The sequence below is a fragment of the Homo sapiens genome, chromosome 2, assembly GCF_000001405.40.
Source record: "Homo sapiens chromosome 2, GRCh38.p14 Primary Assembly".
Taxonomy (NCBI): domain Eukaryota; kingdom Metazoa; phylum Chordata; class Mammalia; order Primates; family Hominidae; genus Homo; species Homo sapiens.
In genome coordinates, this window is record NC_000002.12 from 21674230 (window position 1) to 21746318 (window position 72089).

Below are 72089 nucleotides of genomic sequence, written 5' to 3' on the forward strand. Positions count from 1 at the left end.
GATGCGAATGACTTCTCTGGCAGATAATTATGGGGTATAAACTCTAGAAAAGGTGGTCAAGACTCCATTCCAGAATTCTCCCTGAATCAGCGCCTCTGTAGCCTTTCATAGATTTGGCTAGCCTGTGTTATTCTCAATATGTTCTTCTACTGCCAGAAAACTGATGAAGGAAGCTGTCCTAGGTCCACACTGACTGAGGGCTGCCATTTTCAGGGAGAGTTCCGTACTGTCACTGGCTGAGAGACTATGAGCCTAACATGGGGTTTCAGATTATTCTCAGATAATATTGTTTCTCTTTGGGCTTTGTCTTCAGGGTCCTCCCACCTGAAACTTGCTTGCATGGACCATAACAATTAGCTATAGTGCCCTGAGAGTCATCTGGCCCAGGATGGATTCCTGCCATTTTGGTTAACACATGGATTGGTGGACACATTCCTCTCACCTTTCTTAGGTTTTGACCATAAACAGCATGGTAAATTAATTCTAAATGTAACTGGATTATATTTCCTTCTGGTTTGGGAACTTATATACTTCTTTCAATACTGGAGCCAAGGCTGTAATCCCCACTTTTTGGATTTACTAGGAAGTCTTATCCAAAGCACCTAGTCTCTTCCTGCCCATGAACTTTCTGAGCTCACTGATGTCCACTTGGAGGTGAGAAGTCCAGTGGGAGTGTTCTAACCTCAGTGCCATGGCCCAGTATCAATATGTCAGTGAGGACTTGATAGGAGAGGCAGAACCAACAGGAATAATACATAAAAAAGATTTTTGTAGGGATTTAAACTTATACAATTATGGAAGTTGGTTGAACAGTATTTTTAAGGTTATTGCTTCTGTGTCTGCTACAGGGGTCTGAAATCAGAATGGCAGAAAGTTAAAAAAGAAAGAGGCACATAAAGTAGGGCAGAGCAACGAGAAACTGAAACTTGTGGGAATAAACCAGAACCCATGAAGAGAGACTGGAATCGACATAGGCTGTCACTGTCTTCAGTGATGTGGGTGACCTACAGTAGAAGCTTGCTCTCTTCCTCATGATGTTAAACACACATGGCCCACGAGTCATGAAGGAGGGGATGGTTGAAAGCTGGGAGAGCAGCAAGCCTTGCTGCTATTCCGTGCCAACAAGGTGAGCCAGCAGATAATCAGCAAAGTACCTACCTGGCAAAACAAGCCACCCTACACTGATTTTTGAAGACTTAGAGGAACATGACTGCTCCTTCGTTTCCGGTTTCCAAATTTCATGCAAAGTATCTCCAGTTGCCTGTACTGACATAGAACTATTCAGGGTAGGGAATTACAAGAAACATGCTCCATATTAGTTAAATGGACACAAGGTGAATCCACTATAGTCCACCACTTTTTAGCTTGGCATTCATATCTTTATCATCATCTTTAAAAACTGTATTTAATTTCCAAATAAATACAATAGCAAAATCATGTTTTCCCTGGTCAATATACAAATACCCTTTGTAGAACCTAGGGTACAAACAAGCTGACTCTTTTCCCAAAGGAAGATACAAAATCTGTTTATCCATATTTGGGTAATATATTTATCTTCTAACTGAGTTATATTTATATTTTTGAGATCCTATAGGTTAAATAGTAAGATGTGAGGTTAATTACTTGCAACATAATAAAAAAAATAGGAATTTTTGTCTCTGCCCTGAGTTCTTGGCACAGACCTCCTACAACCTCTGTGCTGGGTGCATGTTTTGTTTTTGACCTTACTTCCTACACAGAATTCCTAATTCCTTGGCATTTCCTGGTAATGGGGGCCACTTTTGTTCTAATGAGATGACTCTGGGTGGGCTCCTGGGTGGAGGCTGGCCAACAGAAAGATGAAGCCATAATTAGAACCTTATAACTTTCAGGTCTACCCCCAACTTTCTCCAGGAAGGAGAGAGGGGCTGGATAATGAGTTAATTATCAATCATGCCTACATAGCAAAGCCTCCATAAAAATTCCTAAGGTACAGGGTTCAAAGAGCTTTTGGGTTGGTGAATAAGAACACATCCACAGGCTGGGGAGGAGGCACACTTCAACTCCAAGGAGTTTGAAACTCCTGTGTTTGATAACCTTCTGAACCATGCCCTGTGAATCTCTTCATCTGGCTGTTCAATTGTGTGCACTAAGATATACTCCATAATAAGTTGACAATAGTGAGAAGGGGGTTGTGGGAACTTCCAATCTATAGCGAGTCAAACAGAAGTTGTGGTTGACTTGGGGACCTGCTACTTCCAATTGGCATCTGAAGTGAAGGCCAGTTTTGTAGGATTGAACTCCTTCTCTGTGGGGCCTGCGCTAACTCCAATTAATGTCTGAATTGAATTGGCCAGTGTGGGGACATGGACACACACACACACACACACACACACACACACACACACAACACAAGTGTTCTGTGTTGTTTTTCTCTCTACTCACTTTTAACATATATTATGTTAAATGGTAGAGAAATGAGAGAATAAAAATTCTATGATATAAACACAAACATATTGGTATGAAAACAACAAATTAACATAACTGTTGCAGATCTCATTTCTACAATTTGTCCCTTGATCATAGTTAGTTTTTATAATTGTCTTCTTCCACTGTCCATGGCACATTCCTTTTGCCTTCAGTAAGCTCCTTGGCTATTTTTGGTTCATTGCCAATAAGGTGACTCAAATCTTCATACCTGAAAAGTGGGTCATTAGCAGCCCTCTCTATTGATATTTTTTATATTACTTTTCTTTGACTTTAATCAAGGGACTTGGGAGTATTCAGTGGACCTCACTCTGCATTCTATACATATTCTTTCTTAACCCCATTGTTAAGATGTCATCCAATGTCCTCTTGATAGGATGAATTATGCATATCTATGCATAACTCCCTTCTTTGTCCGTTTACTTACATAATGGCCAGGGGAAAGCTTAACCTTCAGGCAGGGAAGCCATCTGAGTATCCTGGTAGAAATGACTATCAGTTTAGAACTAAGAATTCTAGACATTTGGAATAGCAGAGCCCAAAGCTGTGCAGACAGGAAGCAAATATTTTACTGTGGATCACTCGGAATGATAGTGAGAGGAGCTACTTCCATTTCTACCCCTTGTTCCCTGAGCTTATGAATATTGACAATAGGAGAAACACACCATTTGTTGGTTGCCAATTTAGGTCTGTACTGCATCCTTCACGATATTATCCCAGCAAGCACCCTGAGTTTTCAAAAGGTCATTTTAGGAGGATTCTTGGAAAATGTCAGAGCAGGAAATACTAGAAATCTGTGTCCCCACTCAGATAATAATTACACTGGTGGAATCTGCCGACACAACTCTTTTGGAACTCTGGAGACAATTGAAGGCTTCCAGGGCAAAGGCTTAAATGGTAAATTGTGGTTAATTTTACTCAATTTCAGTTCTTAGCTAGGCAGTAACTACTGATCTCTCACTCCCAGCCTTGTAACACGAAGCTGTGCACATGTTCCTAGAGCAGCCGACAGCTTCTGGGAGTCGGAGTGGGAAATAAGGACACTTTTATTGCCCCAAATATTGGGGATGTATGTTCTAATCACTAATTGTTATTCCTGATCATAGAGTTTCAGACACAGAGTTGGGGACATGTTGTTGCACCTCCTCTCATTTTTGCAAGCCCCTCCCACTCCAGGTGGTATGTCTTCCAAGAGAATTAAAGGACTATCACCTTTTTATTTCCTCTTCATTTACTTATTTTTTTCTCCCATTGGAAGCCATACATTAAAGATTAGGATATTCAAAGCAGCTCCATATATGGGGGACATTAGAAAGTCACCATGCATGCCCAAGGAAAGGTACAGGGTCAAAAGAATGCCTGAAAAGACCTTAAGTGGATACTCATGGCTTATTCTTGGCACAGATACATCATACAGCAATCAAACCAATCAAAACCCAAGAAAAATCCCCAGAAAACCCCAGGGAAGGGGTAGAATCTCATCTATGGAATTACTACATTATTAGATCCCAATGTCCAGTTTCAACAAAACTGTCACAAGGCATACAAAGAAACAGAAAAGTATATCCCATTCAAAAGAAAAAAAGAAACCAACAGAAAATGTCCCTCAGAAAGGCCTGATGCCAGATCTACTAGACAAAGACATTAAAATAACTGTCTTAAAAATGCTCAAAGGATGAAGGAAATACATGAAGAAAGTCAAGAAAGCAATGTATGAACAAAATGAAGATATCAGTAAGGATACAGAAAACCTTTTTAAAAAGCCAAAAGGAAATTCTGGAGCTGAAATATACAATAACTAAAATAAGAATTCACCAGAAGGATTCAAAAGCAGATTTGATCAGAAAGAATAAAGAATCAGTGAACTTGAAAATAAGATAATGAAAATTATCAAGTCTGAGGAACAGAGAGAAAAAATAATTGCAGAGAATTAAAAAGATTCTAATGGACCTGTGGGGCACCATCAAGCAGACCAGCTTAAACATTATGGGAATCTCATAATGAAAAGAGAAAGGGAAAGGAGTGCAGAGAATATTTGAAGAAATAATGGCTCAAAATATTTCAACTTTGATGGGAGACATGAATATGAACACCCAAAAAGGTCAATAAAGTACTAGTAGTATGAAATCAAAGAGATTCACACCAAAACATGTTAAAACCAAACTGTCAAAAGCAAGAAAAAATCTTAAAAAGCAGCAATAAAAAAGAAACTTGTCACAAACAATAAAATATCCTTAATAAGATTATCAGTAGATTTTACATCAGAAAATTTGGAGAGGCAATATGATGATATATTTGAAGTGCTAAAAGAAAAAAAATGAAAACAACCTCAACTAAGGATCCAGTATCTGGCAAAACCATCCTTCAAAAATAAGAGAGAAATTGACTTCCAGAGACACAAAAGCTGATAGAATTTGTTACCACTAGTCCTGCTCTGTGAAAAATTTTGAAAGGAGTCCTTCCGAGTGAAATGGAATAAATAGAAGCTGTATGAAATAAAAAAATTGAGGAATAAAGATCTCAATAAAGGTAAGCACATGGACAATTATAAGAGCTAGTATTATAACAACATTAATTTATAACTTCACACTTCATTTCTACATAGTTTAAGAGATTAGTGTAGTAACAAAGAGACTATTAGTTTATAAAGATGCAATTTGGTGATATCAACATCCAAAAGGTGCAGGATCAGAGCTGTGAAAGAATAGTTTTGTATGGTAAGCTGTTATAAATTTAAATTAAATTTCTGTAACTTTAGTGTTTCATGTAATACCCATGGAAACATAGAAAAATCTGTAGAATATACACAAAAGGAAATGAGAAAGGAATTAAAACATTTCATTACAGAAAAATCAACTAAACACAAAGAATATGTAGAAGAGAAATTCAAAAAATGACAAACAAAAAAGCTATAAAGTATGGAGAAAACAAAGAGCAAAACAACAGTCCCTTTTTATCAGTAATTATTGTAGTTATAAATGAATTAAATTCTCAGTTAAAAGACATAAATTCACAAAATAGATTTTTAAAAGCCATGATTCAATTATATTCTGTCTACAAGAGACTCACTTTTGATCCAAAGGCAGAAATAAATTGAAAGTAAAAGGATGGAAAAAGGTATTCCATTCAAATGGTAACTGAAACCACAAGGGTAATTGTACTTTTGTTAGACAAAATAGACTTGAAATTAAAAAAAAATTGCAAGAGACAAAGAAGCACATTATATGTTAATAAAGTTTCAATCCAGCAAAAGATATAATTATAAACATTTTTGCACCTAATAACAGAACATCAAAATACATCAGACAACAGACAGAATTGAAGGGAGAAAGAGAAATTTCTACAATAATAGTTGGAGATGTCATTACCCAATTCTTAATAATGAATGCAACAACGAGACAGAAAATAAGTAAGAAAACAGAGGGCTCAACACAATAAGCCAACTAGATCTAACAGACATGTACAAAACACTCTATCCAATAACAACATCATACACATTCTTCTCAATTTCACAGGGAAATTTCCAGGATAGACCAAATGTTAGGCCACAACATAAGACTTAATAGACTTAAAAATAGATATCATACAAAGTATTTTCAACCACAATGAGATAAAATTGGAAGTCAATAATAGAAGTAAAACTGGAAAATTCACAAACTTGTGGAAATTAAACAATACGCTCTTAAAAACCAGTGGATCAAGGAAGAAATAACAAGAAAAAATAGAAACTGCTTTGAGAAAAATTAAAATGAAACACAATATACCAAAACTTATTAGGTGCAGCTAAAGCAGCCATAAATTTCATTTATAGCTGTAAATGCTTACTTTAAAAAACATAAAAGTTCTCAAATCAACAGTCTAACTTTACATCTCAAGGAACAAGAGAAAGAACAAACTAAACCAAAAGCTTGCAGAAAATGGAGATTATAACCAAATTCCACATGTTCTTACTTACAAGTGGGAGCTAAATGATAAGAACACATGCACATGGACACATAGAGGAGAACAGCACACCCTGGGGGCTATTGGAGGGTGGAGGGTGAGAGGAAGGAAAGTATCCGGAAAAAATAACTAATGGGTACTAGGCTTAATACCTGGGTGATGAAAGAATCTGTACAAAAAATCCCCATGACACAAGTTTACCTATGTAACAAACCTGCACATGTACCCCTGAACTTAAAATAAAAGTTAAAATGAATGAACAAATAAATTGGAGATTATAAAAATCAGAACAGAGAAAAAATGAAATATAGAATAGAAGACAATCTATATTTGTCTAGAAGACAATAGAAGTTGGAGACAATCAATGAAATCAAAAGTTCACAGCGACATTGGGGGCTACTAGAGGTGGGAGGGAGGGAAGGAGGGAGGGTCGCAAGGGTTGAAAAACTAACTATTGGGTACTATGCTCACTACCTACCTGGGTGATGGGATCAATCACACCCTAAACTTCAGCATCACACAATATACTCATGTGACATGTACCCCCACCCTGAATCTAAAGTAAGAGTTGAAATTTAAAAAAAAACACAAAAATTTGTTCTTTGAAAATATCAACAAAATTGGCAAACATGCTTGATGAATTAAGAAAAGAAAGTCTCAACCAAAATCTGAAATGAAAATGGGGACATTATTGCTAACTCTACAGAAATGAAAAGAATTATAGGGGAGTACTATGAACAATTGTATACCAAGAAATTTGGTAACATTTGTGAAATAGATGAATTCATAGAAACACAAAACATAAAAAGATTAAATCATGAGAAAATTGATAATCTGAATAAACCTATAACTAGATGGAGATTCAATCAAGTCTCCCAACACAGAAAAGTCCTGGACTTGATGGCTTTACTGGTGAATTCACTAAACATTTAAAGAACTAACAGCAAGCTTTCTCAAACTTTAAAAAAAAATGAAGAGGAGGAAAAACTTTCTAACTTATCCTGTAAATCCAGTATTGCCCTGCTACCAAAGCCAGACAAAGACACTAAAAGAAACTACAGACCAATATCCCTTCTGGACATTGACAAAATCCTCAACAAAATACCATCAAACTGAATTCAACAGCATATTAAACTGATTATACACCGTGTCCAACTGTGTTTATTCCAGGAATCCAAGGATGGTTCAATATAAAAATTTATCAATGTAATACACCACATTAACAGAGTGAAAGGAAAAAAAATATAATTATCTCAATTGATGTAGAAAAAGCTTTTGACAAAATTGAACACCATTTTATGTTAAAACATTCAATAAACTAGGAGTAGAAGAAAACTATCTTAACGTAACAAAAGCTAAATATGAAAAACCAACAGCAAATATCATGTTCAATGGTAAAAGACTGAAAGCTTTTCCTCTAAGATCAGGAACATCCCTGCAAGCAAGAATGCCTGCTTGCAGCACTTCTATTCAACATGGCTTTGGAAATTCTATCCAGGTCAATGAGGCAATGAAAAGAAATAAAAGGCAACAAAATTGGAAAGGAAGAAGTTAAATTGTCATGTGTGTTTGCAGATGATTGATCTTATATATAAAAAACCCTAGAGATTTCCTACAAAAAATGTAAAATTAATAAACAATTTCAGCAAAGTAGCAGGATACAAAGTTAACACACAAAAATTAGTAGCATTCCTACATACAAAGAATGAACAATCTGCAAAGAAAATTAAGAAAATTATTTCGTATATAGTAGCATCAAAAAGAATAAAATAATTCAGAATTAATTTAAACAAGGGGATAGAAAACCTGTACAATGACAACTATAATACATTGTTGAAAGAATTAAAGAATACATAAATAAGTGGAAATGCACCTTATGTTCAAGGATCGGAAGAAGACTTAATATTGTTAAGATATCAATATCATTCAAAGCAACCTACATATTCAATGTGATTCCCATCAAATTTCCAATGACTTTTTTTGCAGAATAGAAAAATCCATCCTATAATGTATATGGAATCTCAATGAATGTCAAATAGCCAAAACAATCTTGAAAATGAACAAAACTAAACAACTCACACTTACAACAAAGTTACAGTACTCAAAACAGTGTGATATTGGGATAAAAACAGACATATACACAAAGAAACATAATAGAGAGCCCAGAAATAAACCTTAATATATATGATAAAATAATTTTGACAAAGGTGGCAAGACCATTCAGTGGTTAAAGGGGAATCTTTAAACAAATGGTTCTAGGAAAGCTGGATATCTTAATGCGAAAGATAGAAGTTGGACCTGTACTTAACACTGTATAAAAAAATTAACTCAAAATAGATCAAAGACCTAAGTGTAACACTTAAATCTATAAAATTCTTAGAAGAAAACATAGGATGATAGATTTACAGTGTTAGATTTTGCAGTGATTTCTTGGATACGGCAACAAAGGCACATGAAACAACCAAAAAAATTGATGAGTTACATTTTATGAAAAATTTTAAAAATTGTATGTCAAAAGACACTGTTAACAAAGTAAGAATGCAAACTATATGAGAAAATATTTTTAAGTATGTATTTGCTAAGGGATTAATATTAAGAATATATAGAAAACTTTTAGCTTTCAACAAGAAACAAACAACCTGATTAAAAAATGAGCAAAGAACTTGAATAGACATTTCTGCAAAGAAGTTATGCAAATGGCCTATAAACATAAGAAAAAACACTCAACATCCCTAATTATTAGGAAAAGGCAAGTCAGAACTACAATGAGATACCACCTCATACCTCATACCTACGAGGAAGGCTACTATTGAAAAAACAAACAAAAAAAAACAAGTATTGGTGAAGATATGAATGAACTGGAATCCTTGTGTACCATTAGTGGGAAAGTAAAATGGTACAGCTGTGTGGAAAACAGTGTTATGTTTTCTCAAAAAAATTAAAAAATAGAATTGCCATCTGATACAGCAATTCAGCCCTGGGTATAGCTATCTAAAAGAATTGAAAGCGGGATTGCTAAAAGATATTTTTAGATGTCTCTTCATAATAGCTAAAAGATAGACGCAATCTAAGCATTCATCAAGAGATGAATGGCTAAACCAAATGTGATATATACATCCAATGGACTATATTCAGCTTTAAAATGAAAAATATTCTGACAATATAGATTAACTTTGAAGACATTATTGTAAATAAAATAAGCCAATCACAAAAATACAAATACTGAATGATTCTATTAATATGAGGTACTTAGAATACTCAAAATCATAGAGAGAAAATAGAATGATGGTTGTAGGGCTTTTTGGGGTGGGATGGAATAGGGAGTTATTGTTTAATGGGTATAGTGTTTCAGTTTTGCAAGATGAAAAGAGTTCTCGAGATGGTTTTTGGTGATGATTGCACAATAATATGAATGTACTTATTACCACTAAACCGTATAGTTAAAAAAGGTTAAAATGGTAAATTTCTTGTTTTTTATATTTTATAACAATAAAAAATTAAGAAAAATATAGTCACTCCACTGTTCCTTTGGGTCAGCTACTTCAGGGTGATAAAGAATAAGGTAACTCTTAGGGAGTTCATAAGAATGAGCCAATGCCACAGTTTATTTGGTCTCAAATGAGTTCCTCAGTCAAAAGCAATGCTGTGTGTGATGCCATAATGACAAATAAGGATGGTGAGTTTGGAAGAAGCATTGTAGGTAGTGAGAAAGGCAAATCTGTATCCCGGGTAAATGTATCTCCAGTGGTAGCAAAGATCTGCTTAAGCCTAATCTTTATACTACTTCCATTTGATGAACGAATGCTGCTCTGCATACCTACATTCATGACTGTGTGGGTCAGAAAAGATCAAGTTCATGATGGGTTACTCAGATTGCATGGTAACTTAGTGGCCCATGGTTAAATATTCAGTCCTCACTAAGGGTGAGTAGCAAGCCTGAAGCTGCTTTTTAAAAGGAGAACATTTATCTGCAGTGTATGGCAAAGCTTTGCTTCTAAATCCCAAGGCTCTGTGCTAAGATTCACATATAGAAGTCTGACAAAGACTCTTTACAGCATTCTTATCTGCCACAGACACTTCAAGCGCTATACGATCTTCCAGGTCTCATGGACTAAGTGGCAGAGGAGCTTGCATGGCTCTCTATACCTGTTGCAGAGCCTTTCTTGTTCTGGGCCTTTGTCCTGGCAGCTTCTTAGGTTGCTTGATGAATGGAATAGCATGCTCAAAGTATATATGACCTCCAAAATCCAAAAAGACACATAAGCGTTGTAGTTCTTAATTAATGGTAAGAGGGGCAGGAGGCACAACTTATTCTTCTTGGAAGGCATATCTTGATATACCACAGACCACTAGACACCTAGAAATTTCATTTGAGGTGGCAGGTTCCTAAATTTTTGTAGGATTTATTTCCTATCTTCTGGAACACATCTACTTCCAAGATAAATAACCAACATTTACTTAGCAATTATTAGGTATCCACATTCATTATCTCATTTAATTTTCTCAGCTACTCTGAGGGAAGGACTGTTAGTATCTTCATTTTTCTGTATAAGGAAAATAAGTCTCATTAAGACTGTGTCTTGGCCCAAAGCTGTGAAGCTAGTAATTCTTCACGTGGTTAGAATCTGATAAACTCTGATGTTAGAAGCTAAAATAGCTGCCAGGTCTGAGATCAGAGAAAAACTACCATTTATTCCCTCTATACTACCATCTCCTAGTAATAATATAATAGACCTGCATCATGTACTATGGAAGAGAAAGGCTATCAAAGACTCTAAGGACTAGATTATGACATAGGGCTGGGAGGTTAGTCCTGGGCAGACTAATAAAGTTTATTGTTGGCCTTATCAGCTAAAGGTCACTGTTTTTGATGGCCTCTACTAATTAGTATAGACAAAAAGCATTTATGAGATCAACTGCTGCATACAAGTTACCAGGGGATGTGTTGATTTGCTCCAACAATAAAACAACATACACAGCTGAAGTTACCACAAGATTAAATTTTCAATAATCCACTGTCATTCTCCAAGATCAATTGGTCTTTTGCATAGGCAAGTTGAGTGGGGACATAGAAGGCATCACTGCTCCTGCATCTTTCAATCCTTGATAGTGATATTAATCTCTGCAATTCCTCCAGGAACGTGGTATTAAATTTGGTTTACTATTTTGGCAGGAGGAGATGGTGATAATCATTTTCACTTGACTTTTCCTATAATAATAGCCCATATTCTACAGGTTAGAGAGCCAATGTGGGGATTCTGCTAGATGCTAGATATACCTATGCTAATTATGTACTCTAAAACAGGGGAAATAAACACAGGGTGTGATTGGTGACCCATTGGGTCCACTGTAAGTCAGAACTCAGTGAAGTTCCATTAATCATTCTACCTTCCTCACTATTCTGATTAGTAGACCAAAGCAGCATTCTGGGCATCTGGGAATTAAAGTAAGTTCATACCTGTTTCAGTAATCTTTGAAAAGTGTGATTAGTTTCTTTTCTCCAGTGCAATTTCCCCTGGTAAATAACTAAGCCACAAGTTCTTTTGGGAAAGGTTAAGAGAAAGACTTGTAGTGTAAATTTTGGCAATGTGGCAGCGTCTTTCCTCAATGGGGCTCAGCTGCCCCTTCATTCAAGAGGTAATGCACCCGTGAATTGGCCCCAAACTGGGAATTGGTTGATGGGCCATGACTCCATTTTGTACTCATTCAAGTCAGACTTTTGCTTCTCAGACCTAGAGAGTTTTACTAAGACATATCAAGTAAGATTTTAATAGTCTGTCCATTGATTTCAGTTCTAGGGACACCATTATCAACTTAACCAAAAATAAATCTGATCACTGCTTTGGATCTGCAGTTGGTTAAAACACCCACTACCACCTGGATCTTGGTGATAAAGTACCATCACTTGGCCCTGCTACTCTTGGAGCCCATCAGTCCCAGTGGATTTGGGGAACTTCATTTCAATGGCAATAATTTTCACTGTCAGTCCTCATGTAGTTAATGGATCTATCAGAGAGTTCTTCAAGGATGCAAGGGGACTGCTCATCAATATATTTTTCATAGCATTAGTGAAGAATGAGTCCTCTAGGGGATATACTAACAAGGCATGTTTTTACTTAATAACATCCACTCTAGCATCCTAGTTTTCTTAAGCCAATAGATATTTTCCTTTACAATATGCCAGGGGATTTTTAGCATTTCCATTTAACATAATTTAGGTCAATTTCATGTCCAGCTTTTAGTCAACCTAGCAAACAAGCTAGTAGGATTATTCCCAGATCCTCAGTCCAATATTATATATATTCCTTTCACCATTATCCAACAGCCTTAGGATCTATTCCCACACACATGGATTCTATTTATATAAATTGGAAAAATCATGCAATTATTTTGGTGTGTACTATAATTTTTTATAGGTCCTTTTGTGAACCTCATCTTCTGGGAGTCACTTGCTAGGATGTGATACTGGTTATAGCTGAGGAAGAGAAAAACCGTGGTGGAGATATGTCCTTAGGAGAATCAGAAGCCCTTGTAAGGAAAGAACATGGCAGGAAAACCAGTATAAGTTCACAAGAAAGAAGAAACGATCCTCCTCAAACAGGAAGGAAAGCTGCTTTTACTGAAAAAAATTTAGGCCAACCATGAATCTCATTTCTGTCACTACATCTTTCTGTTTTCTGGACATTTCATACAAAGGGATCATATATGTGGTCTTTTGTGACAAGATTCTTTCACTTAGCATAATGTTTTAAAGGCAAATTCATGCTGTAGCATGCGTCAGTACTTCATTCCTTTTAATGGCTGAATAATTTTCCATTGTTTATTTCAATAATAAGCCACATTTTGTTTATGCATTTGTCAGTTGATAGACATTTGGGTTGTTTCCACCTTTTATCTATAGTGAATAATGTTGCTATGAACATCCATGTACAAGTTTTTGTACACATTTGCCTATGTTTTGTTTGTATTTATCTTGGGTAGATATCTAAGAATAGAATTTCTGGGTCCTGTATTTCTACTAATCCTAAGAGATAACTAGTACAATCTCTGTTTCACTGAAAAAGAAACTGGGATTCAGAGGAGTTGGACTGCTAGTCATGTCGCAGAGCAAATAGAAAGTGAGATTAACACTCAGCGCTCTTTAAGTCCAGAGCTCACATTTCTCTATGCTTCTCTGCTGGGTGAGAGCACTGCAGATGCATCAACATTCATGCATGCCATGCAGACAACCCACAAGTGCAGACACACACAGTGATTGGAATGACATCAGATGTGGTTTAAGACAAGCCTGACTTCATCATAACTATTCTCTCCCTCACACCAACTCCCCTGCTAGAAATACACTTTCTAGCTGAATCTACCTCCCTTCTATGGATTTTTCATCTTTGTTTTTAGGGAGCAGAGTCAGATTTACTTTTCATATGAACTAGCCTTAGGGGCTATGCAGGGGAAGACACAACAGCATCCCTAATATTGGAATCTCTCTCTAAGACCTACAGGAATGAACACCCCTGAATATTGCCAGATATAGAGGCTTCCAATAGACCATCAGGCAACTCATTCCCCAGAGTCCCCATCTTTATTTCTCAGTATGGGCCACTACCTCTGTGCATACATGTAAGGGACTGAGGACTCTTTACCTGAAATATAACTCTTTAGGATTGACTACCATCTCCCCAACTAAGATGCAGAAATCATACAAACTTATGTATATTTTGTAAGAGCAAGCAGTTCAAAATTGGATTACCTTTCCACATTTTCATACAAAGTAGATTAATGTGCCCCTGTCTTTATTACATTTTCCACCCTTGTCATTTGTGATTAGGCCAACACTGTGAAGATGTATTATGGATTGGCTAAATGGGAACATTAAAACATTGGCTATATATCAGAGAAGCTCAAGCAAGTTGATGTGTGCTACACACACCCTTGGTAAAATATGTCTGAAATATTTCACGTCTTTTTGGACAGAGAAATTTTTCTACAGCACCAAAAGTAATAGGAAGTACAGAAGAAAGAAAAGAGAAGACATAGGGGAAAATACTAACTTTTGTTCTAGATAATGGAAGAGGTCTATTCTCCCTGCAATAATTTTGATATGGAATTTCTCATAGATGAGGCTCTTAAACCAAAATCATCACCTGGGTTTGGAGAAGAAGGAAAAACATGGGCTATAACCAAGATTCCTAGTTCACATAAGGAAGGGTGTTTGACCAGGCCCCCATCTTATTGTCTTGAGCTTATATTCCATCTCTTCTAGGTCATTCCTGCCCTGAGAGTACCTTAACGGCTCAGGCTTCTTATAGAAACAGCTAAACAGCTGAGAGGCAAATCGTGTATCTGTACAGGTGTCATCTCATTCTTAGTCACATGATGGATAATCTCCAGGCTGGAAGGCTCAGGCAATGGGATTAAGCAGTTCTGGTAGGAGAAAGAAGGGATCATGGCCAAAAAAATCTATTTCTAAGAAGAGGACAATCCTATTGCTCCCCTAAAAAGACTCCTACCTGTAACACACTCTTGCCTCTACTTCATAACTTCTTTCCCAAACATGTTCATGAGAGTAATTCTGGACAGCTCTGAGGCCTGCAGCTGCAGTACCTTTCCATGACAGGTTGCCCAGGCTGCAGAGCCAGTCTCTTTCTGGTCAGCTGTCACCTCTTCTGCTCTTCTGGCTCCCCTGGTGCCTTGAAGGGAAAAATAATGAATAGATCAGAGAAAGTCTCCCACTTCTTGACACTTTTTTCACCTTGCAAACATAATTCCATGAATATATCTTAGCCTGGGCCCATGGTCTGGGTCTGTGTAGGATGGTATAAATGCATCAGAAAAGGGCTTCTCTTTTTAATATTAGCATGGTTAGAGGAAAGCAAAGAGAGCGCAAAGCAGCTTCAAATTAAGCCAGGTTTTGTTGATGATGTTATGATGATCCTATATCTCTTATTCTAGTCTGGTTTTTTCCAGTTGTACTTTGTGATTGAATGCAGTGGAAACAACAGAGGTAGGGTCCTTATGCTAAAGAAATTTGTGGAGGAGCCAGACAAATAATACCAATAAATTGTTAGTTATGAAGAAGAAAATAAAACAGGGAGATATAATACAGTGAATTGAAGAGGCCAGTTTATCAATAGCAGAGAGGTGACTTTTGATGTAAATCTCAGCTAGATCCGAAATTGACTGGAGGGTTTGGGGCAGCAACCTGGTGGAGCCAACATTCTGAACATGAGTCCTCAGATAGAAGTCATGGTGGGCAAGGCTGAAGAACCTTGTTTCTAATGTATGGTAGGAATTGCAATTTCTCAAACATCAGTTGCCATTTCAATAGAGAATGAAAGAATTTGCTAAAAGCCTACTTGAAATATAGGATTGAATAAGGAATTCTGCACTTTAACCTGTTTTCCAACTGCATCTTTGAGAAGAGGACACAGAGATTCAATGATGAATTCAACAAATGTTGATTGAAACAGAAACAGTCACTATGGCATAGAGTTTTTAATGAGATGAAAGACACTGACAGTGAAATAATGGCAGAAGTATAGTTGACACTGTGAAATGTACTATAAAGGAAAATGAGAGTGTAGTCTAGGAATAGGTAAGAGGGGCATTAATTCTTATGTGGAATCTCAAGGAAGTCTTCCCCAAAGGATGTCATTTGAACTGACAGACTGGAGTTTGTGTGTTAACAAGGTGTTTTGCATAGGGTGGAGGTAGGGAGCTTCCTGGCAGAAGAAACTCTAAATGCAAAGATCTTGTGGCAGAAAGGAACAGGTTCTGTTTAGGAGCCTGGGAAAAGCTCGGACCGGGAGAGCACCAGATGGGTCTGGTGATGGAAGCAAGTGCTAGAATATAAAGAATCCTGTAGATGATGTGAAGTTAATTGATTTTTCATCCTAAGAACGATGGCAAGTTCTTGAAGAATTTTCACCTGGGGAGCCATAAGTTCATTTGCAGTTTTAAAAGGTCGTTCTGCGCAAGAGAAGAGTAGATATAGAAAAACAAATTAGGAGGCTATCTAGAGAGTTCAAATAAGAAATCATAGTGCCTTAGACTAATATGATAGCAGGACAGAAATGAAGATATTAATGATATATTTACAGGGTTAAACCCACAGGACTTGCTAATGTACCAGAATATAGCAAGAAAGATGTATCAAGGTTGATCCTTGATATGGTTAGGCTTTGTGTTCCCACCTGAGTCTCATCTTGAATTGTAATCCCCATAATCCCCAGGTGTCAAGGGAGCGACCAGGTGGAGGTAATTGAATCATGGGGGCAGTTTCCTCCACGCTGTTCTCGTGATAGTGAGTGAGTTCTCATGAGATCTGATAGTTTTATAAGGGGCTATCTCCCTTTGCTTGGCACTTCCTCCTTTCACCTTGCGAAGAAGGTGTCTTGTTTCCCGTTCAGCCTTCTGCCGTGATTGTAACTTTCCTGAGGCCTCGCCAGCCATGCTGAACTGTGAGTCAATTAAACCTCTTTCATTTATAAATTACCCAGTCTTGGGCAGTTCTTTATAGCAGTTTAAAAAATGGACTAATACAATCTGTAAGTGTTTTTAATTTTTTCTAATTTTTTTTAAACATTTTAATACAGTTGCAATGGTAGTAGTTCCTTTCCCTTGATAGAGAATAGGCAATGATAAATTTGGTGAAAGGAGACAAGCTGCATATTCTGTTGACAAATAATGGCTGTGAATTATTCTTAACTGGCTCAAGGATGAGAAGAGGAGGAATTGTGTGGGTGAGGAAGATTCTTTATGCAGCCAAAATAAACAACTTCAGACACAGGAGAAGCTAGGGGAGATTTCTGAAAATATTGTATTCTAAGTTCCAGAAGAAAATTGTAGGAAACTGTCTTTCTCCTTAGAGTGCGAGAGTATTCTTTATAAAATAGAAATTAAAACTATAAGGAGAGGTAGTAATGTGACGTGCTGGAGAGGTAACAGGTAACATCTTATGAAAAGAGAGATGAGGGAAGTTCTCAGGAAGTCTAAGAGCACAAAGAGGGTGATGAGGCAGAGGAGGTAGGTGTGATGATGCAGCAATTTAATCTGTCATGTAGAAAAACAATTTAGATATCTCAAAATTGGCTTGGCATGGTGGCTCACGCCTGTAATCCCAGCACTTTGGGAGGCTGAGGCGGGCAGATCACTTGAGGTCAGGAGTTCGAGACCTGCCTGGCCAACATGGTAAAACCTCATCACTACTGAAAAAAGAAATACAAAAATTAGCCTGGCATGATGGCACACACCGGTAATCCCAGCTTCTCAGGAGGCTGGGGCACCAGAATGGCTTGAACCTGGGAGGCGGAGGTTGCAGTGAGCAAAGATCGCATCACTGCACTCCAGCCTGGGTGACAGTGAGACTCCATCAATAAATAAATAAATAAATAAATAAATCTCAAAATGCAAAGCCATAGGGTAACAAAATTAAAAAAAAAAACATAGTGGGCAGGGAATGGCAACACAAGACTAATTAATTACCAAACAGGTAGCAGGGAGGGGAAAATACAAACATATTTTTTTCAACTGAAGAAAGACCTACGTAGATTGAAGAGTCTCACAACATTACAGGCATGATCAGCTAAATAAAATACCTACAAACTTACTAACAAAAATTTGAATTCATTAGCGGGGAAAAGACAAAACTAGAAATATAGTGTCTTAAAGTAATGAAATTATTGAATTTTTGCTCTTTAACACCAACAGTCAGATAATAGATGAGAATTGATAGGATTTTGAAGAAACATTTTTGTAAATTGAGATTATTTTATCCAGACTCCTTGATTTTTGTTTTATGTAGAAAGGTATAGGAAAACATTTTTAGATATGCAAAGGCTCAGATCTTCTATCAGCCAAGTACACTCAAAACATAAAGGTGTCTGTGTGTACATACCCATGCTCTTGAAGATATAGCCTTCTGATAAGGAGATGAAGAAGACATAGAAGCCAAAAGTAAGAAATGCAGATGTTACAAAGAGGTGGAAGAAAACCCATTTCAAATAAAAGTAAAAATATTTTATAACTAGTTATAAAACTAAGTCTAAACTTTAAAAAACATTGTCAAATCAATGATATATTAAAAATGACATATTTATAAATTTCAAGATTACACAGACAAAAAGAGAGAGAAGTATAGGAGAAAAGAAGATTCCATGTTATGAAAGGTTGGGGAACTAAAAACATTTTATTTTCTCTTACCGCCAATATCAAACATATGATTGAAACGACAGGGCTTGATTTTATTTTCCTGTCTCTCTTTTTGGAATAGGACAAACACTGCCCTTCTCTCCATTATGTTCTTCTATTTAGATCCTAAATTATGCTTCCAGGAAGTTCTTGACTCTGACTCGTATTGAGCTATACTGACAAAAGGTGAAAGTAGAAAGTTAGACAAATAAAATTTATACACTGTGAAGACCAGCACGATGACAAGACCTTTATAATATTAATACATTATTTTCATATAAACTGTAGTAAAGAGAGGCCCCATGACCTCATCCTTGTTCTGATGTTGTTTCTTAGCTAAAATATAAAAAATTGCATTTATACTATTTTAATTTATTCTTGTTAATTTCAGCCTAGTGCTCCCCCCCTCCATCAGGGCTCCCTTATCAGACTTTGGCTCCATCCCTCTTAGATTTGAACCATCTGGAGATTTGGCCAACAGCCACTTCTGCCTTCATCTAAACTCCTGTTTGGCAAACTTTAATCATTCAGAGACCAAAGTCACAATTTTCACACAATTTTTGACATACTTTGACATATTAACATGCAATAAATTTAATATTTTTCTTTAAATAATTTATATTTACATAAATTTATTTTAAAAGAAATTTTATAGCATAGATTTTATGTAAATCTCTATATAAACTCATTTTGGTCTGTGTGTCAAAACTCTCATCTGAGCCACCCACCAATAGTGCAATAGTACCTTTTAGGAACACACTGATTGTAGTCGTCAATATAATGGTAGGTAGGACCACAATGAAATGTGTATCTCATTTGTGATTCCACTTTCTGCTCTAAGGCCAGAGCTCCAGATAATATAGAAAGCCACAATTTAAGGCCATTGACTGATATAGTGAAGGCTGTGTGAAAGTTCTCTCACTCAGAGACATTTTTTAGTCTTGACATATTTGCATTGGCTTTAAAAAGTTCATATTATTTTACATAGTTTATTTGGCTCTTAGCATCTGATGCTAAAATTATTTCAGCTGAGCTTATATCTGACTCTACATTTCAATGGTCTTTCTGGAGACTATAAATTTTCTGATTTAGGTGCAAATATGCTTGGAGCAAATCATCTGAATCTATTTGCATTTTTAGTGAAAAATTCCAGACTCAATGATTTATCAAATTCAGTAGTGGTTTTGACCAATATGTGTATCACTCCATGCAATTAAAACAAGATAAAATATAATTTAATTTGTCATGCCAGTGGGGCATGAAAGAGTATTTTTTCTTTGTTTTAAATTCTGCCTTTGTCACCCCAAAATATCCCATATACATTAGGCTACAAGTTATTATTCAGATAAGATGATTAGTACAGTTTCTTTAAAATGGATTTAAATCTTTGGTAAGGATAGAAATGGTAATATTCAATGCAGAGATCAAAATGACAAGAGATAGTCATCTTCATTCTCCAGGGCACCATCTGATCACCAGCTGGGGTCAGAAAGAAATTTGTCTGGCCAAAGAAAAAGTGTCATATAATTCATTCCAATTGGTGCCTAATGCAAACACTTTCCTCTCTCAGACCCAGCAGGTGTGGGCGACTCTTAACGATGCATCATCCTATTTTTCTACAGTAATTTTTCTCCATTATATTATCATTCCTTCCTTTATCTACTCCCTGTCTCAGTGCCTCTTTCTTTCATTACTTTCCTTCTTCATGCTCTGCCCTTTTCCTCTCCCCCTTAACTAATGAATTGGATATGCATTTGGGCTTCAGAACTCTCACTCTCAGAAGCTCTGTCTGTCCCTTCACCTCTAATGGTGTGTTAGGCACCCACATCATCCTGCCATCATTTATTCTGTCCAGCTATTAATTCGCAGTAAAATTCTAGTGTCAATTGCAGAAGCCAGCTGCTGTTTGGACAATACTGTCAATGAGAGTGTAAAATGCAAAATGACAAGTTCCATTCTACCTAATGGGAGGTGTCAGCTTAAACAGGGTTTTCAATGTCTTGAAGTAGAGGTCAATTTCAGGAAAAATGTTTTCTCATAGGAATCCTTATGTTCATGGAACCTAAAGATAAATAGGCAAGGTTCTATATATGTGCTACAGAAATTTAAATCCATATTGAGGTAGACTATCTCATGTTTCATCACATGCCTTACATGGTACTGAGACATTTGGAATGTTATATTTAAGATTCCATTTCAAATATCATTGACGAAGACCAGCAGGCTAGTAGTAGTAATAGTGGTAGCAGCAGTAGTAGTAATATATTAATGCATTAACTTTTTTCTTTTGCATAGCTTCTTCAACTTTTAACATGTTATGTTTAGTAAACCTGTATCCAGTAAGCATTTATTATATGCTTGGGATCATGCTAGGTGAATTACATACTATTGCCAGTTTTTTATTTTTTGTACATAGAAAATGGCTGAACATTAGGCATTTCATGTGAGTCGACAATTTCCTATTTAATTGTCACAACAAAGCTGCGAGGTAATTATTAGTCCTATTCTATGTATGAAGAAACTAAGGATCAGAGTGTCTTTTGTGGAGTATGTAGCAGAGTAGGGCTTCAGACTCCAATTATGCATGTTTTCCTTACCCCTACACAAAGCGTTCCTCCAGTCTTCTTTTGTTACTCATAACATTTCTGTTTGTTAAACTAAAGTTTCAGGAAAGAACTCAGGATCCTTAATTTGCTGCTAATCCAGCACCGTGCAGATTGTGAACATTGAATGTGAACTCCTTTCATTGTTTCTGAACCCAGGATATTTCTTTTTTCTCCTCTTAAAAACATAGTTTCTAGGCACATATGTTCTAACAACAGGAAGTTTACTAGAGCCATTATGCTCTTACTTTAGGAATTCCTATGAGACAGGGACTATGGCGAGAACAAGGGTGCTTGGTCCCTTTGTACCAAGCATGCTTGTGGCAGACAGGCCACAGGTATACTTGCCTCACCTTTGATGATATGGCCCACAGCAAGGAAGACACCTCCAGCACAGAGGGCCTTTCATCAGTGAGCAAAGGTAGTACCTGGAGAACAAATCCTTCAAGACTGGTAAAGCTCTGTGTTCTTCCCAGATGGCCTCCCTGGAACCAAGCTGGGTGTTCTCCTGGCCAGTGAAATCTCTGGAGCTTACAAGCCATCAGCAAAGGGAAAATTGGAAAACCTTTTCACTGAAGCATTCACATACTACTGAAGCTCAGTTATGTACAGCTCGAACCAGGACTTGAACCTACCAGTGTCCAGAAACCATGCCCTTAGAGTTGGAGTAGTCAAAGTGGAGAAAAGACAAGTCCATATATCTAATTATTCACCTTCTAGAAAAAGCAGTCTTATTAAAATCTCTTGTATTATTTAGCCCAAGGTCCTAGGCCAAACAACTACCATTGTTCCACACTGCACCTGTTCTTCATCCTGGGTGGATTAGGAACTCTTAGTTTGCCATCATCTCCTTTCATGACAGTCTCAATCATTGCAGCCAAACACTTTAGAACCATTCGTGATTTTTGTAGCATACTCAGTTTTCCAAATGAATAATAAATATAATTCTGTCAACTATTTCGGGAACCCATGTATTATTTTTATTTTTTTTTCTGAGGGAAATAAGAAATCTATTTGCTTTTGCACAGTATATGGCAGTCAGAAGTACCTCATTCATTCACTTTTTATTCATTTGATGCATGAAAAAAAGGCATTAAATGTATTTCAGTGTGTCACCTCAAATTCTGTGCAGCGAACAGTGATGAATATGCTTGGTTCCTCAGCTGGGGTACTGTTTCATTTTTTTGTGACAATATCATTTGACAAGGCGATTCTGCATTGGCAATATTGTATCATATTTTTGTCTGCATGTAAATTATGTTGACAGTCTCATAAACATAAATTGGCAGGCATACTGTCCCAGAGCAATGTTTGTTAAAATACACTAATGGAATAGAATAAATAAATTTTTCCAAAGCATTAATAACACAGTGGTGTGTCACTGCATTGTGCAAGAAGTTCTATGGGATATGGTACTGTCTATGCTAAATTAATATCACATATATTTCTTTATATATATTTTATTCAATCTCATGCTTATGTTTATAGATTAGTCATTCCATTTCACAGAGCTTTGTATAATAGCGGTCACCCACTTGTGATATTTTTAAAGAAGTCAGCATCGTCTGTGGCAGATATCTATAATGGAACATGTGTAAGGTGCAATTCATGTCTGACATTGTTATTACGTTGCTTTGTTCCAGATAGGGCTTCCTCTTTCTCACCCGCCAACCCAAGGACACACACTTAGCAGGCCTCTATCCTGATGGAGCAGGCAGATTCTACAGTGGGCAGATCTAAAGCAGTGCCAAACAACTGGGCACATACTTCATTTATATTTTTGGACCACAAAGATAATTTCCCTTCCAGATGTCTGTGGACAGACAGGATGGGGCACTGGCAAAAGTATGAACTATTCCATACTTTTTCACTTCTTTAACTTACTAGAAATGTGACCTTTGGTAAAACCCAAAATCTCTTTGAGCCTCAATTACTGTATAACTGGAATAATCATGAATAAGGATAGATATCAACATTGAGATGTTGATTGTATTGCAATTGATGTGGTGTCTGGTTCATAACAGGCAAGGAGTATCTTAAAAGAATGAATGGAGGAAGATAAAATGAGAGAAAGACAGAAACAAATACAATGAATTTAGCAATTTTATTTGATCAGATGATGGAAAATTTATATGCTGTGTCTCCAAACATATAAATGCTTGGAGCATAGAGAAATGGATAAAATTTTGAATTTTTGCAGAGTCAAGTCAGAGTGTACATTGGATTCCACATGTACCCTGACTCATCTGCCTCCTGGATGGTAGCTCATGTACCCCTCTTTGGGTTTTCTAAATATCATCTTCCCTATTAACAGAGACCTGACACAGCTGTGACTTCTGATATTTGGGGAGAAAAGCTGAAGAACTAGGATTTTAAGATGAAAATTATAGGAAAGCAGTAGGGTTGGTCCCTAAGGGCCATGCCTGTGATCAGACTTGGGCCAGAATACTTGTATGGTTGTTGCCTCTAATATCTGTTGCTTCAGCTTTATCTGGTCTCTCTCAGCTTTTACCCTGAGACTTTACAGAAGCACATTGTAAACTATTCATCTAGAAGAAAACATGTTTGTACATCAGTGCTAAACAAAGAAGGTTAGCGAACACAGGTCTTGCATCAGATGCATAAAACCAAACCATGTAAATATATAGGTCATACAAGAGGAGAAAGTTCATATTTAATACACGGCTTCACTATAAGATATTATGTTTAAAGTTCAGTAACCACACTGATTAACCACAAAGATACGGTCCACCATATTGCTGTTATACCAGAGAGATTTTATCAAAGAGGTAAAATGTAAGAATTATTTATATGATTTAAGCAATAGTCAAGGCAAGAAATTATGAATGCTTAGACTAATATGGCAGCTATAGGTGAGAAAGTGAATGTGGGGACAGGTGGTGCTTCATAAAACTAAGAGGCAGGATTTTGTCAAATTAAACAGCAGGTATTATTGAGCACCTAATACTTATGAAACATTATGCTGGACTTATGAATAAACAGGAGAAGTTTAACATACCTTCTGTAGTTGTCAAGAGTTTACAATTCTATTGATGATATAAGCCTCACATATAAGCCAGTTCTTTATATATGTATATATGGTGGTCTCTTTTTATAGTTTGAGCCCAAAGCATTATTTAAAATCAATTTTTATTTTAAGTTCCAGGTACATGTGCAGGATGCACAGGTTTGTTACATAAGTAAATGTGTGCCATGGTAGTTTGCTTCACAGATCAACCCATCGCCCAGGTATTAAGCCCACACCTAATAGCTGTTCTTCCTGATTCTCTCCAAGAACCAGAGCTCAGCTCACTAATCCAAGTTAGCATGGCTTCTCAGATTCTGCCTCTTTAGGGCCTAGGTATCCATTTCTCAAGAGTGTTGCCCTCTGAATACTCACAGATGAATATTCCACAAGAATTGTCCTTGGCCTAAGGTAGTTGCCTTGTTCAAAGTTACTCTGTCTCTCTAGGGGCAATATAAATTCAATGACTGCTCTATGGGGAGATGCAGAGTCCCAGCCCCCTTGCCTCCATTGAGTACAGCTCTGAAGGTCTATTCTAGCTATAGAGCTCTCTCTGTGGGACTGGCTACTGTCCCTGTTGCAATGCATCACCATTCAACATAGCCCTGTGCCCAATCTTACTTTCCTCCCTTGGTGATACTTGTTTTTCCTGAGAGCACTCCCCAATAAACCACCTGCACACAAACCTGCAGCTTGGACTCTGTTTTCTGGGAAACCTGATCTACCTGCCACAGCTTGTGTGTTTTAAGGTTCAAAGAGCAGTACACATAATAAATTCTGTAGAAATATTGAAGAAGAGAGAGTATACATTTTGTATAATTGAACATCTCGTTATTTCCCAAACCTTGCAAAAATGCTTGTTGCATGCATGGTCAGCCCAATATACTTTTGCTAGATGAATGGCTTGTGTGCTCAGGAAAACTGGCTAGATGTTGACAGGCAGGAGGGAAAATAACTATATAGTGATTGACTTGGGTAGCAGAAAGAATATTGTTATCATTCTCAAAAATAAAGAATTGAACCAAGGGAGGAAATGTGAACTGATTGTTCCTTGTTGTGTTGAGTCTCAGGATGTTTAATAGACTGGAATTTTGGAACTGAATTAAGTGTAAGTTCAGTGTTCATTTTTCCTTTTGATATCTGACTCTGTTTCTGAAGGAATAGAGAAAAAGTCACTTATTGGTCCCAGCACTTGTACTCTGAGGTACTATAAACCTTTCTCTCCTAGAGAGTCCTAAAGAAGAATTTTCAAAGGCAATTTATCAAATATATATATATATATATTTGAAAATACCAAATATATATATGTGTGTGTGTTTATACTTTCGTAAAAACTTCCTAGAGCACAACTTGTAGTTAAGATGTGCTAACTCTTTGATATAATTCTGCATTTAGAAATGTATTCTAAGAAAGTAATTCAGATATATGAAAGAATGAACCTCAAATTGATTATTAAAACAGTATTTAATCATAGCAAACAACTGATAACATAAATGCATTAGATAATTTAGATTATTTTTATTATTGATAATTTAACAATGCCATCGATTGCTTCCCTCAAATGCAATATTATATGTTCATTAAATCAATGCTAGTTGAATATTTATCAATTTGGAAGAATAGTCACATACAATTTTAGAAGGTATAAAGTATTAGCTATAGTATAATATTCTTTTTTGCTTACAAAATAAACGTGTATTTGGTACATATGTGAGTATGTATGTGTATATGTATTTGTATATATGTACACATACATGTATCTGTGTCTTTCTCTTCATATATATACACACATATATATAAATAACCTTCATATATACACACACACATATATATACACACATATATACATATATATACATATATATACGTATATATATACACATATATACGTATATATATATACACATATATATATAACTAACCTTCATATATACACACACACATATATACACACATATATACATATATATACATATATACATATATATACACATATATATACACATATATATATATACACATATATATATATATATATATATATACACACACACATATATATATATAACTTTCAAGGACTCAGAGGAAATACACCAAAGTGTAATAGTGGTTGTTCAGTAGAGAGATTGTGAAAATTCTTTTTAATTTATATTTTTCTGTTTTACTATTGTCTTTCTGTCCTCCCTCTTACATTTTTAGTTTCCTCTCTATCCAGATTAAGTGCCTTGATCTATTACTTTAGCTATTTTCTTGTCAATATGCTAAACTAACTTGTGATTATCATATGTGGCTGGCAGAGTCTCAACTGTGATTGACTCTAACTGTAGAAATTTGTACAGTTCTATGTCCAACTCTGGGCTGCTGATAACAGCTCAGCAAATTATACCCAGGTCAACTGGGAATGCTAAAAATAGAGGGTTAGACTCATGTGCACCATACAAACATAACTGCTTATTTACCCATTCAGTTCTCACTCTCATTGCCCCCAGCAACCATTTCAAACTCCCTCTCTTGTCTTCAAATTTCTAACCACCTTGACCTCCATGTTCTGTTACCTTTCTCAATCTTCAAGTAGTCAACCTGAGCTTCAGATTTATCTAGAAAATAGAACACATTGGATGGGAAACTTCTCATTCTACAAATGACCCAAGTCTATATGTCTGCCTCTTCCTATTCCCTTTTTCTTTTCAGTTCCACTCATTACAATGGAAGTCCAATTCTTCCAGTTCCTTGGATCCATTCCTTCACATGTAATAAAGGCCAGGGCACCACATGCTGCCCCCTTTTAACTTCACTTCCTGTATATCCTTCCCCAGTAGCTCTTTACCACCACTTTTCTTGCCTTAATTTTATCATCCTGTTGACATTTTAAAAAATATTTTTGTGTTATAGGAAATATCTTAGATTTATACAAGGTTAAGTATGTAATGTTTTCTTGTGGGTAAAAAAATAGACAGTAACATATGAAAACATCCATGTACAAATTATTTTAACCTGCTGCCGTATTTGCTTCTGGTTATTAAAAATGCAAAATAAAACCCCAAATATTAGGAATCCTGTCAAAGAATTTTCTAATTTCCTTCTTCCCAGAGATAACTATTATCCTGAAGTTTGTGTGCATTATTCCTGCTTGTATTTTTTATACTTCTAGGACACATAGTCTATCCATTAAAAGCTATATAGTATTTATGGTTTTTAAATTAACTCTTAATTAAAACTAATTAAGAGTGGCAATAATGTATGCATCATTCTACTAGCTGTTTATTTTCTTACTCTTCATTATTTCTGGAATCTATCTAATTTATACATGTAGATCTTGTTAATTTTAATTGTTGCACAGTATTTCATGGTATGCATATACTGTAATTTATTGATCCATTTCCACACTTACGGGCATTTAAGTTTGTTAGAGTGTTCAGCTATTACAAACAACGATGCAGTCAGTAACATTGGACATGTCTCCCTGTCAACATAAGTACAAATTTCTCCTTTGAGTAGATTTTGCTTATTTACAGATAAAATTACAATAAAAGTGTGGGATTTTTTTCTGCATAAACCTGTTATTTTTCTGTCATCTTATTTATATTCTCCATTTATCTTTTTTCCCTCCTACTTTTCCTCCAGTTTCCCTGACTGACTTTCTTAATTCATTTTTCTTCTCCAGGTTGATTTGAAAGTTATGCATGCTATTTCTATTGTTTAGTGATTATTCTTACATTTTAACAAATTTATTTTATGTATCTTGAACATGAGTCCTAGGCTATTCCATATCTCTCTTCCTTCCCACAAAATAAGAGTTTTAAGCATAACTTCTGTCCAAAAATTCCACCTCACCCAGTGCTTTTTTTCGACTGTTGTTTTGATGATGACAGCTTTTGAATCTCATCAGTATAACCTTGCATGGATTATGCTTAAATAAACAGTAAAATTACTTTCTCTTTTAGAGTATGCAAGATGAACATCTACCATGCAAAAGTTAGGACATGGAAACAGTGGAAAATCCCATTGGTTAAAAAGTCTGGCTGCATTTTTTTGATGCCCAACTACTGACAGTTTTAAAGCCTTATCCTTTCTTTTTCCCTTCTGCCCCGTATCTGGGCAAGCTGATTAAAAAAAAAAAAAAAAAAACAAACCCTGGCACTCCCTCCCTTGTCTCCAGAGGGAGGTTCATATCACATAATCCCTTTTCCTTGTGTGGGAACCTTTACCCAAGACCAACCCCCTAACCACAATAAAAATTTTGAGCCTAAGGATGGGGCATTTTCTAGCTCTCAAGTCATTTTCAGATCTGTTTGAGGGCTTCCTGCTTGCACTAGAAAGCCTTTTTATGTGAATGTTAAGTCTTTTTATATCCTCTTGTTGCAAGTGTGGCATCAACAGTCTAGACACAAAGCAAATTTGGGATGGGGGTCCATCCTGTTTCTCTGGAGTGGTGACAACACCATACAAATCCAACTGAGCCACATCAAATTTTCCTTCCCAATAATTCCTTAGAAATTACACCGGAAATTCTCACATCACCTCATCTTCTACTTTTAGGTCAGAGCTAAACACAGTCTGCATATTCTAAGACAAACACCGGTGATAGATAAAACTGACACTGCTCAAAGATTATAACAAAAACAAAGTTCAGGCTTTATTATAAATATAAAAATAATGGAAAAAGAACATGAGGTTTCAGAAGTAAAAGGGTACCATTGGTATAGATTACTGTAAATAAAAGATAAGAACATTCTGTAAACCATTATTCATGAAGCTAATTCTGTGAAAATACGAGAAATATATGAGAAGTTCATGAAATCAAAAGATGATTTATGAGGAATGAATGGGCTAAAATGAAAAGGAAACAGATTGGGATGAAAGGTTCCAGCTGAGATGATGATGATAAACAACTATACCAATGATACCAACACAAATGATGCTGCAATAGACTGAATGTTTGTTTCTTCTCAGAATGTATCCTTTGGGTTTAAATCCTAATCTCCAATGTAATGGCATTTAGGAGGTGGAGCCTTTTGGAAGTGATTAGGTTATGAATTACCTCCCTCATGAATGGGATGAGTGCCTTTATGAAAGTGACCTAAGAGCTCTCCAGCACCTTCCAGTATGTAAGGACACAGGGAGAGGATAGCAGTTTGCAACCTGGAAAATGTCCCTTACCAGAACCTGATCATGCTGATACCCTGATCTTGAACTTCCAGCCTCCAGAACTGTGATACATAAGTTTCTGTTCTTTATAAGCCACACAGTCTATGATACCTTGTTACAGCAGCTGAACTAAGGCAGATACTAAGAATCATGCTCACTATTTAGTTTGATTACTATAAAGAGTTCGAGATGATCCAATAAATAACATCCTCCTTCTCCATTCAAGTTTGAGTTTATTGTTAAAATATGTAAATGCATGTATTAATATTAATACAAATAGGTCAAAATATTGTGCTTCTTACAGGTAAAACTGATAACTGAGGGTGTAGCTTTCCTTTACAGGCAAGGATGTACTAATACTAATGCTGAATCTCAAAATTAGGCTTCCCTAGTCAATGGTGCAGGCCCAGGAAGACCTGGAAACATGGAGCAATTAACCCACTTATGCCCAGTGTTTCATTATTGGAATGCTAAGCATGTGGGAGTTATTTATATCCTACTGCTCAGGGTCATCACCAAGGTTTGATTTTTCACTCATGTAAAAATTCAAAAAATTGCAACCTCAGGCATAAATGGGTTAAGGGGGAGGTAGTTCTAAACAGACAACTTGCAAAAAGAAGAGAAGTAGGATGAGCATGCCAAACTCCTTATATCTAACTCATAAGTAAGGTGCATGCCTCCTTTTCGCAAAAGATAGGAGTGACTGAAGGCCTGGAAGGAGGCCAGTGTTATAAGTATTGGTGATTCTCCATAGGAGACTAAACCTTAGTAATACACTTTTTCCCAGTTACCCCCATCATGCCCATAGGCGATCAGAGGTGTAAACATTCCACTTACAGGAAGAGGTCAACAGTTGGGAAAGTCATATTCATACTTCATGACACCACTCATCCAATAATAAACATGGTTCTTTGGGTATTTTCCTGAGTTTATCAGTGGGAAATATGAAATTTTGTTCCTATGAGGAACTAAAATGCTTCCGAAAAATACACCAATTGATGAAGTCAAAATCTATTCTGTACACAAAGCTTAATTTCTATAATCTTTCTATCCAAACTAGACATAACTAGGTTTCCCAACATAGTCTATCAGAGGTTCTGCAGAATAATAAACACGGAAATTATATACAGATTTTTAAAATTTGAACATACTTTTCAATATCAAATTCTGAGCAAGGAATTAAATTTCAAATATTAAACCCCCTTGCATTTTACAACTCGAAATAAAGATGGAAATTTTTTTAAAATTTTCCTATTGAGAAACAATTCCAAAGAAATTTAAATTTGAAATTTCTCCTAGAGAAAGGAGTATGGTACAGTGAAGAAGAACATGGACTTCAGGGTCAGGATACCTGGGTTTTAATATCTGTTCTATCACTTAATTGATATAAAATTTGCTTAATTGGTAAAAATTAAATGCTTCTCTGCTTTTCTCAATAAAATGAAGAAAATTTTATTCTTGATTTTAGTATGAGGATTAAATGAATGAATATAAATCAGATTGTTAGTGCAGTGCCTGACATTCACACTATGTGATGGTGAGTAATATTGCAGTATTCTCCTAAATGTATCATGCTGCTCAATTTAAGCTAGAATAATTCTCGTGTACTAGATAAAGCCTAGATGCTTTCAGATTTGTATTAGTTCAATTCCATTCTCCTATGTGTTTCGTTTTTTTTAATTGTGGGAGATAAAAACATAACATTGATCTCAAATAATAGAATTATGAAAACAAGGTAATTCCTGCCTCCTAGAGCAATTATCTCCATGTAAAACATTTTTCTAGGACCCCTTTCAGTAAACCATTTGTGTTTTGAATCAAATACATCCTGCCTCCCTTCAACCCTTGGTGTCCCACTATTTCCTACCATCTAGGATGTCAAAAAGTTGATTTCAGTTGCCTATAATTCATAGGAAAACTAAGGAGATGCTTTTTAACAAGATGTTACTTTTGGCTAATGCTGGTCACTTGTTACCAATTGCTCTACCAATGCTTGCATGAGTAACTAGATCTGCTACTTGAACGGATTTCCAGAGAACTTCAATATCACCAGCTGCTCACTATTAACTTCTCATATATTTTAAATGCCTTAATTCCTGAGATCCTTATATATGTGTCAAATTTTAGCTCATCTATGTCCTGTGGTAAGCTCAATTGGAAAAAAATTCTCAATAGAAGCTGATTTTGGCATTATGTATTTACCATATTCTCCTAACATCTCCTTTCTGTGAAAGTAGCATTTAAGGTATTGAGACTTTATAGTAAAGTCAGAAATTTGCAATAATAGCATTTCCAGTCACCAGGGCTTGTGTGAGGTGCATTTGTTTTTCAGTTAATATATTCTAAACTTCTTCAATTTTATTTTCATTTCGGAGTGCAGAATTGAGGGTGGGTTACATCTAGTGACACAGCATCTGTAATCCTATGCCACACTCTTCCACTGCCTCTTGCTATAAATTTCCTTGACCTGAAGACACTTGAGTTATCTCCTGGGGAATCTTCTCACATATACTATATTAAACCAGACCACAGCTGACTTGATACTAGCTATTGGGCGTGACTTTTCAGTCTCTGGAAAAGACACAAAAAGTCCACTAACAATCTTTCCTTGGCCCTGGATGCAGAATGGAATTTGGCAACTGGTCTAGGACTATCAAGCTAGTTCTGATCCTAACAATATATAGCTAGAACCTCGCTAGTTTCAGAAGAATATGAAAAGCTCAGTTATTTTGTTAAAAGAAGCAATCTTTATTACATAAATTCAAGCAAATGTGTGCAAATTAGCCTGTAATACCAGACCCACTGCATCTATATAGTTTGAGGTCAAGCTTCACTAGGACCGTTAGGCTACATAAGGTTGTCTGGACCCACTGGAGCCCAAAGTTTGCTTGTTAGTATCCTCGCAGGCCACCAACTTTGTTAGCACTTGTCTGGTTCCCATTATCTACCTAGTTCCCTGTGCCTTTCCTGAACCTGTACATCCTATTCAAGTTTGCTAAGTACTATGTTGTTTTGCTTAGGCAGGAGCACTCAATCTTTTGGCTTCCCTGAGCCACACTGGAGGAAGAATTGTCTTGGGCCACACATAAAATACACTGACACTAATAATAGCTAATGAGCTAAAAATAAAAATCACAAAAAACTCATAATCTTTTAAGAAAGTTTATATATTTGTTTTGGGCTGAATGAAAGCCATCCGGGGCACATGTGGCCAGAGGGCCATGGGTTGGACAAGCTTGGCTTAGAAGCTGGTGTATATAGTTCCACTGCTACAGAAACAACCATTTGTCCTTAGGTAAAAAAGTTGCAGTGACAAACCAAAGTCAAAAATTCCCTCAAACGTCTGATGAATGGATAAACAAAATATTGTATATTTACACACTTGAATATGATTCAGCCATAAAAAGAATGAAGACATGATTTATTCTAGAACATAGATGAACCTAAAAATATTATGCTAAGTGAAAGAAGACACAAGACCACATATTGTATGATTCGATTTGTATTAAGCGTCCAAAATAGGAAACTACACAGGGACAGCAAGTAGATTAGTGGTTGTCACAGCTGGGGACAGGGTGAATTAGGAATGACTGCCAATAGGTACAAGGACGTCTTTCTGGGCTGATGGAGATGTTTTAGAATTAGTGGTAAGGAGTGCACAACTTTGTGAATACATAAAAAGCATTGAATTGAAAAAATTTTATGATATGAGAATTGCATCAATAGAAAGAAGAAAGGCTTAAAACTATATAACACTGCTAAAAACCTCCTAAATTGATGAGTCACATGAAAAACAAGTGTGCAAGTTTACAGAAGCTTTTTCATCAAGCATCTGGCATTCTCCATGGGTTAAGCCATTCCCCAGCATGTCAGCAAGGCATAAAGCATCAATGATTACCTCAAGCTCAGAGAAATTCTCTGCTATAAGTTAGGCATATCCAAAGAACAAGATAGCAAGGTATGCTATATGAGATATCATCCTTACTCATTGTTATTCAAATGTCAGCAAGAACCATAAACAACACAATAAAGACGACAAATACTTGAACATGGAATAGAAAGTAGGGTTATGTTCCCATGAAACAAACCATTTCTTCTCATTTTGGAGCGCCTAGTTTACCCTTTGAAGCATTAAACTCAGAGTTCAGAAGCATTTACAGAATTTACTCTTGAAGTATTAAATATATGCAGCTATCGTGAAAAATAAAGGAAAATTCCCACGTGGCCATTGCCTAGCATAGCACCTTCCCAGCTGACAGCCATGCACATCAGCTGTGCCATAAGCATCAAACTCCAGACATAATTTGTATCTCTCAGAATGCATTCCAAATTCTTTTCTTTAAGATGCCCAGCCTAATAAACCAGATACTGGGAATTTAAGGTGACCCAACAGACACACTGCTTTTTTTTTTTTTTTTCCACCTGAGTTTGAACCAAGGAAGAGGTAGTGGAAGAAACAGTAAGTAAATCAGAGTAACATATTTATTAAAAAGTTAAACTTTGACCAAGAGCAATCAAGAAAACGTGTCTGCTCTCTTCAAGTAGGCAAGGAAATTCCTAAAGGAAGCGAGAAAAGGGGATGAGAATTTATCCCTCACCTATCCTTCAGGCAACTGGAAGGGAGGAAAAAAGATGGAGAGGAGAGGGATGGAAGTATTTCTCCATTGGGTGCGTGGTTAAATGGAAGAAAACATCAGCAGTGGGGTGGTATGTCCTTTCTTCCAACATTATAACATGCTTAGTTTCAAGTGTTTTTTACATTTTGTTCAATTTAATCCTGACAACAAACCCATGAGGCAGGCACATTTACTGTGTCCATTTTACAGATGAGATAACTGAAGCTCGGCCAGGGCAAATTATTTGCAAGAGGTCACACAGAACAGCTGGTCTCTACCACCAAAGTGGTCTCTTTCGAGATAAAATTAAAAAACAAAAACAAAAAACCCCACTAAACAGATCCCGGGGGAAAGAAAGGAGTAAAATTAAATCCTCATAAGAAAGAATAAAGTACAGAACTTCCACTACAAAAAACAGCAAATCAGTGTTGTATAGGTAAACATCGGAATGAAGAAAAAGGTCACAGGAATGAATATGAAGAAAGAAAAGAATAGATAGGAGAGCAAAGACCAGAGAGCTAGTATATGAATAATAGGGGTCCCCAGAGAGGAAAGCAGAACAAATGAAGCTGAAACAACAAAATCACAGCAGAATATTTTCCTATCCTGTAAAAATAAATTGCAGTTTTCAGATAGTCTTGCCATGTTTTGAAGCAAAAATACATTTAATAACACTGAGCACTTAATATATTGCTAGAAAGTTATTATATATATTGTTTAGTACTTTGATAAGAAAGAGATAGCAAAATATAGTCCTTTCCCTCAAGGGGCTAAAAATCTATTGGAAAAAGCACATAAAAATATAATTGTTTAATATATGGCAAAGTCAGTGATGGACATAATGTAGGTTTGTTGTAGCACCAAAGCAAGGCAAAGTATTGGTTAAGGGCTTAATGTGTCTATGGGAGCAGGCATCCAAGACAATATGAGATGTAAATAATGAATTATGTCCAAGCACTAGATGAAGGGAGATGGAAAGCATAGCTATTCAAGACAGCAGGACAATGTGGAGGAATATATAATAATAACCAGATAATATTCTATGGGAAAATACACAGTTTCTTGTTTCTGGATCAAAGAAATCCAAGGTGGGAGTTAAGAAGCTCAGGGCCAGAAAAGTGGGCAAAAGTGAGTTTCAACGACTGTGTGTGCCATGTTGTGAAGTAGACACTTTATTCTGAGGTGATAGAACATCACTGAAGAGTTTTTTGTAGGGTAAGGAAAATTTTCATGTGACATGAAGCACTGTTTACTTCTCAGAGGGTGTACTAGAGAAAAGGAGACTAGTTGAAAGGCTATTGCCAAAGTCTGGGTAAGAAATAACAAAGACTCAGGATAGAAGGGAGTAGTTACAGCAGAAAACAGGATGGATGTGAGAAATGTTCAGCTGTGAAAATAGAATTAAGTAACTCATGGATAGGCTGAAGGGTAAAATGGGTAAGAAGGGCTCAGTGATGCCTTCTGTATTTCTAGCTTGATGACTGTGTTATGAGGCTGGAACATGATGAACAGAGAAATAAAATGTTGCATATTAAATTTGTAATCCTCCCTAAGAGGAGATGCAAAGTTATTGTTTTATTCTTAATTTTGATAATTACTTAAATATAGGTTTGACTGCCATTTAACAAAATCTGAAACTCGTCACTAGGAGAATTACATGTTTGTCAACATGCCAAAATCCCATAGAAAATTATTTAAAAATATAGCCCATGTGGTCAAATGCTGAGCCAGATGAAAGAGCAAAGTGGCAAAAACAAAACAGAAAAAGCACACCCAGAAAGCGTGAAACAGGATTACAGAATTTAATATAGGCAGAGTTTTGAAAATAAATGTACTTTAAACACATTCATTAAAAAAAAAAAACTCTCAAATTGGGTTAACAATATACAACTTCTTGGATATTATGGCAGCAGCCTGGTCATGCCTGACTTACCTTTCATCACTTTCAGTTAAACACTCCAAAGTGTCCAGCCCGAGATAAAAGCTGACAGCAACACAGCTGGTTGATGAAAAGAGAAGCCCATATTCAAATTCCAGTACTAAGCCCGCTGGCAGGACGTTTGATGAGATGTTCCCAGAAGCACAAACTTGACCAGAGAACAGTCTTCTCTCTGGAAAGAAATTGATTGTGAAAGTCACCTTCCACCTTCCACTACCTGGCTGTCTCCCATCCCACATCCTGGACACGTTTCAATGTACTCTATCTCAGTCAAGGGCACAGCGATCTATCCCGTTTTTATACCTGGCTCCTAACACTTTCTGTATTAGTCTGTTATCATGCTGCTAATAAAGACATACCAAACACTGGGTAATTAATAAAGGAAAGAGGTTTAATTGACTCACAGTTTAGCATGGCTGTGGAGACCTCAGGAAACTTACCAATATGGTGGAAAGGGAAGCAAACATGTCCTTCTTAACAGGAGTGCAGGGGAACTACCCTTTATAAAACCATCAGATCTCGTGAGACTTACTCACTGTCATGAGAACAGCACAGGAACCTCATGATTCCATTACTTCCCATCAGGTCCCTCCCACAACACGTGGGGATTATGGGAGCTACAATTCAAGATGAGATCTAGGTGACGAACCAACCAAATCATATCACTGTCCCTTTCCTCATGCCTGCTATCCAATCTGTCAGCAGTTCTGAGTATTTTACCTCCAAACTCTTTTACATTTGATTGCTTTTCTTTCTACCACCATCACCATAGTCCAAGCTACTTTCACTCCTGAACTTCTTAAGCAATTCCCCCACAATCTATTTCTTGCTCTTTCATTTATAAAGGTTTTCCTGGAGTGCCAGAGTTACATTACACGTGCATGTCACTCTTTTTGGCACCATAGAGACCAAAGTACTGAACAAGACAAGATCCCTGGTCTGAAAGAGCCTACGTTTTAGTTAGATTGACAGCTAGTGTCTGCTTGTATTACCTTTCACCAGGTAAGCTACTTGCTTTGGGGAAAACCAAACAGGATAAAGGCTGGGTCCTTCGTGAAGAAAAGATCTTGGAGAAAGTAGAGTACAGAGACCATAGCCGAAGTCTTGGTAGAATATGGTTGGCTTGAATGGGGCTATCACTGGGAGTCCTGGAAAATACAAAGCAGCAAAAAAGCAGAAAAAAAAATCACTAAAATTACACAAAATTTACTGGTAGCAAGCACAATGCATCGTATACATATTGTTTTCTTTGAAAATTTTGATCTAACAACTTTTGATCTAACACTCTTTGGAAACTAAAAAAGCAATACTCACACATGTGTAAATATTAGATAGTTAAGAATATTCTTTGCAGCACTACTGCTGCAAGATATGGTAAGAAAAGGATTAGCTCAGAATATATTTGCAGAGAAGAGCCATGGAATTTGAACTGGACGTGGAATGTGAGGGAAAGAGGACTCCTTATTGAATGAAAGAAAGGTGATACTAAATTGGTGGAGCTATTTGTTTGAAGTGTGAGACTTGGGGAAGAAGTCTGCTGCACAAGTGGAAATAATTCAATGGTATTCTTGGACTTTTTTTGATAATAGAGAGATACTAATATTTTGTACATATCAACTTTTGTAGAAAGTCTTAAAATGTCTTAATCCACTTTACACTTTATTAAGTGGAGTCTAATGAAGAAATTGAGTATTTATTTTCTGCCTGATGCTCTTGCGAGTCATTATCGTTGTTCTGAATATCAGTTGTCACTATTCAGGCCTCTGACATGAGATATGCAAGATGAAGGAGATTCTAGACAAATAGAAGAACCACAGTGCTTGATTTCAAAATTTTCAAAGAAAACAGTATGTATACGGTGCACTGTGCTTGCTACCAGTAAATTGTGTAATTTTAGTGATTTTTATTCTGCTTTTTTGCTACTTTGCATTTTCCAGGACTCCCAATGATAGCAAAATCTGTGGGTCCTCAAGTCCCTTGTGTAAAATGATGTGGTATTTGCATAAACTATGTCATCATCTCATATATTCTAAGTCATCTCAAGATTACTTAAAATACCTAATACAATTTAAATGCTGGGTAAATAGTTGTTATACTGTATTGTTTCAGGAGTAATGACAAGAAAAAATGTCTGCACATGTTCAGACAGATACAACCATCCATATTTCTTCTGAATATTTTCAGTTCACAAATCGGTTGACTCCAAATAGATGTGGAACCCATGGATACCAATTGACTATTACAGTGTAATAATTTTGTGTGCTTATTCAGCTATAATATGTAAATACATTTTTCACTTTTTAAGATCCAGGTACTACTTAAATATTCAGAATCAAGATATGAAAGTGCTTCCTAAGACTCTCCTTCAGATACCCATGTCAGGAAATTCAGATGTTCACATTTCACTGTATATTGTTCTGGGGATTTTCCCCATGCCTTCAAATATGTCTATCATGTCTTCTTAAGTTTTTCTAAATATCTGTATCTACACAAATATATATCTTTTCAATGAGCTCACATGATATGTACCATTTTAAAACTTGCATTTTTCATTTGATAATGTCTGAATTTACTTCAGCATTGAAACATATAGTTATCCTTAATTATTAAATAAATAAAAAATAAAGCAAAATAGAACAAAATCTGCCTCATATTTCATAGAATGGGTTAAACATCATTTATGTAAACATTTCTCCATTGATTTATAGTTCTTTGTTTCCTATTTACTAGTAAAAGTAAAAGTAGTGCTGCAAAGACTATTCTTAACTATACAATATTTGTACATATGTGAGTACTGATTTTTAGTTTCCAAAGAGTGTTAGATCAAAAGGTATGCACACTTTCAATTATTGCCGATACAGAGTTGACCTTCTTAAAGAATTACCAATGTAAAGTCTTATCATTAGTGCATAAAAGTGTTCCTTTCTTCAAAGCTGATCAGTAGTTGATTATCATAGGTTAGTTTTGGGGGTTTTATTTGTTTGGTTTTAGAGCATATGTGATGGAAAGTGTAAGAGAGAGCAGAAATCTAGATTCCCGTAAACCCCTTCAGGGTCTTCAAACCTTCTATTTGACATAGGCAGAGATTTTTCTCCTTCTTAAATAAAGTGCTTTACAAATAGAGTTTTGAAGCTCCCTTTCTAACCAGATTGCTTTTTATATTGCCTTTTCAACTCAATAGTTATTTAAAAGACAGTGTAAAACTTCCCAAGTTAATAGATTCTATGGTAGTCTAATTTATGTTTAATTTGTATTTTTTTGGCTGCCTGCACTTGAAGAATATGGTTATAATTTACTGAGCTCTTTTTTAAGCCATCATATATGAGAATATGTTTCATGTGTATTTGAATGAATGTTTATTTTCCATTTGCAGGGTATGGTGCTTTATTTTTCAGGGTAAGACTTTCTATTTGCAATGTGGTTGTTTTATTTAATTCTTGATACCCTTATTTGCTTTTATTTATCTATTTGTTTTGTCCAATACAGGGAGATGACACTAAATTCTTCAGTAATGATTATGGATTTCTCATTCTCGTGTTTTTTAATGAGATTGTTTTAAATATTTCAAAGCTATAATAGCAATTTTAAAATATCTTAAAATATTATAGCTTTTTGGGTGAATCCATTTGTACGTTTTATTTTGTCTAGTTTACAACCCTGTATTCCTTTGCATTCTATTTAATCTTATTTTAACTCTATCATATCATCTTTTCTTCCCTCATCTTTTGCTTGGCATATCTTTCTCTAAACCTTCATTTTCAAGTCATTGAAGTATCTACATATGATCTTTAAAAAAAATCTTGCTTGACCTTTAAATCAGAAGATTTGTATCTTCAGTTATTTTTTGATGCTTTCTTATTCTACTTTCTGTTCTCTTTAGCTGGATTTTCTGAATCTCTCCTTCATGTCTCTTAAATTTCACTCTCAGACTTTCCACCTACTTTTCCTTGTATGCATAATTGGAGAATTGAGGCGAATCCCTTGGCTATATCTTCCCAGTAACTAATTTTCTTTGTATCTATGTACATTCTGCTTCTTAGCCTGAGTGTCGTGACTCTGATTATGGAAGTCATGTATCGTGATACCCCAATGTACACCAATTTGACTGTCAAGAATTCTCAAAACTCAGCCAAAGAATACTGCTTTGCATTTGAATTGTGTAGACTTCATGAGTATCTGATTACCATAAAAGGATCTCAGCTTTATAGTTGTTGTGTGTTATATTTTGTGCTTGACTAAGAATACTCAAATTTTCACAATTTACTGCAATGGTAATTTCATGCAGAATGATCATTATAATAAAAAACTCTTTGAAAGTGTGATATAATTTGTATTATTTCTATTGATTCATTTTGTACTTTAGAAATTGATTCAGATTTTTAATGAAAGGGTGACTTCACAAACGTTGGGTAAAATGTTTTTTGATTGTTTGTTTTAGAGACAGAGCCCTCCCTCTGTCACCCAGGATGGAGTGCAGTGGCATAATCATAGCTCACTGCAACCTCAAATTCCTTACCTCAAATGATCCTCCTGCCTCAGCCTCCTGAGTAGCTGCCATTGTGCTCCATGGGTCAAATGTTTTGTTAGTATTTCTTAAGTGTACAGTATCTCGTATCTACACAAGTGTTTATTGACAGTAAGTAACCAGCTAGATTATAGACTAAAAATACAAGAAAAATGCATTGTTATTTTATGTATCAATAGCTAATACAAATTATCAAAGCAATTATCTCCACTTTAATATAATTTGGTGCTATTTTAGTATAAAAGTACGTCAAATTGGGTGCTCAGGAATACATACTTTTTTCACTATTGAAACAAAAAATTTCCTAAAGATTTTTAAAATAAAGTCGATTACTCCCCAAATATGGGAAAAGACATCTCTGGTTGTCTTCTCACCTTAGCTTTTATGATTCTTGCTCTGCCATTGAGGGATAATTTTGAAATGCCTGGTCTGTCTTCAGTGACTCCAAGGGAAGGAGGAGCTTGCCAGAGATAGTGGATAGTGATCACCCGACTACCTGGTATGCTGACAACTCTCTGGAAATTAGGACCTTTCGGGGACAATGCTCTGTCCCTGGAGCACCATTCTTCTTGCCTTGGTAAAGATGGAAATCTCTCTGCATCCCACTGCTGCACGCAATCCAGAAAAATTCAGTTGGCTTGGCTGTCGAGTTCTCCAAATCATCCCCTATTCAAGTTCTATCCTTCCCTTACTGCCCAGGATTCTATTAAGCCTGGATTTAAAGTTCCTCAGAACTGCCCTTGACTCTGCAACAGTATTCCTCTATGAGTTTGGCTATATTTTCTCTGGGTTTGCTTTTACATAGATCCAATTCTGCTTGTCATCTATCTCTTACGAAGTCCTGGAACTTTCTGGTTTGTTAATAGCACTGGGATAGTAATTTATTTTAGAAGCACATTTTCTGCCCTTTCATGTGATTTGTGTGTAGTTGGGTCAGGGTTGACATAAATGCTTAGAGATCATCTAAGCCAATCTCTTCCACATAAATATGATTTATAATTTGAAAAATTGCTTTTTTGAAAGATGATTATAATTTCTTTAAAAAATCGTAATTACTATTCTCCCCTTCCAAAAGTTAAGTAAAATATAACTCAGCCACTGCCTGCTCCCAGAGAGGAATCTAGCTGTCTGTGTAGAGCTGATGAATATTTGATATTTGTGATAGAGATTATAAAATGCTTTTTATTACTAACTAATTAATGACTGCTCTGCCATTGTCATCCTAAGCAAGTAGAGAGCAGTGGGAAACTAACCTGAGTGAAATGTGAATAGGAAAGAAGACTTGGAGGTGACAGATTTTATTTTTAGGCTTTCTGTGTGCTGCTTAGCACTACAGACTATAGCCACTGCGAGGTGAGCTGCAAAGGGCTTGCTGGGCCCACTTTCCCCGGTTGCACTTAGAACAAAGGCAGCATTGCGAAGTGCTGGCTGCATTCTCTGTGCTGACTGTGCAGAAGGGCCTCATAATGACATCAATAGTCGCTCAAAGCCCAGGGATTTTTCTTCTCTAAAATATGTCTCAGAGTCAAGGAAAACTTACTGCTTGATATTCTCCAGGTCCTGCAGGCTGCTTTTGTCCAGGCATTATTTGTAACTCCTATTGTATTTGTTAGGCAGAACTTCATGGAAGATGTTTTATTTTGCTTTCCTAATATGCATATTTTTGACAACCTCAATTAACAAGAATTAAAACAGAACTTTCAGTTCAGTGGCTTGGCTTTTGCCTTTAGCTATATATCCATTTCGGGATGAAGAGAAAGTCTTGGCAAAAATGCATGATTTGGTTCAACATAATACAACACCACACGATATACATGCACATACACATTGCAACAACTGATGTAGCCTAGCAGGTACATTTCAATGAAATATTCTATGATTTTTGTGCCTTGAGCAGTAAAAAATGATCCTCAAAATGATGCCCTTAAGAATATGCAAAGATAGCCAACTGATCAAAAAAGAAATATTAGAAATTGTTCACCATAGTCTCCTTACTCAGCAGGGATGTGAATAAAAAGAGTTGTACCTATGGAAGACTTTGCCCAGTAGGAAGTCTAGTCATAGAAACACTGTCACTAGCAACTAGTGACCTGGCAGGCAGTCAGCCAGGGGGATAACTACTTTGACCTCTCTCTTCTTTGCCCTTCCATTTCCTGCTGGTGTCTCACAATAGCAGAAAACAACCAGAATCCAGAGGGCAGGGGATCCTGGTGTTGCAATTCACAGATGCCACCATCTCAGAGCCTTGAGCAGAGTGAAGAACTGTGGAGGGAGGGTCTGATGTACAAGCAGAGGATACCCACCTCAGCATGGCAGGGGATAATGATCTCTCTTCACCAATACTTGGATATTCTTTATTTTGACTTCAGTGAACGATGGGTTTGCTGGTGCCTGTCATTTCTATTAGTAGCACTTCTTACCTGGATACACTGATTCCAACTTTTGGTGATTCCCTGGGATCCTTTTTTTCTCAGCTCTGACTTGGAAGCACAGAAGATTTCTCAGTTTCCAAATCATGTGACAATACCTATTTGCTTTTGTGAAAATTAAGCTTCTGAATGATTAGTAAATTCAGACCAGGTCACAGCTAATACGTGGTAGTAGATCCGGGGTTAAAATCACTGTCTATTTGGCTCCCAAGTAATTGCTTTTTCACTTGTCTTAAAAGTCCATCTTTCTACTTTACTTACTTAACTTAGTTTTCACACTCTTCATTTTTTCCTGGAGTCAATCTCTTAAAATTTCTTAGTGGAACGCTCCACTTCATATTCTCTTACCCTTCTTCTCCATCCATTTATGATATTGTAACCAGTCCTTCTCCAAAATCCTCAGTTCTTTCAACTACTTGAACCCAAGCATGTGACAGATCCCCAAGCTGGGACCATCAGACCATCTTTCTTCTTTGGAAACAAGTCATAAAATCAGATGTAAATGCTCTACTCTATAGCAATGCTTTCTCTTCCCATATGTGTGTACAGAGCAATTTTAAATGCCCTTTCCCCCTTTTCGATTTTAGATTTCCTTTTGTATCCTCTGAAGCCAAACCTTAACTGACTTCCTTAAGAAATCAAAATAATTTATGTTTCTCTCCCCTACGATAGATGACTTGCTTCCTATCACACTGAGAAAATAATGACCCTCAGCCATGAATTTATTTTACTTTCATTCTACCTAAAATTCATTGATATTTTCATCAGTCTTTGTCTCCTTGCCTATGGATTCCATTCAATGAAATCCAGTAAACCTTTATTTGAGCACATACTGTGAGCCAGTCAATGTGCAGCATCCTTGGATATAAAGATTGATTGTGTACAAAATGGCAGAAACTGTGTCCAGTTGTTCTCCATTTGATTTGAGTGGAGCAGAGGAAGTGAGAAGACAAAATTGTGGCAGATCTAGGTACAAGAAAACTAAAACACATATACTAAGTGCTGTTATAGGCACAAGGGCAAGGTACTGTTGATTCCAGGGACAAAGCAGCTATCCTCACCTGGGGGAGTCAAAAGGATGATTCACAGAGGAAGGGATATTTTCTCGGTCACTCATGACATCCCCACCGATCCGTTCCAATTTCTTCTCTACTCCTCTCATGGGAATTATTTTTTTTCCATTTCACTTGGAAATTGTAAAACCTCTACAATTTCTGTAAAATAAAGTCCATCCTCTCTGGCATGCCTTTAAGAGGCACTAGTTACATTGCCATACTTTTGCTTTCCGTCTCTACTCCTCACAGTTTCCTTCTTACATTCTGGACTCCAGCCATCCTACAACACTTTCCGTCTTCCAAATATCCTTATTGTCCTTATCTGGTGTTCTTTGCATAGAATTCTTTCTCCCTAATTTTTCTACCTGTACAAATTATCTTCTTCTCCAAGGGCTAACTAAAATACCTCTAAAAAGATTTACCTGATTTTTCAGTCATAGGCACTGTTAGTCTCTCCCTTGTCCACACTCTTATCACACTTTATTTACATCTCTCTTACAATACAGGTGACTTTAACGATTTCTTACCTGGTTTTCTGCTTAATTTTTGAATGCAAAATCCACAATTCATGCATTGCTTCTCTACACGTTTCCTGGTATATTGTGAGTGTTCCGAAAATCTGTATTGACCAACATTAAAACATGCATAACCGCAAATACATACACATACATATATTTTGAAGTAAAGACGCGACTCCAGTACTGGCTGAGTAGTATTCAGACGATTTGTGAATCCTTTGAGTCTCAATTTTCTTAGCTGTAAATGGGCATTATAATCCCCTACCAACTTTACATCACTGTTGTGCAAAAATCTATGTGAAACTGCTTTTAAAAAAGGTAAAATGAGTATAAATAAGGATAAATAAGCATTCTTATAAGAGATGTTTGTAGCAGAAAAGAAAACTTAGGGAACCCACAAACAAAATTAATTTTATGAAGTGTTATCCCTTTTACTTATTCAATAGCTACTTGGAAGTGTTGCCCGAGTTATACTGTTGCAGGTGTGAAAAAGCACAGCAGGAGAAGCCAAACATATTTGCTCATGGACAATAGTGCTTTGAACAAGAGCACGGCATTTGGGTTAGTGCAAATGAAATGAAAAGGCCTTGGAATTGGAAGGGAAACTTAACTTTGAATCTCTCATTCATTCAGTTTTCAAACATGAAAGAGGACAACCGTATCTCCTGCAACGAATATGGAATTTTTAAGCAAAAGTGTGCTAGGTCACAAATTAGAAAGTTAACTTTTCTATCAGCTAACTGTATTATGATATGTACATTAATATATGCATGTAGAATGCATTTTACATGTATCAAAGCTTACACCCACACTAACATGTATGTGCACAAATGTCCAATGTTACTTATTTGCTGAATATAATTAGAAGAGTGGTTAGGGGCCAGAGTCTGGGATGATTATCTAAAGTCTTGGCTCTGCCTCTTCTGAACCATTGTGACCATTCTGAGCATGTTTTTTTACTCAAGAAATGCATGTAGAATTATTTGAGTTTGTTGCAAGAATTAGAGTAGCAATGTGAAGCACTTTATTTTGTACCTGGCTCCTACTATAGATTATTTGATGAGCCCTGGATCAAAACTAACCTAAAAACTTCACACATCAGCTCAGACAGCTGACCCTATTCAGTCCTTTTGCCCACGGAGCCAGATTCACAACCAATTCACAGCCTATGTGACTTAAATCGAATATGAATTTCTTCATTTGCTCATTGTTGTGTTTTCAATATAAATCCCATTTCCATTAATTTGTCAGAGACCAAAGTCTCATCCCATGTAACTCGACTGGGAAATCTGGGCCGAGCAAAGTTTGGGATTTACTTGGTTTCAGCCCTGCACAAGAGCCCGATGTGCATGATGTGTGGTATGTGACGTTTGGTCCTGCCCCTCAAGGGCACCCTGAGGGGGGACCTTCCTGTGTGTCCCAGGATGCCAGCTCCCTTCTGCAGAAGGGGGATTTGAGCTCCCCTGAGGGTATCTGAAACTCTTACTGGGTGTGCTTCATTAATCTTTTCCTGACTTCCCATGCCTCTGTATGCTGTGCTTAACTTGCTGTGACTGGTGTTGATGGAAACCAAAGAGCAGAGGCAATTTACATCTTGTAAACCATAGAACACTGGACACCCCCCTTATGGCACATCTGGAGAGACTTGCATTATTTAGAGCCTCTATTCTTCCCCACCGTCTCTAAAATCTTCAAGCATGCAGAGCAGCTGGCTCTTAGACTCGCACCTGATTATATGCTGTCTTTTTATTTTTTAATTGGAGCATGAGAGTCACCCTTTTCTCCCTGCAGACTATAAACCTCTCCTGGACAGGCCCAGGGTGTGACATTTATTTCACTGCCTGCTGGCAGCACTAAGGTCAGTGCTACCAGCAACTGGGTTGATGTTGGCGGCTTAATCAGGCAGAGTTAATACATAAATAAAGCTGTAAGTTTTGAAAAGTTAGATGTGTTAGGTATAGAACTTCTCTAATAACTTCACCAAAAGAAATGGCAGATTCCTTAATCTGGGATCTCTCTCACCTTATCTTAGGCAGGGTGGCCTCAAAATCAGATGCTGAGACATGAACTTGAGAGCAGGTACTTTCTTTAGGTGGTAATCCCTAGATGAGGGAGGGGTGAAGGTGACAGAGAAGGGTACAAAGCCAATCAAGGGTGCCTTAATAAGCAGGTTACCATTGAGGATTCCATCTCTCCGGGGATCCTCTGAAAAATTGCATAGACTGAAACTCAGTATTGTCAGTATTGTCTCACTAAGGAACAAGGCACTGAAATGCACATGTATGGATTTCCATCTCTTGTTGATTAAGGCTACCTTTGGAGAGGTGAATCTCCTAGCACTCTGGACTGCAAGATCCTGGCTTCAGAGAAGCCCTCAAGCAGAGGACCTGAGATCTGTGTGTGTTTGGAGTAGGCAGCTCTTTGCATGTTTGAAAAGTCTCCCAGAGTGTAGGTGGACTGACAGGTAAGCTGAGGGCCTATGGAGTGGGATAGCAATGGCATTTGCCACTCACCATCCCTTTACAAAAGGGGTGGAGAAAGAGTCAATATGCCCAGCAATCCGAGGTGTAAGAAACAGTGAAGAATGTTCTAAGCTCCATGTAATTCTCAAAATACATATTCCCAGACTTGCATTTTGCACATTTGCAGGTCTCTTCCCAACATGTCAAAGGCAAGTTTACCTTTTTCATTTTCTGAGCTTCTTCAGTACCTTTGTCTGTTTTGCACCCTCTGTCCTATACACTGGACACTGGTGATATCTGCACTGGCTTGGGTGGAGAGAAGTATCTCTATATGAAATGGGCTATTAGAGATCAGTTACCAGATCTCAAACAAGCAGGAAAAACCTAAAGAGACTTTGTAGTTGGATAGTCTAAGAATTCAGTCCAGGTTGTGCTACTTATTACTGTGTGATCTTGAACCCAGGACTTGTCACTCTTAAACCCTGTTTTCTTCATCTGCAAAATTAGAATTATATTGCAGGAATATTGTTGGCATCCAATGAAATAGTGAATGTGAAGCAACGTTATTGTGTCTGGTATACAGTAGATGCTCCAAAAACCATACCTTTCTTCATCATCATCATCATCATCATCATCCTTTAGCATTATGCCCTTCGCAGAATAGATCTCAGAAAACAGTTTTGCTGAATCAATTTATTTAATCAAATTCAAATCAATTGGTTTTGCTCATGGTTTGAAGATATGGTGAAAGTTGATGGAGTAATTGAAATCCTAAGCAGTAGCAGAGCTGCTGGGTAGAAATTTCAGACCTCCAGGTGATCCTTGTGTTCCCTCAGAATCATCAGTGAAGTTAGCTGTTGTATAGAGAGCAAGCTTGTCCAACCTGTGGTTCATGGGTTTCATGCAGCCCGGGGCAGCTTTGAATGCCACCCCAAACAAATTTGTAAACTTTATTAAAATGCTTTGAGATTTTTTGCAATATTTTTTGACTCATTAGCTATAATCAGTGTTAGTGCATTTTATGTGTGGCCCAAGGCAATTCTTCTGTGAGGCCCAGGGAAGCCAAAAGATTGGACACCCTCATATAGAGGCTGAAGCCCTTTGTTCTGGTGTTGACACAGCTTCCTTGTGGTCCTAGCCTCTCTCAAACAAAATGGGAGACAGTTGGAGAACAGGAAGTCATTGGAGAACGCTAAAGATCTATCACGTAATACGAAAGATAATAATTACAATATTTTGACTGCTTATTCTCTACTAAAAATTGTGCCGGTACTTTAAATACACAATTTAATAGTTAAAACAGACTTGTGAGGTGGGGACTCCATTTAAGAATGGCTTGGAGGGTTTGGGCTTATCCGGGCCACTCAGTCACTTAGTAGGGCAAGAGTGCATTTGAGCCATATCTTAATATGACCAGAAGCCCAATACACTTGGCCACTACTCAAATGGGAAAATGGAGAATACACAAAACCTCTTTGGATACAGTCAAAGAAATTGATTGGTATACTTGTCTTTTCTCTCAGAAAGTTAGTCTTGTGCTGAAAACCTGGACCAAAATTCAGGAGATGTGTCCTGAATCCCTTTCTACCAGCCAGCTGCATGACAATGCATAGGATAAAATGGTGGTTAGGAGCAGAGACTCTGGCATGAGACTGGGCTTGAAGGAAGCAACCTCTGCTTCTGTGTAGCTGTGTTACATGAGAAAGGAGCCCCATTTATGACATAATTTTTTTTCCACTAGAATTATTTTCCATGAAGCCAGAGAGTTTTCTGTTTTGCTCAGTGCTGTACCTGAAGAACTTTGAATAATGCCTGATATGTAGTGAACACTCAAAACCTTTACTCGATGAATGGGCATATCATTTTCAAGTCTCTGGGCCTCTGCAGGCTCATCTGTAATTTGGAAATAGTACCACACGGCTTACAGAGTTCATTCACAACGTTGCTGTAATGGCCAGATAAGCCGCTGGTTCTCTAAAGCCCTTTAGAAAGGTCTCAGGGGCCAGATCAATGGGAAACTCTGCAACCTTTGAGTAGTTTTCAGTAGAAGGGTAGCCCAGGAGAGAAAGTGTTAATAAGAATGTCCTGAGGGTACAGATGGTGCTTATGAAGAAAAATCCTATTTTTCCATTTGCAGAAATGATTAGCTAGGATCCTACTGAGTTCACTGCATGGGCCACTGCTAGTTTTAATTTGTACCAATAGGATGGAGGGATGGACTTTAATGAGGATCTGTGTTTTCTAATCATGGGCAATGTTCGAGGAAGTGGAAGAGGGGGCAGGGAGGGTGGCAGATAATTGGGAGATTCAGAAGATGGGGCTGTTTCTTGGGGATGGATGGATGCTTTGCTACCTTCCAAAGCTAGAATCCTATTGTAGTGATTCTCACCTGGCTGAAGATGGGGGTGGGGAAATCATCATTATGCACAGAAACAGGTAGCATGAATATTCCAAGTACATGCTCCATGATGAGACATCTGGGTTTGCCACTTTACCATGTGAGCTTTTAGGTTCTGTTTCCTTATTTGCCAAATATGGAAGACAATTATATTTATATCATAAAATTATTGTAGTAAGTATGATAATAAAAATAAAGGACTAAGAATAATGCCTTGCATGTATAAAGTTTTCAATAAATTTCTGTAACTTAAGTTTGTGAAATTATTTTAGTTATAAATGCCCACCCATCTGGAGAAAATAGCACAGTATCCCCTAACCCTAGAAAGTCACTTCTTTCAATATAGCAACACCCATTCCTTGAATGTCCCTTTCTCATGGAAGAAAATGGGGTATGTGTACTGTGATAAAAGACTACTGAGTGATTTTGTTGTTATTCTCCATCTTTAATATCAGTTAAGAATCATTCCATGTTAACAGTGGAGAGGTCTGTGATGAGTGCATTGCTGGAGCGGTAGCAATACATAGATTCAAACCATCAAGGAGAATTTCCTGCAGAAGTGATTTGAATTTAAGCAATGGTCTTAAACTCTCCCATCCAACATTTATCTACATACGTATGTGGGGTTCACACAGTGGCTCTACGTGCTGGAGTAGCCCATGTGTTCTTTTCCTGTGAATTTCAGAAGTAAATATTTGCAACCTGAAGACAATAGTGATCATTTTCCTAAGAGCTACAAAACACAACGAGATTTTGCCCTACTCCAGTGGAACTCAAATGCAAGACCGAGATTGCCTTTAATTGGTTGGCTTGTATGAGAATCTGATGACTGTTTTGGGCAATGAGAGCAGAGGAGAAAAAGTAAAAGGATTCTTCTGGAGTAAGTGTATCTGTTTTGAGGAGCAAGAATAGTCTATGTATTTCCTACAATTTTATGAATTTTTAATACATGACTTCATTTAGGAGGGAATCGATAGGCTCACCTGAGTCTGAGATCCAGATGGTTCAAGGATTACTGACTTAAAAATCAAGCAAAATATTTTCCTATTTTCTTTCAACTAGCATAGAGATTGGAAAATGAAATATTCCCTTCCTTTAATGAGATCCTTGTCTAGAAGGGGAGAAAGACATATCAAACAAATAATCACAACATAAGTAAAATAAATGCTATGGGGGCACAGAGTCCCTGGAAAATCAGAGGAGGATTTAGGACATTTGAACAGAATGGGAAGGTTTTTTTCTGGACAGGAGAAAATTCCCAAAGGTATTCTGCAGGTGAAACCATGGAGCATGGTGGTTCCCTGACTCTGTCATGATCGCTGGACAGCCAACAGCCCCCTGCAGCCTAGTCATCTGTATGCCTCAGCTCAGGAGCTATATACTTTATTCTAAGCCACCTCAGGGAAATGTCCCCCCATCAGCCTCACTCAGCAGGTTTTATCCTTCAGGGTTCTGAGTCTTCCTCTGAGGACACTTCAGTTCATTTGCTCTGGAGACAGGAGTGAAAAGAAAATATAAAACAATCCTCTAAAACATATCCAGGAAACATATTGTTGTGCAAGCTAATTAGCTTTTGAAAAAGCAGTGCTCTAATCAAGATTTCTATATACCGTGCATAGCCTAATTATAGAGACAGTAATACCCTGGATTTACAAAAAGCCTTTCAATATCTATCTCTGCAATTATTTCAATTATTCACCAAATATCCTTAGGAAAAAAAAGAGGTAGATGAAAAAGCTGAGTTTTGCAGGGGACAGTGCAGCATACATTATTTTCATGGTTGGAGCTACAGTCTTGATACTATTCCATCCTCAGGGTCTGAAGCCCTGGTTACAAAGAAAAAGAAAACAATGATAATACTAGAGATTATGCTACAATTGATTATTTTTTGTTGCTGACTAAAAGATTCCAGGTCATGGTCTTGCTCATGCTTATCTCTCAATTATTTTCTAAATGAATAAATTAATAAACAATTTAATAAATCAATGAATCATATGGACCCAGATTTTGACAGAAAAAGCCCATACAAAAGTAGTGGTCTAGAAGTGCAGACCACATATGTCAGATATGAATCAATCACAAAATGGTTAATGTTCAAACTGGCTGACATGATAGTTTAGAAAAGTCTCCTTGGAAGAGAAGGAGCTCAAAGACCGTATCAGGAAAAACAAGTGGGAAATTGCTTTACTTGTTTAAAGCCATAAAGAAAAAATGGGAGCAGTGAGTATGAGATAATGAAGGAAAATTGTCAAGCACATAGTAGGCACTTAGTAAATAACACAGAGGCTTAGACATGTCTTAGCTATGTCTTTTGTAAAATGACACCAATGCAATTATTTTGTCTTTAGAGTATGGAGTCTCAGTAGCTTCCAGGAGAGTTCAAAGGGATCCATGTTTCCTGAAGTGTCTCCTCCAGCTTGCACTCAGCAGGTTATGCAGTAGTTTCTTTCATGATTTTCATTTCTGCCATATTTATGACTTTGAGGTGACTTAGTCTTTAGTTAAACATGGCACATAGGAATACGGCTCTTCATTTTCTGATTTCAATCAAAGCCCTTGCTGTCAAGAAGACTTCTCTTGGTTTTATACTATTAAGCCCACCCCTTTTATTTTTCTTTCAGAGACGACATCACATGGGGGTATGTGGGTAGGTGAGGACAGATACTCGGATTGAATACTAAGCTAGGTAGCAGAGTCAAGTCAGCAAAACAGAACAGATATGGTAGTTGAAGCTTCAAGATTTGCCCAAGGACAGCCACAAGGATCAGGCAAGGATCAGCCACAAACAGGACCGAGTTCCTGCATTCTTCATGATTTATGTTGGTGGATATAGACCTGAAAATGCACACTGACCGCCAAGTATGGCATATGCTTCAGTGAAGGAGAATTGCTCCATATTGGGACAGATAGAGACAGCCAGTTCCTCTGGAGAGTCTAACAAACATCCTAGAAATTATAGGTAACAGGATACAGAATATAATGTGTCAGGAAGACCAGTTATGGAATGACTGTCTTTATATGTGAGCACCTGTTCTCTATAATACTGCAATACAAATATTATTTTTCCTGCCAAATAATCTCACAACAGCCTATTTTTCACATTGAGTATGTATATCCTAGTTACATTCCTACATTCTCTGTCTGCAAAGTATTATTTTCAACTTAAACAAAAAGTAATGTATCCTTTCATAGTATCTATCCAAAATAAGTTAAAGACAAATGAAGGCTATGACACAGATGAAAAATTACCAGGAAACTTCAATAGAGATACTCTGTTATAGAACGAAAATGCCAGCAGAGAAAACTGTTCATACATAGAGTGATTCTGAGAATGATTGATGGATCAGTTTCCAAGATATTTGGGACTCTGCAAACTGTTCAGAAAATAAATTGTAAATGAGTACAATTTTATGGATTTGGAGCTTCCAAAGTAAGTTTTGATTTTGACTGTTCGTTAACGCCAAGAAATAAAATTTTAAATTGGAAACAATTCACAAAGATTTTCCTCCAATTATACTCATAGTAATTTATTTTGCTGTATTAGATAGATACATCCCTGGTAAGTTTGTTCTGTGACATTTGACTTAAGGCAAGTGATGCAAGGTAATCGTGGGCAGAAAGGCTGCCAAAGAGAGAAGTAATGTGATCAATAGGCTTCTTTTGTTGTTGGCAAACACTGTCGGGATGATCAGCGTCAGAGCTTGGAGCCAGAGAAAGCTAATAAGATGAGTGGCATGTTTCCCGCAATATGCTCCAAGTATTTATGTGCTGTTCAAAGCAAGATCTGTAAACACAATGAGGACAAAGAGAATACAACATTATTGATGATATCCTCCTGATTTATGTTTACAGCATCTGTGGATAATAACTCCATTTGTCAGGGAGACCCTCATGAATACTAATTTGGGGTGGCAATTCAACCATGACCAGACTGGCTTTAGGTAATGCTCTTTCACTCTTATGTGGTTTGCTGGGAATGTAGTACTTGGAGTGTCCTTAATCTCTCTCTCTTTTTTTTTAAAGGCACACTGGATTCAGGAGATTTGAGGTATAGTAATTTTTCAGAAGTTCACAGGTGTTTGCAAGATCACATTTAATAAAATAGAGGATGTGCAGTATTTTTGAAATCAAATCTGTGTTTCTGAAAGAGATTCTGAGTTTAATTCTAATGTCTCTGAGTACCAAAGAGAAGCTTAACTCCAACCTCTACTTTGGATGAAATATGACAAAAGAGCAAAGTCCTTAAACTTATTTTCTTTAAAGCATAAATACATGATCTTGTTTTCTCCTAATGTTTGCTAAAATACATTTGTTAGGCTGTTAGAGACAATGTCTTAGATCTCAGGAAGGTACACACTGTAAAGATAGGGAATGGAACTAACAGGTCATTAGAAGGGGTGAAACGGATCATTTTCTTTACTGCCTGTGAATCTGCCAGAAGATATCCATTCTCTTTGAGAATCTTAGCCAAAATTTAAGCAACCTAATATACTAACTGTGGTTCTGAAAATTCCCTTATATTTCAAGATTCTCAATCCATATTAGAAAGAAATTGTTCTATAGAGTGTGCTATTTTCACTAAAAACTTATCATTTTTTTGGTCCATGCATAAGTACACTGCCTCCTGCCAATCCTACCTGCCAGAGATGGTCCCCTCTGCACATGCCCTTGCCCTGTTACTTGACGCATGCTTATGAAAGTAAAGCACACTGATCTTGTTGTAGAAGGAGAAAAGGCAAAATAAGGTAGGAATTCAGACCACAGGGAGGCCATTCTAGAGGCATCAGCCAAGGAGTAAGTCAGCATTCCAGGTACACTGGCCTGCTGGGCACTTAAGTTGCTCTCTGTTCACTGAAGAAATAGATTGCTTTTGTTTCTCCTTTAAGCTTGCTCAATAGAGTTATTTTTACTACTAATATAGAGGATATTTATAAACGCTGCTCTTATTCATGCATTTTATATGACTGATTTTTCTCAGGTGGGATTTCCACCAGCACTCTTTAGAAAAATGCTACCCAAAACACTCACAGGTTTTCACGTTTATTCAAGTTACTATATTACACTTATTGACCTACTGTACCTTTCTCTCTGGCTCCCCTGCTCAGTTTCTAGGAGAATCCTACACAACCTTAAGTGCTCTGTATTCTTGCTCATATCTTTCTATAAGGAAATTCACTGATAAGACAGAATGGGAGGGTCCAAGTGTGAACATTATCTGTGAGGTTTTCTAGTCTCTTGACCAAGTTTTCAAATTCTAAGCCCCATGAACCAAAATACATTCTTATAATAGTTACAGAAATCCAGGCCCAAGTAAGATTATTTTAAATTTCAAATTACACTGGAGAACGCCAGTATCACCCACCCCATCCAGGCCTGAGTTAGAACTGAGTTAGTTCTGAAAGCTGCTTCTTATTGCATCTCCACAGGAAATAATTATGCTCAGAAAACATAAGGAATTTTTCATAATACTGGGTTGAGTGATCTTGAATCAAACTGAGATATGTCATTTCTCATCTGCTAAAGAAATGGCTTTGGATAATAATGGATAAGATATCTCAAGTACCTTGGCTGGAAAAGGAAAGCAAATTACATATTTTCTGAAGAAGGAAATCTTATTAGCTCTATTATGTAAAGGCTTATTCATTTTCTTGTGACTTCCTCTATAACATTGCTCCTTCTTCCTTCTAGTCCATCTTAAGAACACCTGTTGAGTCCAGAATTGTTAAGCACTTACTTTTTCATCCCAGCTTCAGTCCTTGATTTATCCAGTTGGTTGGTTGGTGGCTGTGACTTCCTCACAGCTGCTGCAACTGTTGCTACCACAATAGAACACGTTCTACCAACAGCTAAACTCCAGGGAGGTAGAGATGTTAACTCAAAATGGTTTAAATGTCCACAATTGCTAATGTCTCATAGAACAACTCTATTCCAATTTCAGGACTAACAACAGTCCTGTTCTCTTCTTCTCCTGACCCTAAATTATATTGTAATTGAGTCAAAATCCCAGAGACTTGGATAGTACATTGAGAAGAGAAAAATGACGATAGCTCTGGCACTTTGTTGAACTTTATAGACTTTATCTGACCCTGACTGAGTAAAAAGATGACATATTACTGTCTTCCTGGGGCTGGTGTTAAGTCAGGTGTGGAAATAGCAATAGAAATATGATCTGTCTTCCCTCCAACAGTTTCTGAGCTGGGAATGGGCCCCTGAAACCTAACTCTATATTCATCATCTCAACCTTCTCGTTAAAAACATGTATTACGCTGAGAAAGTTGAATGGTCCACAGGTTACTCATAACTTCCCATTTTAGAGATTGAAAAGACCTCAGGGGTCTAGTCCAACCTCCCACCAAGAATAGGAATCCCTTTTACAGGATTTATGATCAAAAATGTTCAAGTCTCTGAGAATGTCCAGTGGCAGACCAAATTTCCTTAAAAATCAGCCATACTCCAAAAAGATTTCAGAACACTGCTTTCTTCCAAACATCAGTTTCAAGCCACTGCAATAACGAATGGGAGTTTGGTTTGTAAAGGGATAAAATATCAGTTGTTAGGAGGTGTGTGGGGCAATACTTATTGGATAGATATTTTAAAGTGATCTGGAGGTTTTCCCAGTACACTGACTTTTTGGAGATTGGTGAGGATTCCAGAGGACCCTAAAGAAGGACATGAGGTGTGGATTGAGGAGCAAAAACAACCCCAAAAAACAAAATAAAAATATTGTTTTTAAAATCTGCCATGAAAGAAGAGATGCTTCACACGGCCCAGCTACTCAAGGTGATTAATGGCAATAAGGTGAAAGGTCTCCAAGGACTTTACTGGCATAGCTGTTATGCCTCTGTGGGTTGCTACTAAAGCTGAAGTACTTTCAGTACAATGGCGTCATTGAATCCAGGTACGGACTAGATCTGTGAGATGAGAGAGAAGTATTGCTCTGCATTAAGAGATTAATTGATATCAGTGCTATATATGCTAAGATCAATGGATAGCCTCCACTGGCAGCTAAAGATGAGTTTTAAACTTTCCAGTTCCTCTTTTGGATTGATCATTGTATTTATATAATTCTCTTTATTCCTCTATCTCCTACAGAAATGAATCATTCCAACATATGAACCATATAGGCTTTAATGATTTCACTTTGGGTCAGGTCCACTGGAGTATTAATCATACCTAAGGGCTGAGTTAGGTCTCTGTAGATACAAATGGCTTTTAAAATTCTATTTCATAAAGTTTTATTTCTCTGAATTAAACAGAGCCTTATAGCAGCATTGCCTATGGTGAGGACAATGACTTAAGTGTGGTCAAACTCAATTCCCCAAAACTTCATTTCCTCTCTTCTGCATCTTCATACTATCTCTCTTTGGGGTCATTTTTTATCAATCTTACGTACTCTTTTATCTCTGATCTTAACATGTACATGCATGTGAACTCACACTCAGGGATGCACCAAAAATCTCTCACTTAATACTGCATCTTCTAGCCACTGTATTTCTCTTCCCCTTTATAAAGTCAGACCTCTTAAAAGCAAGAAAATCTGCACACTGACATTTTTGCAATTCTTCAGCTCACCCTTTCTGCTTCATGGAGGCTAGGCAGTAAATGTGTGAGGAGTGGGGCAATGACATCACAGTTGGAATAGTAGCTAAAAATGGAAAAGAGTTTTGCAGAAGAGTGGCCAGACTGAGACTGCAAATGGTTATAGAAGTACATCTCTTCTATTTTCACAAAGTAGTTATTAGTATGATTACCACTGATTTGGAAAGCTAAAAATTTGCATGCTGAAAAAGCACAGAAAATTCAAAGTCCTCTTTTAGAGCTAATTATCTGGGAACATTAAACTAGACAACCCTTCAGAGCTGGCGTTGTTGTTTTCGATTTTATGGCATCGTCTGGTGCTTTTTCTGACCTGCAGCACTTAGGGTCCAAGGAAGTTGTGGCTTAGACTTTGGCCAGCAGGAGAGCAGTCCAGCTCAATGCTTAACACATTTGCCCTCTGTTCCACCTACAGATGCTTGATCATGGCCAGATTTAGCTTTATGAGACTTTCACAGAATATTTTCTGATTTTCTTGATAATGTGCCAAGCCATGAACTAAATGATAAACCAAGGTTCCAAGCCCTTAGGTAGATAAATCAGGATCATGTCCTTATCTGAAACTCTGCTGCCATTTCTAAAAGGTTTGAATTAGTTCTGTCATATCAAAAGCAATGTGTGTAGTCATTAAAATGGAAAGAGATAACAAACTACACTTCTGATATAAAGAAGAATACTCAAAGCCCAGCTGATGACTTACTTCTTAAGAAAAAAAAGTATCGGTATACACACAGAAAATAATGTGATTTTTGCAACTTTTTAGAGTTTATTCGATCATGACTTAAACTTTAGTAAAAAGTCACATTAAAATTATAACGTGACTTCAGGTCATTTGTTTGATTATATTTCTTTATTTTATATAAATGCATTCAATGCTTATTAAATGCTCTTCTATACTTGTCTGTACCTGTAAGAGACAACAGAGAAACAGATATTAACAAGTGATTTTTATGTATGTGTGCTTTAAATTGCATTTTTAGTGTTAATTGGATAATGCCTATTCCACCAATGCTGCTTTGGGAAGTGCTCAATTTGCAGAGAACAGAATCAACTTTAGCTAATTTAAGAAGACATAGGGTTTTTAAAGGTTCTTAAATGACTTATACAATTGTTGACAAGGCTAAAAGGACATTCTAAAAGTAATTGTTGGAGTTATACGATAGAAATGAGCCATGAGGGGGGTTGATTATTCTGCCATAATCCAGACATTTGCCTGTGGGATTGGCAATCCATTGATGCAGCTGCTAGCTCAGAACCCTGTCACTACTTTTATGATTTAGACAAAAAAAGTGGGTGTCCATAGTCTGTATTTCTCCTCTGTAGTCCTAATTTCAGCCTCTTGCTTGTGCTTCTGATTCATGGGAGTACATCATCTCTGAAACCACAGCTGCAAGAAATTTTAGAGACAGTAAATTTAGTTTTAGCTTTTACATTATAGGAATATATCATAGGAATTGATGTGTGAGCAAACCCACAATATCTGCTATGGATACAAATCTCTACAATTGCTGGCCAATAGAGATATAATGCAAACCATATATGTGAGGAAACAATAGACACTGTGGTCTACTTGAAGGGGAGGGGGGGAAGAGGAAGAGGAGCAGAAAAGATCATTATCGGATACTGGACTTAAACCCGGGCGAGGAAATAATCTGTACAACACACCCCCGTGATACATATTTACTTATGTAACTAACAAACCTTCGCATGTAACTCCAAACCTAAAATAACAGTTTAAAAAATGGTCTGATAGCCACGTGAGAAAAGTAAAGAAAGACAAGTGAAATCAATTGTAATAATGTTTTACTTAATTCAGTATATCTCAAACATTATTTTAACATTTAAAATTATAAATGGCATACTTTACACTATTTTTACGCTGTCTTCAGAATTACATGTATGTTGTACATGTGCAACACACCTCAATTAAAAGTAGCCACATTTCAAGCATTCAACAATGAGTTGTGGCTGGTCACTACCCTATTGGACAATACAGATATACAATAATCCAGTGTTTGTACATGTATTAGTTCCTTCTCATGCTGCTATGAAGAAATACCCAAGACTGGGTAATTTATACAGGAAAGAGGTTTAATTGACTGACAGTTCCACAGGGCTGGGGAGTCCCCAGAAAACTACAGTCATGGCCTAAGGGCAAGCAAACATGTCCTCCTTCACATGGCAGCAGGATGGAGAAAAATGAGAGACATGTAGAGCGAAGCGGGTTAAAGCCCCTCATAAAACCATCAGATCTCGTGAGAACTCACTATCAGGAGAACAGCACGGGGGACCTGCCCGCCATAATTCAGTCACTTCCCAAGATGTCCCTCCTGCAACATGTGGGGATTATAATTTGGATTACAATTCAAGATGTGATTTGGGTGGGGACACATAGTGAGAACATATCAGTATATTACATATAAACTCGGGACCAATTTTCCACTAAGTTCATCTAAGCTTGATGACTTTCTTGTCTCTAAAAAGATTCCTTAAGGCAATTAGTTTCTCAAAGTAAATTACTAGTCTGTGTGCCCTTGACCTGTGCAGAACCTCAGAAACCTTAATGTTAAGGATGATGAATAAGTAACATGTGCCTTACACACCAACATGTCCATAATAAGCATTCAGTGCCTATTTTACTGTATAATTGATTGAATGCACTGATGAATCAATTAATGAATGGGAACAAACAGTGGGCATTACCTATTAGCATTGTACTAGATTAAGAAATTAAAATGATATAACATAGATTATGCCCAATACCCTTAAAGAGTGACTGTCATTCACTCTAACTTCATGAAATTCTTGCATCCGGTTGCTGATTCCAGGCTGACATAATGCAAATAATTCACACGGTATGTGATATTTTATTTCTTTAAGTAGAGTGCCTAAAATTAAACATAGAAACATTAAAAATGAGGTTTTCTGGGTGGGATTCAGATTTCTGAATATCTGAGTTGATAATGATAGCAGAGGGATTTTTTTTTTCAAATGCTTAAACTAAAACTACTGATTTCCTTGTGGCTTGTCAGATATATTAGCCCTTAATAACAGGGTGACTAAAAGAACATACATTGAATAATTTTATTCCTCATTCTCAAGCTTGCAGTATCCCTTATTAAGGAGTAACTTAAAAACAGAAGATGATTAAACTACTGTTAGAGCCACATTTGACAGTATCCCCACCAACACACTTGGGTTTACTGCTGACCTCAGTCCTCTATGAAAATTAAAGATAGAGAACAATTTCTAAATGGCATCAGTAATCTTGAAGAGACCTTGAGGTTCATGAATTTATGACTGTCAGTTTGTTTCATAGATGTTTGTATGTATTTCTATGGAAGCAAAAATCCACAATAAAATTTACATTTAAAAATATTTTCTTTAAAAGGCAACAAAAATCCAAATAAGCACTGCAATAAATGAAGAGACAAGAGTAGAAGAACCAGATGGCTTGAATAGCTCTTCTAATTCTGAGAGTTCATAGTTCCCTGGCTCCAATAACAGCCAACCTAACAGAATACCCAGACATTTGGATAGATTGCAATTTTTTTCTCCCACTCTGTGGGTTGCCTGTTCACTCTGATGACAGTTTAATTTGTTGTGCAGAAGACATTCACACGTATGTTAATTGCAGCACTATTTACAATAGCAAAGACATGGAATCAATCCAAATTGATTGGTGGTGAATATACACCATGGAATACTATGCAGCCATAAAAAGGAATGAGTTCATGTCCTTTGGGAACTCCAGGGACATGGATGGATCTGGAAGCCATTATCCTCAGCAAACTAACGCAAGCACAGAAAACCAAACACCACATGTTCTCACTTATAAGCGGGAGTTGAACAATGAGAACACATGGACACAGGGTGGGGAACAACACACACTGGGCCCTGTTTGGGAGTGGAGTGCGGGGAGGGAGAGCATTAGGAAACATAACTGATGCATGTTGGGATTAATACCTAGGTGATGGGTTGATAGGCGCAGCAAGCCACCATAGCACACGTTTTCCTGTGTAACAAACTTGCACGTCCTGCACACGTACCCCGCAACTTTAAAGAATACCCAGACATTTACACAAACAGGCTTTTCATCATTTTCATAGAAAAGAAACTATTTTTGCCTTCTATTAAGAAAGCACAATGCAATCTTGAGACAGTGCAAGGAGATGAACATGGAGAACAGAATACATGGTATAACTCAATGAAAAAAAATCTTCATTGAATGAGCAAAAAAGTAAACTTATAAAACAGACATGGATTACCTTCTATGGTCAGACATGTCATTGGTCAGTTGGTATAAAATAAGATGTGATCTCTGAATTTAAGGAAAAAAAGTAGCCTAAGGTGGGAAACAGACCAATATATAGAGAATGTAGTGTTAATAGAATATTATAAGGGGATATATTTAATTCTGTGGTATCCAAGATGAAAAGAGTATTATCTTGGTATCACGGCAGGTTGTGTGGAATAACTGTCATATGATTTAGGGTGTTAGAGAACGTGGTGGGAATGTACAGATGAAATTGAGGGATAATGTTTTAGAGAGAGTAGACAGCATGTAAAAATACTTCAGAGTATTATAAAACAAACTGTGTTCAAGGAGGCATAAGGTTTTGATATGAATGAAGATATGGCACCCACTTGTGCTTTCTTACCTCCTTATTGCTGTCTCCCGAACTCTCCCTGGAGAGTAATAAAGAGGTAAGAAAAATGACCAAAAAACTATGCTAAGTCTAGAACGTTTTCTCATACGTCATTCCAAATATGTTCACTTATGTTATACCAGTGTGTCCCAAATAATTCTGCAGAAATTATTAATGGGTAATCCAATAAAATCAAATGAAGGTAAAAAAATAAAATACTTAATTCTGTAGTTAAATAAAAGTGGGAAAATCTGGTTAAATGAGGTAAGGTTTCTTCTATGCAAAATTTCTCAGAGAGTTTGATATACTAATATTATATACATTATAAATGTTAAATAAATGCAAGAAACATTTCCAAAATACATATCACCATACAAAAGCATTTTTGAGCATGTAGATTAATAATCTGAGTTTGAGGGCTCTATGGAGCTCAGTTTAGGAAATGCTGTTCTATAGGTCATAAAAATCATATATATCATATCTACCTATCATATAAATTTTGTTGATAGTATACAGTATAATTCATGTAAAAAGATTACTTGCCAGCCTGTTGTAATATTTCAAGTCTACATTGTCTACAGAACACTATTTCCTTGAACAAATTAAGCACTATAGGAAACAACAAAAAGTGTTTCATATTTAAGTCAATTGTGAAAAGATGGGATAAAGGGCTTTGTTATTGCAATTCTTCTTGGAGTGAGATTGATTACCCAAGAGAAAGGAAATTACTAGTGGAGGGAGAGCTTGGATGAGGGGAAGTGAATTGGATAAAAATGGATGGCCTATACGGTTAGGTTATTCTCCAAAGGAGGGACCCTTTTATATATATATATATACAACATTGAAGAAAGCAAAACCGTGGTCAGTAATTCTGTGATCTTTGGTCTGTTGCTGTTTAGACCAGTAGGATCTCGCCTGGCCTCATTTAGATGGTACACAGAGATAAGACTCTGACTATCTAAGTTGCTTTAAAGAATTTTGAGAAAGAAGTTAGACATAAAAGGCTATTTTAAAATAGATGGCTACTGACTGGATATATCTTGCAATAAAAGCTGACAAGAGAATGAAATATGGGCTAAAAGACAGTGCAATTTGGTTGATTTGTAACTGGTTGAAAGACTATACCCAAAATGTGATTATTCATTTTTTCATTAGTTTATCATTCATTGATAGGCAAGGAAAATGAACAGGTGATTCACAAAAGACATACCCTAATGACCAGAGAACATACAGATGAAAAGTTTAACCTTACTGTTGGCTGCATGTCCTATATTCTAGTAGAAGTCAGTTCTTTCCTGCCACAATCTGTACCACTCTATCTTACTCACACTCCTGATGACTTCTACCTTAGGGAAGGAGAAACACTGTTTCTGAGCAGGAACATTCAAAATAACAATTTGGCCATAATACTGAGGGTGGTGTGTGTGTGTGTGTGTGTGTGTGTGTGTGTGTGTGTGTGTGACAAAAACATTAAAGGATAGTTAGGAGCCATCCATTTTTGGAATGGTGTGTCCGATGCAATATGCAGAGTGTACAGCTGCAACCCAATTGGAAAGTGTCATCATTCTAGGGAGACAAAGTAAAGGAAAGACTATTTAAACTTACCTTATAACAAAGAAAATAAAGATATAAAAAAAATCTCTTCAGTTTATAGTCTCACCAGTGCCGGAATTTCTGCTTAAGGCTAGTAATGAAAGTCTACATTTTCCTAGCCTTACCCTTTAAACATATATCTCCTTTGTGGACTTATCAGAAAGTGGTTTTATGGCCTCAGTAAGCAGTGAACAAGGATTCAAAGATTCAGGGCACTCTTTCTTACTATTAATCCAAAAAATGCAAATTAAAACAGCAAGCTATCTTTTTGGTCTATCAAATTGGCAAATATTTAAAATGAAGATATTATGCAGTGTTGATGAGGGTGTAGGGGCATAGATACGCTCATACTGCTGGTAGGAGTGTAAATTAGCTCAATCATTTTGAAGAGTAATTTGACAAGCTGTATCAAAAGCTTAAAAAAAAAACCCATGAGGCATTCCACTTCTAAGAATTTATCCTAATAGGATAATTCTAGGTGTGCTCAAATATTTATCTATATGCATATTCATTGAAACATTGTTTAATAGAAGAAAAATTGGAAATAATCTAAATGCTCAATAATAAATGTTTGAATAAATTGTGTTATATCTACAGAGTGAAATATGGTGAACTCTCTGAAATGCTGCTATACAATAATGATGGGGGGAGAAATAAAACAAGATGGGCAGATTATAAGAGATTTAAGAAAAAAATCAACCATATTCCATATTAGGACTTTGGATACTGATTTAACAAACTACCTCTAAAACAATCACTATGAGGCAATTAGGAAAATATATACACTGACTGGACATTTTATTATGTTAAGGAATTATTTTAAATATTCTGGGGTGATAATAGCATTGTAACATGCACCTTTAAAAAATGTCGTCTTTTAGAAACACATACTGAAGTATTTACTAGTGAAGTAATATAATGCCTAGAATCTGCTTTCCAAGAGCCCAGTGTGGGGAGTGGGAAGGTTGATGGGGATGTAGATAAAACACAATTGGCCAAATGTTGATAGTTATTGAAATTAGGTGATAGGTAGATAAGGATTTATTATGCCTTTATTGTGTATGGGTTTTCAATTTTCATAACGAGAAATAAAGATAATTTTGTTGAATAATTATATAAAATATTTTTATGATATTCATATAGTGTTGTTTAAAAATATGTCAAACAAACTATATAGAATAACCCAATATTTTCATATAGGAGCTCTATATATATGATATCCATTAAAATATATATATTGAGTGAAGTGATAAACTGCTGACTTTTTTCCCAAATGACTGTTTTCCATATGGCTGAGAGAAGAAAATATGCTTGAAGAAGCTTTGTCTAAGTAGTAGTTTGGGAAAAGATTATGGTTGACATTTAATGAAGATTCATTGGACAACTATTTAAGGTTTAATCTAATTTATAAATTTTCAACAACAAATTTTACTTTATTTCAAATGAAATAATACAAATTCTGAAAGATAACTTTGATTCTTTAAAAATATGCCATCAGCATGACTATATTTATTTGAAAGATTGAGGTATCAGAGCACCAAGAAATGACAGTTCTTCAATCTCCAGAATGTTACAAGTCTAGGCTATGGGAACTATGGTGGTGAAGGCCATATCTTTAGCCATTGTCTTTGAGAGAGAGGCATCCAATAACACACCGGTAGCAACAAAGACAAGATGAGTAAGGGCAAAGCTGAAATTGTTTAATGTATTTTTAATGATGCACTAGCTCTATGTTACTTACTTGAGTTAATAAAAACTCCTATTAAATCATTGTTTCTATGAAATTTCAATTTTTTAAAAAACATCAGAATAAATACATAGGCCTATATAATATATTACATCCAATATCCTATCACAATTGTTTAGTTTTCCATAATAAATAATTTATTTGAGCACATCTCCCTACATATCTCTGCCCAAATTGGCTAATAAATTTTCTGAACTTTAGTTTTCTAATTTGCAAAAGATGTTCATAAAAGTATATAATACTGGATTAATTTAAAAATAAGTTATATACAGTTTATGCAAAATCCCTTAGCACAGTGCCCAATGTTCTTTCTTTTCCTTCTTGATCCACCCTTTCTTTCCTTTCTCCTGTTTTTCCTTTTATCCTTCTTTCTTTCCTCCTGTTCTTTCCTATCAGAAATTTACCATTATGTGGTAAAATGCCTTGTACCATATAATAACTTGATATATAATTTTTTAAAGAAGCCTCTGAAAACAAAAAGTCCTGCACTCAGCAAATAAAATTCAGACTATTTACTATGTGGAAGAAAATTAATTAGATTCCTTCCTCACATAATACAGCAAAATAATTTCCAAAGGTTCTAAAGGCTTAAATATTAAAAAAAAATACAAAATATTGGAATATTTGATAGAAAGGAAATTTAAGAGCTGTCTGAACAGAACTGCCTTTAAAACTTGCAAAATGTTTATGCAGATTTTTGACTGCAGAAAAATCTGCATGCTCAGTTATTCCGGACACCAGTCCTCAGAAGTTCTTCCTCCCACATTTCAAAGTTTGCAAAGTTGTTTGCATCCAAACCCCACTTCTAAAATGGCAGTTTATCCAGAATTGTTCACAGAGTTTTAGTATCATTCAAAATAGTTAATTCAAGCCCTTGATTCAGAAGATCTGCCTCATTCATATGGCCAAAAATATCTTTCAAGGATTCTATGAATAAATCTCTCTCTCATAAGTGTTCTGAAAATGGGCTTTCCCTTCACTCATAAAAAAGCAAAAAAAAATTTCCTGAAGTTCAGTGAAGTACTCTAAGTATTTTTTTTCCCCTAGGAAGCCAGTAAAATTCTGTGTAGTGGAGAGTAACTTAGTATTGGATTTTGACTTTAAAAAAAAAAAAAAGCCTGTAAATAGTCAGTAGTTTAAGACCCTGGCTTTGATAAATCTCATCAACCTGCATGTGCTTACTCATTAATTCTACTAGGACTATGGGAGAGATTTTGTGGACCCTGAATACTGATATATGAAGCAATGAGTCCAGGTGAATTATGTATCTCCATTCTTCTTCCAACAAAATAACACTGCATTGCTGTCAATAACTAAAGTTGCTCCATATGTGCTCCAATAAATGAAATTTTTCTGCCAGTTGGAGTTTAGTTGGCAAGGAATATTTTCCGTAATTCAAAGATCTCAACAGCCTATCCAGTTTTCAAAAAGACCTCTTGATATATTAAAACCCAGGGACTTGCTGTCCTTAGAATCGTCCATAGTTTTTATCAGTTGTGTAGTAATCATGGACAGTGTGGCTGGCAATCTTCCAGTACCTGCTACATAGTTTTGAAAGGATATCACTGATTCTGAACAGCCATGGAAGAGCTGACTCAGCTTTCTTCATTCTGACCAAAGAGACAACTCCAAAATTTCTAGATCATGTGGTTTTAATAAACTTCAATATTCATTTGTTTGGCTTGGCAATGTGGTAAGAGATCTTACAGACTGTTTCAAGATAAAAATTTGTGTTGCAGAAATTTGAGTATCAGTACATTTCAGCTTCTTACAATCCAGGTTGGAGCTCATGGAAAAGATGTAAACGGTCTGCTTCCTCTTTTAGATGGAAGAAAGTAGAGCAATATTTTAGATTTATACACTCTATGCTTCCTCTGCTGAAAACTTGCCTTGTGAAAACTACCATCATTTTTATGTCCTAATACACCAAGATTCTGATTAAAAATGAGAAATGCACAATATTTCTAACTTAAGATGCACTTGTTATCAACAAAGCTAATAACCATAGTTGTAAAGACAGGGTATGTTTTTATTGATTCCTAACAATGAGAAGACACACCAGGCATCAAAATAATGCAATGTTAATGATTCTATGTTCTGCAATCATGCAGAGTATAATCTTATGTTTTAATTTGTTTATTATCAAATATTCACCAATTGTATAATTTTATATGGACCAAGAGTCTTTTCTTATACCTGCTGGTTGAGAATCTTTCAACTGACATTGCACCTATTTGCAAATATACATAACTCTGTCACATTTTAGTTCTGGACTCTGATGTCCTAGATTACCTTAATTAGGCTTTATTCTGGTATCTGATGCTAAGCACAAGCTCTGAATCACAGTAAGTATCAATGAGTGTTTGGTATGTTGAATTGAATCTTAGTGAAAAACAAAAAAAAGATAGGAGGAGGCTTCTAAAATGCTCATGATGGCAGCTTAGTTTTTCATTTTCTCATTTCTCTAGAAAACTAAAATGCATAGAAAATGAAAATAAATGGAAAGAGTCTCATTTTCGGTGAAATTAAGATGTATATAAACCTTGTAAACTCCATTGTTGTTAAGTACTTTTAAAAGCAATGGGATCAGCAGAGACAGGCCATACTTTTGCCTTTAGTGGGAAGGAGAGATGATGGGGCAATGGAAGAATAGTGTATGGAGGAGGTATTTGGAGTACAGATTTCAAAAGTCTCCGGAAATTATTTACTTATAGAAAGAGGACCCCACCTAAGTTGAAACTACCATATGAGGGTCTTAGATGAAATGAATTGTTTTGTTTTGTTTTGTTTTCTTTTTTGAGACAGAGACAGAGACAGCCTGCTCTGTCACCCAGGCTGGAGTGCAGTGGTGCAATCTCAGCTCACTGCAACCTCTGTCTCCCGGGTTCAAGTGATTCTTATGCCTCAGCCTCCCAAGTAGCTGGGATTACAGGTGTGCACCACCATGTCTGGCAATGTTTTTGTATTTTAGTAGAGACGGGGTTTTGCCATGTTGACCAGGCTGGTCTCGAACTCCTGGCTTCAAGTGATCCAACCGTCTCAGCCTCCCAAAGTACTGGGATTACAGGCACAAGCCACCATGCCCAGGCTGATCAAATGAGATTTTTGTGCTACACAAAGTGGAAAAAGAAGTAGCAGATCTCACACAACATCATTAAAATAACATGTAAACATTATAAATTAATGGGTCATTTAAAATCCAGGGGCAGTGTATTTTAGTGACTACAACTGGTGTTGAATTCAACAATAAGTGAATCATAGGATTAATGGTAGAGACCTAAGAAAGTAATATTTTAAAATGCTGGCACATTTTAATAATCACCATTCTGACTGGTGTGAAATATCTCATTGTGGTTTTGATTTGCAATTATCTGATTAGTGATAAGCATTTTTTCAAATGTTTGTTAGCCATTTGTTTATCTTCTTTTGAAATGTGTCTGTTCATGTCCTTTGCCTAGTTTTTAATTTGATTTTTTGGTTTTTGCTTATTGATTTAAGTTACTTGTAGATTCTGGATATTAGGCCTCTATCAGGTGCATGGTTTGCAAATATTTTCTCCCATTCTGTAGGCTGTTTGTCTACTCTTTGATACTAGCTTTTGCTGTGCAGGAGCTCTTTAATTAAATTAGGTCCCACTTGTCTTTTTTCATTTTTGTTCCAATTGCTTTTGGGGACTTAGCCAAAAATTCTTCACCAAATCCTATGTCAAAAAGCGTATTACCTAGGTTTTCTTCTAGGATTTTTATAGTTCGAGGACTTACGTTTAAGTCTTTAATCCATCTGTAGTTAATTTTTGTGTAATGTGAGAGGTGGTGGTCCAAATTCATTCTTCTGCATATGGCTAACCAGTTATCTCAGCACCATTTATTGAATAGGAAGTCCTTTTCCCATTGCTTACTTTTTGTCAAATTTACCAGAGATCAGATGGTTGTACATGTGTGGGTTTATTTCTGGGTTCTCTATTCTATTTCATTGGCCTATGTGTCTGTTTTCATACCAGTACCATGATGTTTTGGTTACTATAGCCTTATAGTATAGTTTGAAGTAAAGTAATGTGATGCCTCCAGCTTTATTCTTTTTGCTTAGAATTTGTGGCTATTTGGGCACTGTTTTGGTTCTAAATGAATTTTAAAATAGATATTTCTAATTCTCTGAAAATTTTGATAGTGATAACATTGAATCTGCAAAGTGCTTTGGGCCATATGTCCATTTTAACAATATTGATTCTTCCAGTCCATGAGCATGGATTATTTTTCCGTTTGTGTCCTCTCTGATTGCTTTCAGCAGTATGTTACAGTTCTGCTTGTGGAGATGGTTCACCTCCTTAGTTAGATGGATTCCTAGATATTTCATTTTACTTGTGGCTATTGTAAATGAGATTGTGTTCTTGATTTGGTTCTCAACCTACTTGATTGTGGTGAATTGAGTTTTTGATGTGCTACTGGATTCAGTTTGCTAGTATTTTGTTAGTAAGTTTTGCATCTATGTTCATTAGGGATATTGGCCTGAACTTTTCTTTCTTCATTGCATCTGTGCCAGATTTTGGTATCAGGATTATGCTGGCTTCATAGAATGAACTTATTTAAATATAAAAGAGATAAAAGAGATATACAAAAGAGATTGTTTTTATAGCAGCCAGTAGGGGTGACCCTTCCCTTCCCTGCATTATCCCTTATCTCTTGAAAGTAACTATTCCAGTGAAAATCTAACTTATTGCTATTCTAAATTAAAGGAACCAGTTTAACAGCTATACAAATATGTTTATAAGAAAAAATGTGTAAAATAGCAATAAAAGCTTCTCTACCAAAAGAAAAATAAAGAAATAAAACAACACACTTAAGGCAAAATGTGGCCAGAAAGCAGAAAGAAATGTATTTCTTGATATTCCAATAAAAGTCTTAAAATATCAGATGAATAATCTTAAACTATCAATGGCAGCTATGAAGGAAAATACTCAGCAGAAGTAAAGAACTCAGGGAAGTGAAGGCCTGCCATTAAAGCTAAATAACAGAAGGAGGTGAAATCAATATTGGAAAAATATAGGGGAAAAAAAAGAAAAATAAAATAAGAAATGAAGATTAAATTCCAAGGAGCCAAAGGGAGATGGTAAGTAGAATAAGGAACCTTTTTGTCTGTTATGTAACAAACCATCTCAAATCTTAGTCATCTTAAATAATGAGTTGTGTTTTTTTTTTTCCTCACAGTTTTATGGTCTGGTTGGGCAGTTGTTCTAATGGGCTTGCCTGGGTTTCTCATGAAGCAGCATTCAGCTGTGGGTTTTCTGTGCGCCGAGACCTGCTGGGGTGGCTGGTACAGCTGGGACATTGTCTCAGCGTGTTCTTTCACCTTTAATGAGTCTAGACCAGACTTCACATAATGGTCATGACAACATTCAAAAAGGAGTTCAAATATACAAGTACTTATTATTCCCCTGCTTATGTCATATTTTTTGGTATCCCACCAGCAAAAAAAAAAAAAAACAAAAACAAACTAAACCCCAAAATTTAAAAAAGGAAAGAAAGAAATTTAAACGGAAAGAAAAGAAAAGCCAAAAAATCACAGAGCCAAGTCCAGAGCAGTCTATTTGGTCCTAACGATTTGTTGTTGTTGTTGTTTTTTGTTTTTTGTTTTTTTTTTGAGACAGGGTCTCATTCTGTCACCCAGGCTGGAATGCAGTGGTGCAATCACAGCTCATTGCAGTCTCAGCCACCTGGACTCCAGCAATCCTCCCACCTAAGCTTACCGAGTAGCTGGGACTATAGATGCACGCCACAACGCCCAGCCAGTTTTTAAAATTTTTGTAGAGATGGGGGTCTGACTGTGTTGCCCAGGCTGGTCTCAAACTCCTGGGTTCAAGTGATCCTCCCAGCCTGGCTTCCCAAAGTTCTGGGATTGCAGGCATGAGCTACCCCTGGCTGGCTCTAATGATTTTATGTTGGAGTCCATTCAGGCTCAAAGACTGTGATTTTGTACATTACATCTGAATACAGAAAATGCTCCTCAGATGTAGTTTTTTGATCCTGGTGTCTGATGCAAAGTTTAGTACTTGCTCTGAATCACAGTAAGTATCAATGAGTGTTTGCCATCTTGAATGGAATCTTAATGCCAAAGATATGAAGCCATGGGGTGAGGACTTCTAATACAATCAGCTTCTGTTGATACAGAGACCCATGAACAAAAAGACAAGTTATCTGCTCCTCCTTACCCCACAGATAAAGCATAGAATAATGGAACAGGAACAGTATAACCACAATAGACATTCTCACATAGAAAGAAAATAAGTTGGAAATTTACAGCAATCACTGGTCCATAATGATTCTGACATCTAACTAAGCATATGTTTTTAGGAATCCTTACTTGGGGGCAGGGAATGCTCCTTAATTAAGGCTGATTCTGCTCTTCTGAAGTTGTTTTCTAATCTATTGTTGCCCATGGGCCTTGATTCTTCCCAGTGGGCTCTTGGTTCAGTTCTCTTAGAGCTTATTTTTCTTTAAGAAATATAATAGCTGAGTAATTTTATCAGCCAGTTTTCTGTATATAGAAAGATGAAGTCCCAGAGACCTCTTTTTATTTTAACCTCTCTTCTTTTTAGTCCAAACTTATGCAACTACCTGAAAAATTCTAATGATTTCTTGTGAGTGTGACTGGGATTCACATCCATAACTCTTTTTAAGATAAACTTCAGTCTAATTTGGGCATGTCAGTATGCTATGAGATAATGTTTTTTAAAATTTCTAGAAGCCCATTTGTCCAGCTGAGAGAGTCTACTAAAAATCACTTTTGATTTTTCTGAGGTCTTAAAAAGAGGACTATGTGCACTGGTTCATTCACAGGCCTCCTGGTACTTTGGGAGGCCAATGTAAGAGGATCCCTTGAGGTCAGGAGTTTGAGACCAGCTTGGGTAACATAGCAAGACCTTGTCTTTACAAAATATAAATAACTGGGTGTGGTGGCCTGTGCCTTAGTCCTAGCTACTCAGGAGTCTGAGGTGGAAGGATTGCTTGAGCACAAGAGGTAGAGTTTGCAGTGAGCTATGGTTTTGCCACTGCATTCCATCCCAGGCAGTGTTACAGTCTCACCAGTGCACCACAGCGTAGCAGTCTCATTGCCTGAGTTAGTACCCAGAGTCCTTTGTGTCAAGACCAAGAAAGTTAAGGAGCATGGACACCAAGGGTGAGGTTGGAGTGAAAGT

General features: G+C 36.6%; 1 long non-coding RNA gene across 1 annotated transcript; it reads right to left on the reverse strand.

The window, feature by feature from the left end:
* Window positions 1-13204: 13204 nt before the first annotated feature.
* LINC01822 (long intergenic non-protein coding RNA 1822) lies at window positions 13205-36423 on the reverse strand. Its single transcript, NR_038837.1, has 3 exons — window positions 36366-36423; window positions 35920-36097; window positions 13205-15095 (listed from the first exon to the last, which is right to left on the reverse strand). It is a non-coding gene; the product is annotated as a long intergenic non-protein coding RNA 1822 (long non-coding RNA).
* Between the last annotated feature and the right edge of the window lie 35666 nt (window positions 36424-72089).